This window comes from Nuphar pumila, chromosome 11, assembly GCF_984573655.1.
Source record: "Nuphar pumila chromosome 11, dmNupPumi1.hap1.1, whole genome shotgun sequence".
NCBI classification, from domain to species: domain Eukaryota; kingdom Viridiplantae; phylum Streptophyta; class Magnoliopsida; order Nymphaeales; family Nymphaeaceae; genus Nuphar; species Nuphar pumila.
The window spans coordinates 10,048,604-10,120,692 of record NC_143259.1 but is presented as its reverse complement, the minus strand read 5'-3'; the positions used below and the strand labels follow the sequence as shown (position 1 = coordinate 10,120,692).

General features: G+C 40.1%; 4 protein-coding genes across 5 annotated transcripts; 2 read left to right on the top strand and 2 right to left on the bottom strand.

Moving 5' to 3' along the window:
• The first annotated feature begins 6,574 nt into the window (after window positions 1-6,574).
• Window positions 6,575-12,581, top strand: LOC149821931 (protein NRT1/ PTR FAMILY 5.2-like). Its single transcript, XM_089980063.1, has 4 exons — window positions 6,575-6,721; window positions 8,211-8,428; window positions 10,413-10,975; window positions 11,576-12,581. The coding sequence occupies exons 1-4, from the start codon at window positions 6,592-6,594 to the stop codon at window positions 12,438-12,440; spliced, it is 1,776 nt and encodes a 591-aa protein (XP_089836189.1). The 5' UTR covers window positions 6,575-6,591; the 3' UTR covers window positions 12,441-12,581.
• A 249-nt stretch (window positions 12,582-12,830) lies between these two features.
• On the bottom strand, window positions 12,831-21,633 carry LOC149821930 (protein NRT1/ PTR FAMILY 5.2-like). 2 transcript variants are annotated; one of them, XM_089980934.1, is made up of 5 exons: window positions 19,626-21,633; window positions 18,703-18,868; window positions 15,747-15,964; window positions 14,699-15,264; window positions 12,831-13,724 (listed from the first exon to the last, which is right to left on the bottom strand). In XM_089980934.1, exons 2-5 carry the CDS (start codon window positions 18,827-18,829, stop codon window positions 12,833-12,835), a joined length of 1,803 nt encoding a protein of 600 aa, XP_089837060.1. In that variant the 5' UTR covers window positions 18,830-18,868; window positions 19,626-21,633; the 3' UTR covers window positions 12,831-12,832. The 2 variants fall into 2 exon arrangements, with proteins under 2 accessions (XP_089837060.1, XP_089837061.1); XM_089980935.1 differs by lacking the exon at window positions 19,626-21,633 and having other exon boundaries at window positions 18,707-18,861.
• A 12,611-nt stretch (window positions 21,634-34,244) lies between these two features.
• On the top strand, window positions 34,245-37,377 carry LOC149821929 (heterogeneous nuclear ribonucleoprotein 1-like). Its single transcript, XM_089981632.1, has 2 exons — window positions 34,245-34,580; window positions 35,837-37,377. The coding sequence occupies exons 1-2, from the start codon at window positions 34,359-34,361 to the stop codon at window positions 36,974-36,976; spliced, it is 1,362 nt and encodes a 453-aa protein (XP_089837758.1). The 5' UTR covers window positions 34,245-34,358; the 3' UTR covers window positions 36,977-37,377.
• Window positions 37,378-48,474: 11,097 nt separating this feature from the next.
• Window positions 48,475-54,905, bottom strand: LOC149821928 (protein unc-13 homolog). Its single transcript, XM_089980193.1, has 5 exons — window positions 54,417-54,905; window positions 51,628-52,497; window positions 49,955-50,410; window positions 49,676-49,862; window positions 48,475-49,522 (listed from the first exon to the last, which is right to left on the bottom strand). The coding sequence occupies exons 1-5, from the start codon at window positions 54,903-54,905 to the stop codon at window positions 48,540-48,542; spliced, it is 2,985 nt and encodes a 994-aa protein (XP_089836319.1). The 3' UTR covers window positions 48,475-48,539.
• Window positions 54,906-72,089: the final 17,184 nt, after the last annotated feature.

Genomic DNA, 72,089 nt, shown 5'->3' with positions numbered 1-72,089 from the left:
ATCTCTGAACGGTTGCAAAGTTATGGCTTCCACAAGATAACTATTTCAAGTGCTATCCGATTTTAAGTATGATTCGACTCAAATATATGTAGGGATCAAATAATGAATTTAAATAAATAATATATATAAATTAATAATATTATCGAAAAAGAAAGAAATAGAAAGTGTACATTTCACCAACAAAAACTTTTAAAGCCATGTTGATTGAAAAAAAAAGCACAAAGTTAGATCAATTAAATTTAGCTTGAACCATCATCAAAAGAAAATTTGGCTCAAACTTTTATTTTCAACTTAAATTTAGAAGGATTTCTTCATTACTCCTCCCTAAGGTGAGACAATTTATTTATAGAGTATGTGGACTTTAGTCTTCCATAAAAAGAATGAGCCCCAGTTGATACCAACCTTCAACCACACTTTTTTAATTGACAAAACCATTTCTCATTAGATAATATTTTTAATTAAAATAAGACTCTAAATATTGTAGAGATTTTAGTGATACCAAAAACAAAATTTAACAAACATGATAATTATAAACATGTCCTAAAACCAAGATTTATAAAAACCTTTTCGGTAAATCATGACTTTCACTCAACGTATCTATATTTACTAGTATACTATCTAAGACCACATTAAAAGACATAATAGCGGTCTAGCCTTAATATAATGCACTTACACTAGTTACCATTACAAGTATTAGAAAAGTTGTGCTAATCCAATATATAGACATATGATACCAATATAGGATATGCTGATTGTCTAAAACTAAAGTTTGCATAGTCAATCCTATCTTTAAGGTTACTAACTAATGTGATTATTAATCATTGTTTCTAAATAGAGCTACCAGCTATCGTGTATATCAAATTGCTTAACTAGTAAATAGACAATATCAGGTCTATTGCAAGCATGCGTGTTGCATGCTCCATTGTCTCTACCAGGTTATTGAGTTATTTTTTCATTCTGGCATTGTGAGTAGGTTAATCTCTTGAAAGTCTCATTTTAAAGAGAACCTATTGCAAAAAAAAGAAAGATACATTGCATCACTCCAACGCATTCATACTTATACTCCTAACGTGATTCGTGAGACATCAAAAGCATTATATTCAAAGTTTTGAGGTTGGGGTTTTTTTTCGTGTACAAATTGACAACTTATGTAAGTTCTAGATAGCTCATCTTGCATTCAAAACCGGTAAGACCATGATAAAATTATACATAAGTCATAATAAAATGCAATACCAGAACTAGTGTGACAAATATCGTGAGATTTATGAAAATCTTGCAATAATATCGCGAGAAATTGCCTAAAAGTTTAAAACGACAATTTCTTGCGAGATTTTCTAAATATCGCGAGATTTATGAAAAAACATAAATATCACGATTTAAATGCGATATTTACATTTAAATGGTTATTTATTGCAAAAAAAACCTATATTTTTATTTTTAATAATTTTTTATAAAAAATATTTTTTATATTTTTAATTAATTTTTTATTCCCGAGATTTTGCTGAAAAAAACATGAGATTTATGAATTTTTTTCAATTTCTTGCAAGTTTTTGTAAAACCAGAAATTGCCGATAAAAACTTTTGTCACTATGACCAAAACATCATTTCATGAATATAATTACAACCATATTTGAATATCCATAAATTTCATCAAAAGTTATGCATGGGGATTTAAAATTTTCAACACACTCGAGGGTAACCAGTATTTTCTCAAAACTTAAAATAATGAATCAACACATATGTACATTTAGACTTATAGGTCCATGTGTGGAGGAAGCGTATGTATGAACGTGACCAAGTTCAGATACATTTGTCTAAGTAAAAAAAGTAGAAACTTTAGAGATCGTGAAGTTAGCTGGATTACCCGGTCCACACCCTTAATATTTGTGACATGGACACACCATTTTGGCTGGATGTCCCTAGTGAAACGTTGGGGCATGCTGAATTGGACACTGACACATACATCATTATTTTAATATTCTATAATAATATTTTATTATGTTTTAATTTTATTTCAATCAAAATCTGTTTTTAATGTTAAAATATCCAAAAATTAGTTTTTTATTAAACAATTAAAAAGTTCCTTGTCCTCGCATCCCATTTTTGAAAAAAAAAAATGAACTTTGGATTCAAATCCGAATCCTGCATCCTCGAGTCCACAAATCATTGTGACATAGCCCTTAATATGTCCATGTTATCGCCTTAAAAAGTGGAGTCACATGAACTCCTAATGTGGTATCTTGGAAGGACCACATCTCGTGAAGGAAAACTGCTCACGGTAACAGTATGACGAATCTGGACATTCAAACTTTAAGATCCAAGATCCTATATACATGACCAAAAGTACACATATATAGTGGCATTGCATTTCTTATCTGCCAAACTACCACCACGAATGCAATGTGAAAAACAGAAGTATTTAAAGCTATTAAATTGAATATGGAAGTCCAATTACCCAATACTGACAGGAAGATACTGATCTTTTTCCTTTTCCCCATTAAATGCGAATTGATTTGAGTGTTTCAGATTTCCTTAGTTATATTTCATGAAAAGGTTCATGTCCGTAGGGAATTTTGCACACACAATTTTGCTATCCTACTCTGTACTATTGTTATCAAAGGGAAAAACAATTAATTGTTGCATGTAATAAATTTCAAAAGATCTTTATAAAATTTGGAAATTGATTATTTTATTTTGTAAAATATTTTTAAATGTTTATAAAAAATAACTAATTATTTTGAGACAATCATCCTTGACCTTGACCTTTGAATTTGATCATCGAGGGTCACAACTGTTTCATTTTTAATTAAGCTCATGGTTATCAACGTGTAGTTATCCATTCAAATTCGTAAGGTATTTTGTGAAAGAGGTGGGTCCTTTTATCTAGTAGGATAGAAGGAACTTTTGAATAAACACTTTTAAGAAAGAGCTTGCAGTTTTTGATCTTTTATCTTTCAATAGGGCATAATCATAATTTAATATAGGGTTAATCTAGCTTTAAACTCTTCATATTAACTTTAGAACTGAATAAAAGTGAACAGAACACCTAAAAAGTGATGGCACGTTTAAAAATATAAGTTTATTTTTAAGGGTATACAAGGTTTTTTTTATTATTTTAATAAAAAAAATAAACACAAATTTAAAGAGTAACCAAAGGTATTTTTGTAATTTTAAGTTGAAAAGTGAAAGTGAAAGTGAAAGTGAAAGTGAAAGTGATTCTCTCTCTCTCCTAGCTAAGTAATATATATATATATATATATATATATAAGTTGATAACCACTTTTCTAGCTAACTGCCATGATAACCAAGTTTTCAAAAAAGGTTTTCTTGTTTTTCCTAAATCTGACTGTAGAGATGCATTCTACGTACTTGATTTTATAGGAATCTAATATAAGTAATACATGGAATTTTTTTTTGAAAGCTTGGTTAGCACAACAATTAGCTACAAAAGTGGTTAGCAGCTACCGCATTCCGTCTCTCTCTCTCTCTCTATATATATATATATATATAGAGAGAGAGAGCTAATTGGATATGCTTTTACACATAAACTGATTTGGATATGTCTGGTTTTGATTTGGTTTGGTTTTTACTAGATTTGGCTTCCACTATAAATCATTAAAGCCCTATGCTAAATCCGCGTCCAATTGTTAATGAGGTGCATCTTTGGAGTTGGGTTTAATCAGATATCCAACCCAAATTTACTTTGACATCCCTACACATAATTTCTTATCAAGCCATAAAACTATGGACCACTGATCAACCCATTCTGATATGATTGAAAAGATGCAACTTAACATACCTAGATGTGGTAAAGAATAGAGCATGACAGCAAACAGCTGAATCACAAAATATTTATGGTTATCTTAATCCCATTGAAGTTGATAGGGCTTATCAGCCCAAGGGTGATCATGTCATGACAGAGGCTGGTGCAGGAATTAACTTGGCCCTAATTAATACCATTTAAAATATCAGTCCCTAGTTTCTCCTACCCGTTGTTATGTCACAACCATGGCAATAGCAATCTTTTTCCAGAGAAATTGCATGAATGCCAACTACAATACTTCCCCACCATGAGTGGCAGTTAAAAAGGAACTAAAAAATAATAATAAAATAATATATTGGTGACCACATATTCTGCCAAAGTAGTACAATGGCAGCATACTATACACAAAAAATGTCACATTTTGATATATATATATATATATATATATATATGAAAACTGTACATATTATTAGGCCTCATTTTCTCTTTCTGCCCTGTTAGGCCTCATAGTTTGAAGTGTTTTATGATAGATCTGAACTGTTAGATGTCTTTAGCATGCCCTATTTAGTGAGAATCAACTCTTAGATCATGTTTTCTTGATGAAAAAAATGTATTTTTATGAGCCAAAAAAATTGATGCCTTAGTACATCACCTAAAAAACCTGTATACAGGTCATATTCCTATGATCCAAAAGCTGGTTGCTGCTAAACAAAAGCTATAGATCACATCAATGACGTTAGATGCAAGAAAAATAAAAAAAACAATGATTTTTGAAGGGGCACAGAACCAACAAAAGGAACACATTACTCTCTCTCTCTCTCTCTCTCTCTCTCTATATATATATATATATATATATATATATATATATATATATATATATATATATAAAGGTAACCCAAATATGTAAACCAGCAAAATATTTAAATTGGTATGCAATGAGATTTTCATTGTTTTTTGTTTTAATTTTACCATAGGAATGTGATCTAGATGCTTGGTTTTATATATAGAAACAAACTCTTAGATCATCAGATTAATATGTATAAGAAAGATTTTTTAAGGCTTGAAAATCAAAGGCTCATAATTTTCATAAATATTCAAGCATACAAAATCACATTTTTTTATTCGATTATGATGATCCAATAATCGATTCTAAGCAAATCGACCATGCTAAATGCAACTGGGGGGTTAGATTTGCAAAAAACCATATGAAAAATCTTGGTTCATACTAGTTTACTTATTTTGCTGGTTTACATATTCTAGTTTTTCTATATATATATATATATATATATCATGCATAAGGTAAATTTTTTCTTTTTTATTGTTTAAGTTTGATGCCATGAAGCCCCAAAAAGGTTTGAGGTAGTGGGATGAAATATAGGCTGTTAGGCAGGTGGTCTAAGTTCAAATCCCATAGGCATCACCTCCTGTGCAAGGGGAAGCCTGACGACTCCCTCTGGGCAAGGGGTAAGCTCATAGAGTTTTATGTTGTCAAGAGAGTGACCCTAAGTATGGCAGGCAAATTCAACGCTGATTGGTCTCTGATCCTAGGAGTGGTTTCTCAATGTAAATATAAAAAAAAATATTGTGCCATAATGAGATTCAAACAAAATAGTAAGGGTGACTTATGAAAGCCAAGTTTTTTTTTTTTCAAAAAGCAAGCTGGGTTTAGGTAGACCCCTACCAAAACAACAACCACTCCATGTGGATTCTGCCCTGAGCCTTCAGCTTGACACAGGACCCTGCTTATCACATGGGATACCACCTCGGTGGTGAAAGTCACCAAGTTGACTCAGCGTTATGAGTTCAAAATCTATGAGCTTGGGTCCTTTATTGTGAGCCAAAGCTGGGTGCACTTCCTGGTGGGAAAGGGAGACCTCGGGTTAATTTACACGAATGAACTTTGTGAGCAAGGCGATTTTTTTCAGGTTTTAAAAAAGAAAGACCTTCGGTTTTACACCAACTTATCTGTAGCTAGGAACAGTTGGCGGCACTTAGAACATCAAAATGCTATATACCATGTCATTAAGGCCGCATCCGGGTTGGATTCAGACCAGCTGACTACATTGGAGTGACAGATTCAGATAAGGTTGGAACAACAAAAAATCACAAAACCCCGATACTGGACCTGACCCATTTGCATCCCTATACGCCATACCAACAAGAAAAACCAAAATTATCCTCTCAACGACCATAAAAATGCGATTCCTGCCAAACTCGGTGTCTCAATCCAAACTTTCAACTTGTTACAGGGTCTAGGTCAAAGCTTATCTAATCATATAGGGCCCAGATCCAACCCTTCTTACAAACCCACAAATTAAACAAAAAGAAAAAAAAAACCATCATCATGATCCTAACAAAATCTAATAATTTGGTAGAGATCCATAAGAACCACTAAAAAACTGTCTTCCTAAACACAGGCCCCAAAAGATGAGTAAGAAAACTGCTACCAGGTCTGCCAAGATGAGAGGACCAAGAGAATAATGACCAAACTACCCTTGCACTTAATGTCATGACCATAAGGAGTCCCTGCTAAGAATGGCACGTCTACTTCAAAATGGCAAGGCTACCCTTTAAAGAAAACGTGATATGCAGGGCTAGATAATGAAAGTGGGTGACCCACCTGAAAGACCTTGATGGAAGGGTAACTTTTGATGCTGCAATGTCACACTGAGTTATTTTCAAGGTAACCCCCCCCCCCCCCCCCACACACACACACCCCACACACACACACACACAAAACTTAAAACAGCTAGGCCTATGTGGAAGGAGGACCTCCACATAGGCCGATATAAAGAGGGTATCACAAGGTTCATGATGTTAGGCCCAAGATGGTGAATAATTCTGGAGGAGTTGATGAGAGAGGGGAGAATTATACACAGGATGGCTCTGTAGACCTTAAGGGGAGACCAGTTCTTCGGTCCAAAGGTGGGAGATGGACTGCCTGCTCCTTCATCATCGGTAAAATTTCACCTCCTTCTTTGCATACCTTTTACAAATTTGAGAGAGAGAGAGAGAGAGAGAGAGAGAGAGAGAGAGAGAGAGAGAGAGGTACCTGTTGTGTTTGGGATGCTGCTAGTTTGACAGAAGGTTTTGAACAAGTAGGGTGTAGTGTAATAGGATGGTCCCTTTGTTTAATAAAGTTGTATGTTGCATTCTTTAATAACAGTCTACTCCAGTCAACAAGAGACTACTACCAACCAGGTTCTATTAAAATCAAATCTTTTTTTTTTTGAAAGAAATATATATTCAAATCAAATCATCAACACCGTTGTTGTGGTGTTTCCATGGTTTTTGGATGCATAAGCACATGGGTTTCTGCATCACAGAGATTATAACTTATGCTCTTAATGTTAAGATAATTTCCTCTTAGTTTATGGTTTCAAGATAGATGTAACTTTGTTCTCATGACTATTATGTGTTGGTTTGCTGGTAAATGAAAATGGGAAAAACTATATTGTTTTCAGTCTAAACCAAACTGCTTGACAATGATTCTGCAGAGAGAGAGAGAGAGAGAGAGAGAGAGAGATTTTAGTATCACAGTCTTAAGAGTAGCCGAAGACAATTTCGACATCACTTGGCCTTTGGATTCCTTTTCAAAACCCAGAAATTCCTGAATATTGTAAGTTCCTGGTAGGGTCTCTATTGGGCTTATAGGACATCCTAGAGTTTTGGCAGCTTCCACGTTTCTTTGCCACCGATGGCCCAGGATTTCCTGGATCTGGAAGTCTCCTATATCTATCATGTGTGGTAGATCAAAAAACCAAGTTCTAGATTTCTCTGTGCTACCAAACATGCTCTTTGCAGCATAGCTTCATTCTCAAGCGAACCTGTTCTATTTGCTCACCTTTAATGCGTGTACGACACCACTGCTTGCGTGCAGGCAATTATGTGTGTGTGAGTGTGGGCACAAAAGTTGACTGTAGGTCGGCACGCATGTGCTTTTTCATGGCTTACACGAAAGTTGATTCAATTTGTTGTTTGTGTTGTGTGTGAGTCTAACGAGAGGTCTGTCTCTCTCTCTCTCACGCACACACACAAGGCACGTTGCTCGTGCTCACGTGGTGCACACACACACACACACACACACACACACACACAAGGAGCGTTGCTCGTACTCACGTGGTAGGCTTAAGTATGCTTTTCTCCATAGTCACAAAAAATATCGTGTTCTCGTGAAAACATATGCAAGGAAAACTCTCGCGATATTTTCAAAACTTGGGGTTTTTTCTTACAAGAAAATATCAAAGTATATAATATAAAAATATATAACATAAATATGAAAATAGAAATAGAAATAGAAATATCAATATCATAAAAGATATGCAAAAAGGTGTTTCTATGATTCTATCTCGATAACATGATGATTCACCCTACTCTCAAAAAATAACGTGATATATGAAAATAACGTTAATAAAGAGAGACGCTTTTGTGGTGTTCTTTTAATCAGGGTACGAAGTGTTCGAGAGGATGGCGTTCTATGGGATATCGTCTAACTTGGTGGTGTACCTGACGACCAAGCTCCACGAAGGGACAGTAGCGTCCTCCAGGAACGTCACCAACTGGGTAGGTACCGTATGGCTCATGCCCATACTTGGTGCCTACGTGGCCGATGCCCATCTTGGTCGCTACTGGACTTTCCTCCTCTCCTCTGCCATCTACCTCACGGTAAGACCTAGTCTGCCATCTTCCTCAAACTATTATTATTATTATTTTCATATTTTACCTGGAAAAACCTAGCCATCCCAGCAGCGTAAAATGTCATAGCCAGGACCCTCATCAGGACCCATGTGCTGGGTTTCGGCTTATGCAAAGGGGATAGTGCCCGTCGGAGTCGAACCCAGACTGCTCGTCTGACAGCCAAAGCTTGCCCCAACTACGCTAACCCCTTGGTAGCTTCAAAGAGCCCACCCCCACAGAACCTACCGTACCAACTTGGTTGGTTCGGTACCGAGTCCTTTGGGTTGGATCGAATCAGACCCGATCCTGAGACAGCCATACATCTGAGCTATAACGTTGGTTGTCATTGTTTCTCCTTTTTGGAATGCTAGCTAGCTAGGGGAGTTGGAACAGGAACTAGTTGATCAACTTCTACATTAAATGAAGAACTTGGTCTTTTACGTCCTACTTGCTAAATTTTTACATGTTTCATGTCAATTCCCAAAATGTTTCATTCTTCCAAAAATTTACATTGCGGATAGGGAAGTGCGGTTGATGTTTGCCAACTTCTCACGAAAACTTTTGGTAGTGAAACGGGAGTTGTTAAGATGTCAATTTTCTTAAGAACTTCGACCAAGGGGCATGCATGTACCCAAGCGAAAAATGAATATCTATTTGCCTTAAAATCTTCCCAATTTTGAAACATGAATAAAAACCTTAATAGAATCTGTAACAGGATCGGTTACTAAACACTAGGGCTGGTAAATGAACCGAGATGCTCGAAAGTCGGCTCGGTTTGGCTTAGTAATGGGCTCGTTAATTTGGGATTGCAGAAAAAGCTCATATTCAGCTAGATGTAAGCTGGTTCTCAGTCTTTGTTAGTGGAGGCCTACACTAGGGCGGTCTGGGTTCACACTCATCCTGGTCAAGACCAATGAGAATTGAGGTTTTTTCTTGGCCTAGCCAAAACAAAAAAGAGGGCCACTTCCAAAATTGACAACTAAGTTTTCAGAACATATGTAAAGAAATCTAAGGGATCGTCCGGTCCCAGACAAAAGAGTGACATCCTAGGGTTGCGACTCTTTTTGTCCTGTATTCTTTCAACGAAGATTCTTTTGTCCTGCCAAATGGTTGCCCTAACTGGGGATGGCCCATTAAGTAACTTGGTTCTTGGCCCATCAAACGCTATCTTAAAGTTCTAATTTTCATCCAATCCTTCTTAACAAAAATAAAATGCTTTTCAAATGAGTCAGCTCGAGCTCGGTATCCCTCTAGCCGGGCTTTACCTCACTGGGGATGGCCCATTAAGTAACTTGGTTCTTGGCAAGGGTTTCTCATCATCAAAAACATAAATAAAATAAAATAAAAATAGTTGGCTTCGAGCTGACTTATGCTCATAATGAGTCCGTCGAACTCAGCTTGTGCTTAGCCAAAAAGCGAACCCAGCCGAGCTGAAGCTTATGTTGAGCAAAACAAGCTTTAGCCTGAACAAGGAAATTGCTTGGCTCTCGTTTACCAGCACCAGTTATCACTAAGATGACCTTGTAAATAGTCGTGGTATCTTAATATTCCAGATCTAGTTTGTTTCTAATATTAGGGGCCCCCCAGAATCTGGATCCATACTGAACTTTACATATTTTATTGATTAGACCATAAAATTCACCACTTGTGGAACCCAAAACGACTCGAGCCCTTGAGGTTGAAGTCATTCCTTGCGACTAGAGCAGTGTGGGTCAAGTTCTGGAAGTTGTCTCGTTTTTGTTACCTTTTGATTAGCCCAGACAAGTGGACGGGTCCTACCATGATTTAGTCTGACCTAGCCTGACTCTCATTGTATGAGACTTGCAGGACTTGAGCCAAGTGAACCAAAACAGATCAATTTCAATTGATCCAAGACTGACTGGGTCGTGTGGTCCACTCTGGTCATGAGTCCCAATTTTTTTTACTCGAGCTATAATGCTTTGAACTGAGCTATATTGTGATCACAAAACAGGGTATGTGCTTGATAACGCTGGTGGTTTCTCTCCCTTCACTAAGGCCACCCTCATGCGCCAACCCGAGCCAAGGGTGCAACCAGAGAGCCTCAAAGTTTCAGGTTGGCATCTTCTATGCTGCACTGTACGTACTAGCGATCGGCACCGGCGGAACCAAGCCAAACATCTCGACCATGGGTGCGGACCAATTCGACGATTTCGAGCCAGCGGAGCGGGTCCAGAAGCTCTCTTTCTTCAACTGGTGGATGTTCAGCATCTTCTTTGGGACCCTCTTCGCCAACACCTTCCTTGTGTACATCCAAGACAATGTGGGTTGGACCCTAGGGTATGGGCTGCCCACAGTTGGTCTCCTGGTCTCGGTGCTGGTCTTTCTGGTCGGAACACCGTTGTACAGGCATAAGTTGCCCTCAGGTAGCCCATTCACTAAAATGGCTAGGGTCTTAGTGGCTGCAGCTAGGAAATGGTGGGTCCCACTCCCAAGTGACCCAAAAGAGCTGCATGAGGAGATGGAAGAGTGCTATAAGGCTGGAAAGTTTAGGATCCAGTCAACCCCTTCTCTAAGGTACATACTTTTATTTTCTGTTCTCTTTTTTCTTCTTCCTTTTCTTGATATTTACACGGACAAATTAACCACCCTACGATCAGAGACCTAGCCACGCATTTTCTGCCTGAAGTACTTACGATCACTGTTCTGGCAGCCTAAAACGCCGAGGACTTACCCGAATAGAATATATCGTGAGCAAAGTATCAACTTGGAAGGAGAGCGTGAAATAGGATTTTCTGATACTTTTTTTGCAATCTGATCCTGTAAATGTGTTTGATCCATTTGCTAGGAACCTACTGTTGGATTAGATTTTTTCGATGAAAAGATACTATTTTTGAATGCTTGAATATTTACAAAAATTTTGAGCTGTTGATTTTAGTGCTTTAAAAATTCTTGCTTATGCATCACAATCCATGATTCAAGCGCGGGTCCAGATTTAAGAAAAAAAAAACTGAAAATTTCAGTTCACACTCTTGGTTCTCGTATTCTAGTGGTCCCTGAGAGAGAGAGAGAGAGAGAGAGCAAACAGAAGATGCCAATTTAGATGCTTTGAGTATGGATACAACAAAAATGCCCGGCAGGTAGTGTTTGGTTTATTGATTTGTTTTTGGCATGCAGGTTTCTTGACAAAGCAGCAGTTAAAAGTGGTGGTTCAACCACACCATGGATGCTTTGTTCAGCAACCGAAGTGGAGGAGACGAAGCAGATGATACGCATGCTTCCAATCCTGGTTGCCACCTTTGTACCCAGCACCATGCTAGCCCAGGTTAACACCCTCTTTGTGAAGCAAGGAACCACCATGTTGAGGAACATTGGGCCTCATTTCAAGATACCCCCAGCAAGCTTGATAGCGTTTGTGACTCTATCAATGCTTATATGTGTGGTCGCATATGATAGATGCTTTGTCAGGACCATGAGAAGATACACCAAGAACCCTAGAGGCATTAGTCTTCTTCAAAGAATGGGAATTGGCCTTCTTTTGCACATCATAATCATGGTAGTTGCTTCTGTGACAGAGAGGAAGAGACTCCAAGTTGCCCAAGAACATGGTATACTTGATAGTAGAAAAGGCATCACACCCCTTAGCATCTTCATATTGCTTCCACAGTTTATTCTTATGGGTGTAGCTGATGCCTTCTTGGAAGTGGCAAAGATAGAGTTTTTCTATGACCAAGCACCAGAGAGTATGAAAAGCTTGGGCACTTCATATTCTACAACCAGTTTGGGGATAGGGGATTTCCTTAGTAGCTTCCTCCTTACTACAGTAGCTAGTGTGACCGGAAGATGGGGGCACAAGAGCTGGATACTGGACAACCTCAATGAGTCCCATCTAGACTATTACTACGCATTTTTTGCAGTATTGAATCTCTTGAACTTTTTGTTTTTCCTGTTTGTGATCAAGAACTATGTCTACAAGAGAGAGGTGTTTGGATCTACAGAGCTTGAGTTGAAAGAAGGGGACCATGAAAAGATGGAAGGCTGAACAATTGTTTGTATGGATGCCATAACTTATATTTCCTATACACATGATTGGCCAAAGACGAGGTAGTTAGTGGTAGTTTATTGCGCAGATTACCCTGTCAAATGTCATCCAAAAGGAAATTGGATCCTTACATTGATATAATGAATTAGTGAATCACTCGCTCTCTCTAACAAACAAACAAGGAGCTAATAAATAATCAAGAGCACACTTTGACTTGCAATATAATTCATTCCAATAAAAGACCACTAGTTTTACACTCTCTCTCTCTCTCTCTCTCTAACAAACAAACAAAACAAGCAGCAAGTGGACTACCAAGAACACTTTTGACATGCAACGTAATATATTCCTTCAACTAAAAGACCATTAATTGTACATGATATTTTTCTGAGATTTCACAATTCCACCTCACTTGCTGCACCCTCCAAGGCATAAGTCTTATTGGCTTTCATCTGAGAGGATCTTTGCAAGTCCACATATGACCCATGTGCCTCAATCCGATACACATATTTCCTCGACGCTATGAGAAAGTAAATGAAGTTGAGCGCACTAAAAGCAGCCAACAAACCATAATAGTAATCCAGGTGAGACACATTAATATTGTTTCTAATCCAACCATTCCCACGATGCCTAGTCACCTTGGACACAGTCTTCAAAAGGAAACTGCTGAAGAAGTTGCCAACTCCAAGGGTGCTTGTAAAATAAGAAGTCCCCAAACTTTTCATGGTTTCAGGGGCTTGGTCATAGAAAAACTCAATCTTGGCAACCTCCACAAAGGCATCAGCCAGGCCCATGATTGCAAACTGAGGAAGGAGGATAAAGATTGTGAGAGGGATTGTTTCCTTGCTGTTTTGAAGACCATGGTGCCTTACATAACTGAGCCTCTTTTTCTCAACCAAGCTAGCAATCACCATGATGATAATGTGCATGGCTAGTCCTATTCCAAGCCTTTGCAACAGTGTGATTCCTCTAGGGTTTTTGGTGTATTTCCTAACCATGGGAACGAACCACCTGTCATAGATGACTAGGCTGACCAGCATGAAAATGGTGATGAAGGCCACCAGGCTGGCTGGGGGGATCTTGAAGTGGGGGCCCATGCTCCTGTCTAGGGTGGTCCCTTGCTTTATGAACAGGGTCTGGCTTTGGGCAATGACTGTGCTTGGGATGATTGATGCCAGGAAGATTGGTACCATCTTGATCATTTGCTTGGTTTCCTCCATTTGGGTCACCGTGCACAGGGTCCAGGGTGTGCTCGGCCCAATTCTCACTGCCGCTTTGTTAAGAAACCTGCATGTATAAGATATGAAACATTTGAATGATTCATCAAGTACCCATAAGTTATAGTGTAAAATGCCGTTTTTTTTTTTCGAAAAAAACGAAAAAGTGAGAAATTGTCTAGCTGATATTTTTCGATAAAACACAAGAAATTATTTTAATTTTTAAATTAATTAAATTCTTTTTTTAAAAATTATAGTTTAATTTTTTGTCCTATTTTGAAAGAAAAATGCAAAAGATAGAAATTCAGCTGCCGATATTTACCCAAAAAAAAAAAAAACACTTTATCACTATGCCGAGAAGGGATATTATGCGTGGTGGACATTCGGCTGGTACCTGACCCGACAGAGGCTGGATGTGGGCTGCCACTGCAACCCGAAGTCCAATAAGTGTCTGGCCTAACTTGGCCCGAACTGTAAACGGGCTAGATATTGGCCCTGCCCATCCTGACCCCATAACAACCGGAAACGGATCCCATCATTTGAAATAGGATGGGTTTCATCATACATTCAATCCTAGCCATCCAGCATAACCATCTAGCAATTTATTGGATGGTTAGGATTGAATATGTGATAGAACCCATCCTATTTCAAATGACGGGATCCGTGTTCATAACAACCTGGTTTCAATGGGGCTAACTCAACCTGACACGTTGACGCAGCCATATAATTCTGGATCTGACTTTGAACTGATTAGGCCACACCTTGTCAGATTATGTCAAATTCAGCATTGTCTGCATCCGGACCAAGTCGAACCCATCGAGATTAATCATTAGGCCCTATCAACTGACACAAATTGACTCGGCCAAGTCTTTGCAGGTCCTTGAGTTAACCTGCCCAAAGTTGGTTAAGTCAAACTTGTAGTGCACAATAATGAAGTTTTTTTCTTTGTAAAATCTCTCAAAGATTTTGGCGATTAAACCAAGCTCCAAGCTCTCTAGGTCTACATCAAAACTAAACCTAACAGTGTAAGGAAGTCAAACTTACCGGAGGCTAGATGTAGGCTCCACCCGAAGCTTCCCGGTTTTAGCATACTCTTCTTCCTGCAACTCATGGAGCTCTTTAGGGTCACTAGGTAGAGGCACCTTCCATTTTCTAGTGGCAGCCACTAAGACCATTGTCATCTTAGCAAATGGATTGTCTGATGGCCTTTTATGCCTGTAATATCGGCTGCCAATCAAGAACACAGTAATTGACAGAGTCAGCCCCATTGTGGGTATTCCATAGCCTAGGCTCCAACCCACATTGTCTTGGATGTAAACCAGAAAAGTGTTAGCAAAGAGGGTGCCAAAGAAGATGCTGAACATCCACCAGTTGAAGAAGGAGAGCTTCTGCTTCCGCTCCCTCGGCTCGAAGTCGTCGAACTGGTCAGCACCCATGGTCGAGATATTGGGCTTGGTACCTCCCGTGCCCAGTGCAACTATGTAGAGTGCAAGGAAGAAGACGCCAACCTGCAAGGAATTGGCGTGCTCATGACAGTCGCCGGCTTGGTTGTGGCAAGAGGGAGGCTTTAGTGCTGGGACTGAAACAGCCAGTGTCAATAAGGCCATCCCCTGTTTGGCAGTTTTCCAAGGTCAGTTAGTTGTTGATACCTGCTAGCTGCCACTTCTCTTTTACACAATCTAAGGAGAATGCCTGACTGCATGTACACCACCCATGCTGTAACTTAACATCTTAAATCTCACTCACTAGCATGTCCATGTGCATTGGAATTCATGAACTTACTCATGGAAATCATGATATATCATGAGGAATGGGAAAACCAGCCCGGGATCAAAAACCTAGTCGTGCTGGCCATTCTTACAGTCACTGTGACAATGGTGTAAACCTGTGGCACACCCTTTTCCCTTTGGGAGTCGCCTTGCTTCGGCATAAGCAAGGGGCATGATACCCTTACTCTTGATAATGCAAGTGGCCGAGATCAGTGAATGGAACCCTGACCACCCGCCTAGTAGTCAAGGCTTCCTCCCACTATGCCAAACCCCTTGGGGATTCTTTACGATGATTTAAAAGTGCAAATACATGAGAAAATTACCGTGAGATAGATGATGGAGGCGATCACGAACGTCCAGTAGCGACCAAGATGAGCGTCTGCTATATAAGCCCCCAAGATAGGGGTCATCCAAACAGTGCCTACCCAATTGGTCACATTATTTGAAGCAGAAACCGTGCCTTGATGAAACTTTGTTGTTAGATACAGTATAAGATTTGTTGAAATCCCATAGTATGCCAATCTCTCAAACACCTCATACCCTGCACAGAATAGGTGCACATAGGTGGGAAAGATATTATAAGTTTTGACAACTTAAACTTGCTCCTTAGTATCCTAGTCGTAGACTCTGTCTTGCAAATCCATGGATGAGTCCACCAAGTTTGTTTGCAAATTCTACTGATACACACTTGACTCAACTTTAGAGATTAGAACAAGGTAAGATATATAATGAATAGTGACTCATGAAAAATTTGTAGGTGTGCACCAGGTTTTGGGCTGCACCCGCCCGGAAACATCGACCGGGTGGTGAAAAAAGTTGTACAAATGTGATTAATTAACTTTATTTCCTTAGTAAAAAAGCAAGTTTTAGAACATGCGATTCTGGGGAAGCAGATCCAGTGCTCTGGGCAGAATACTTATACAAGTGTTCCACATAGTGGCTGCCCCCTTATAAAAAGGGGAAGCCCCAAATTAAGGAGCGGGGGAGCTCTTAAAACGGCGAACACCTTTTAAGGTGTTCACCCCCTAACACAGAACCACGTCCCGTGATTCTGAAGTATGAGAAGGATTTTTGAACGCTTTGCAAATCAACCAAAATGTCATGATTTTACTTGAAAAAACATGATCCAAAATTGTGATCCCAAACGTACAAAGCAATGTTGAACATATATATATATATATATATATATATATATATATATATATATATATATATATATATATATATATATATATATAGAGAGAGAGAGAGAGAGAGAGAGAGAGAGAGCTTTGACTTGGTCAAAGATGGTTGCTACACCTTAACCGGCGGAAACATACCAATCCCTCAATCAATTCTATCCACTAACCCTAAATACTCGTTCTGACGTATAAGAAGGTTTTTTGAGCGTTTTGCAAATCAACCAGAATGTCGTGATTTTACTTGAAAAAACATGATCCAAAATTGTGATCCCAAACATACAAAGCAATGTTGAACATATATATATATATATATATATATATATATATATATATATATAGAGAGAGAGAGAGAGAGAGAGAGAGAGAGAGAGAGAGAGAGAGAGGGGCCTTTGACTTGGTCAAAGATGGTTGCTACACCTTAACGGGCGGAAACATACCAATCACTCAATCGGTTCTATCCACTAACCCTAAATACTCGTTCGGATAGATTATCCACTTGACCTGGTTAAGTGCAGCCAATTACGGTCAACCAGGTCACCTCATGTTTGGATTCTGGAATCAGTCCATGTGAAAAGGAGTTAGTTGAGTTGACACAGGGTGTGAACTAGCATTTGAGGTCAGACTTCTAAGCCCATGTCATAAACTGGACCCATCAACGTCCCATTATTTATTCATGCAAATACAAATCTATCTTGATCAATGAACATGCATAGGATCCCTACTCAAAATTTTAGACCTCATGGAAAAAGGGTAAGCATAACAAAAAAAATTATGCTAGAGAGAGAGAGAGAGAGCACCAAACCGGCTACCTGTTTGGTTACAGACCAGAACAACACCGTGGACTCAGTCCACGACTCTATGACGGGTTGATACCTAACCCCTTGCTGGTTTGACCAAGCCAACCTAACACAGACCAAACTTAGACTTCACCTTCAACTTAGTCCAACACTTTGGTCATCACATGATGAACTACCCCAGTCAGTATCCTGCCAGACGAAGAGGAGAGCAATAAAAATCCATTGTGGGAAGCAACTGGGCTAAACTCATAGGCTAATTTTCCCCACAAGTCCACAACTAGCAAACTACCACTCCGGACCAACTTCATGTTCCAACCTACTGCACCTAAACATCCACGCAATCATCGCTATTCTTTTCCCATGAAAGTGTTAACAGACAAAAGGTAGAAGAAATTCTCTGCTGAAAGGATCTAAAATCCACTTATTTACTATGAAGAGTAGATCACAGACACAAGAGGGAATAAAATCACTGCACAAATCGAAAGGCCAACTTGGTTTACTTGGACAAATTGACTTTGAGTCAACTATTCCTTCAAAAAAAAAAAAGACTTTCAGTCAACTAGCTAGGGCCAATTTTACAGAAATGAACTGGGGTTAGTAATGATAGATTTGGAATCACATAAGTTCATGAGCTTCAGATGTCTCTAGCATTGGAGAGATTCGTGAGCTTAACTTGCCGTCTAAGTGTGGTAGGGGAGACTGCATCAAAACCAGTGCCCTAAAGACTATCAACCTATGTCTTATCTACAGCTGAGTTGTGCACCTTTGGGTTCCTTTTGTAGGCGAATATTTGTCCATGGAATCAGATCCCCTCTATTTTTTTGAGTAAATTAAAATAAGCATATTTCATGTGAAAATTATTTGTTCACAAAGCTATTGTTTACATACCAATTGTATTGATAGAATTTGGCATATGCTTCTATTCAGAAAATACCAAGTTACTACCACACATGATCTATGGTCCCAAAATGATTTCTCTGATGGTTTCAGCTATGACTAGTCTCTACGTCCCAAACTCCATGTTAGCTGTAGCTTCAAGCAGGCCAACTCAGGCTAAAATCAAACCTATATGGATTTCTCGGTCCATCTGATAAGACTGGTACAAAACCTATGTGACCCAATTGGATCAGGTAACTCAGGCAAGTCCTGTGGGCTACCAACAAATAAGAACTGAACTGAATCAGCTAAGCTTCTTTATCCAATATGGATTTAGAACCTAACAGCTTATAAGTCCCATGAGAGAGAGAGAGAGAGAGAGAGAGAGAGAGAGAGAGAGAGAGAGAGAGAGAGAGAGAGAGTACCTACGATGAAGGAGCAAGCTTTCCATCCTCCTCTTTGTGATCGGAGAATGGGTTGGCCTTTGAGGTTAACACTTCCGTCCTTGGTGAACCCATCATAAGGGTTGATGTCCACTGCCTGCTGCTCCATCTCTAGGATTTGGCCTGCTCTTCCGACTCCGAGTGCTCACTTCCATTCACATATCAGAAATTCAGAGTTGTCAAACTTAGTCTTTATTATAACAAGGGCCCCACCTTTCAAGCTTATGCTCATGCTCTTAGTTTTTGACTCCCTTTGGTCACTTATTGTCGTTGATTCTTTAAAGCGATCAGAACGTACATTCATTTTTATGGTCCTGTTTGGAAACTACGAGCTGGGATGGGTCTTTAATTATGCATCTGAGATGAGAAGTGAGGTCCTCACACCTTTGTATTTAAACTAAAGAATAGAATCCACAGCTGCCAGTAGCTGCCAAATTCAGGATTTGACAGTTCTCACTTCCTCAAATGACACTTTCTATCTGCCGCTAAAGGTGTTTTTACCTACAAAGGATCCGTTTAATTTGGGGGTAAGCATTTATAATCTCTCTCTCTCTCTCTTTATATATATATATATGGGAACACACATTTATGTCGTAAGAGAAACACGGTTCAGGTAGTGATGATACCCTAGAGAGAATGACACTCTAAGGTAGTTAAAGCTCCACAGCTGCATCTCTCACCTGTTGGGATAAACGGCCGTGAGTGGTGGTGGTTACCACAATGTGGATAGCATTCCACCTGAAGCTGTTCTTTTCGATAAACTCACACAGAATTAGGGGAAACAATTACACAAACTGTTTTCACTCTGTGCCTATAAAAGGGGTATCATGAGCGACCCCCGAATACAGAAAATTCGATAAAAATATTGAGGAAAAAAGAAAGGGAAAACAGGTCAAGAGCCTTACCTTTCATCTGGTGTTTTTCCATCCAGTGAGGGAATGGTGATCCTGCTCACCAACTGCATCCAGAAGCCTGCACTCATGGAGGGCATCAGTTCTGAAGAGTGAATCCCCCCCTTGCACCAGCCATCATCAGACGCTTCCAATGGCAGCTTCAGGTATGCTCTGCCCATGCTGTTTTTGCATTTTCTGTCTTTGTGCGCAAGCTGAACCCAACATCACCCACCAAAAACCATGCTGCTTTGGGCCTGTAGCGAACGATGCAGATATACCCTAGGTTTTGAACTCTCAAAGTCCTTCAGCTTGTATGCCTTGAGTTGACCCATTTAGCCCGTAGTGTAGAACCTCGGTAGTCGTGCACGTATAGTTAGAAAATTCATTTTTTGAGAAGATTGACCATCGTCCAAACTATTTAAAAAGTACTTCAAAATTAGGTAAAAGGGAATCCTTTTGTTGATGCTGCGTCAAAATTAGCTCCAGTTTGTCAAGAATCTCGTAAAAAAGGTATCACTTTTTTTTTTATTCACATTTTTTCTATCATTTTATCGCTTTCAAACATGCCCTTATGCCACCTACATAAAATTGGGAGATCGCCGTGTAGATGGGATTAAGCTTGACTAGCTAGAATTAAACAAAGAGTTAATGCATGAAGACAACTTGTCCATTTGACTTCTGGGGCGTAAAACAGTGTCTGACCCGAAAATATCTTAGGAAATGGACTGGCAAGTCATGTTCACTGGCCCCAAAGTCATCTGTGCATTAAAAACAAAGGAAGAAAAGTAGGGGTAGCAATCGGGTCGGCTTGGCGGGTCAGCATACCTCAACTCAAACCCGACCTGTTTATTAAACGGGTCGGCTGTGGCAAACACGAACCCGACCCATTTATTAAACGGGTAACCCGACACGACCCACCAACCCGCTTAATAAACTGGTTGGGTCGGGTAAACGGGTTGGCGGGTTAGCGGGTCAAGTTGGCAGGTCGGGTCGGCGGACGGGTTGGTGTGTCGGGTTGGTGGGTTGACCCGCCCGCCTAACCCGTTTATTAAACGGGTCAGCCGGGTTGGCGGGTTGGCATACCCCTAACACGAACCCGACCCGTTTCATAAACGGGTTAGGTGGGTCGACCCGTTTATTAAATGGGTTCATTTTTGCCCAACCCGAACCCGCCTAAGAGGCAGGTTGGCGGGTCGGGTCAGGTTTTGCCACCCCTAAAGAAAAGTAACTACTGTTTGAACCGTTACAGTATTCTATGCATAGTTGGAGAAGGACCAGGAAGAAGGGTTCAAATGGTCATGAGATTTTTTTTTTCATTGATGACGAGGAACCCTCGCCGAAGCAGCGAAGGAAAACCTATGGTGGGCCTCACGACCATCCTGACCCACCTTTAAAAGCCAACGCACCCGTGTGCCACTGGGGTTCGATCTGGTGCCATCATCTCAGCACCTTCACAACCCTCCCACTGGTTATAGTCTTATAGATATCTACTTCATTAATTATCTATAGAATATGAATGAATAGATAAGATGCAGGTGAGACGTAAGTGGACTCAGGTTTTGGATTGCTGATTACATCTTCTTGGGTTTCGGACTTTGAGTCACAGTTATTGAAAAACGTCGTTTTAGGGAAAAGCGCTATACTTTTTTTTTATATATATTTACACGGAGAAACTACCCCCAAGCATAATGGCAATATCGCGAGATTTATGAAAATCTCGTGATAATGTTGTGACAAATTACTTGAACATTTTAAACGGTAATTTCTGATGATATATTTAAAATATCACAATTTAAAAAGGCAAAACCATATTTTGGCAACACATGGAAATGGTATTTCAATTTCAACGCAAAGACTCCCAAACGGAGCTTAAATGGCATGGTTTTATAGCAACACGGCATGGAGGCAGTGGGCATATGCCCATGCTCATTGGATGTTTGGGCTTTTAGAATTGGTAGTTATCATTGTAGATATTCACTTGGTATTTACAGTTATATATACATATATATAAAGTAGTAGGTGAACACGTGAATTTATGCAAAAAGACTTTTACTGACGCACTAAAAGTTGTGCCAGTAAAGAATCTTTAGCAATGCACTCGGCTAAAGGTCCCAGACCTTTAATGGCGCACACTTTTAATATGCCACGTGATGGATGCATTGCACTCCTAGTGATTGAACAACTACACATCACTCTCTTTATATATATATATATATAACTCTCTTTATATATATATATATATATATATATATATATATATATATATATATATATATATATATATATATATATATATATATATATATATATATATATATATATATATATATATATATATATATATATATATGCACCCACTTATTATAAATCATGTGTATAAGTTTTTCAATCAGACCTCATAGATGAATTCAACATAGTCTATTTGATACGTCTTCGATCATGTCTTGTCTTCTAGATGTGAAAATAGGACTTCATTAAGTTATGATTTTTTCACACATTATGACCCGTTCATTATTTCAAGATCTTTGAAAACACATTTGCACATCACAATCGCATGATCCAAAACTTGTTTTCTACTAAAAACTGTTTGTAGTTCATATCGGTAAGCAAAAATTACAATTTTTTTTTTATGAAAATTATGACTTTTATATCGATTCCAAATTTGAGATGCTGATACTAGGCCCAGATTCAGGAGTATGATCGGTTAACATAAATCAGAACCCATTCATGCCTGATAAAATAGTGATTTTTTATGTTTTTATATAAAAAATTTGCAAATCTTTCCCTTTTACACACGTCAATGGGTCAGACCACAACCAAACTTATGTGAGTCTAGATCCCGTTCCAACTTTGAGGTGCTGATATTGGGTCCAGACTCCAGATGGAAACAAATTTGTCAGACTCTTGAACATGACTTTGCACTCCAATTTTGAACAATTTTCAATTTAGTGGAGTTGAATTGTTGAAACTTGAAACAAAATGCCAGCACTCCTATCACTGGCCTACATTGTGGATATTGATGAACCATTCTCAATATATATGATCATTTGTGTTTTAAGGTGGTTTTTATAATCGTTTTTTTATGCTCATATCTGCACTTGCAAACGACATTTAAATTCGCCTATACATCTAAGCAGATTTATTTGTTGCTTAAGTCATGCTATTATATTCTTCTCTTCAACACCTCTCTTGTTTAACCCTAACTTTTCTACTAATGATTTCTGTGTCTGATTTAATGTAGTTGCAGATTTTGGTAGTGGTCCAATCAGAGAAGTACAGTGTAGATGACATCTTGGATAGTTGGGTGGCACTGTTATAAGATTATGTGCAGAGAGGACATGAGGTTGGGGCCAGGTTCCAGTGGGACCTGCAAGAACACAACTTACAAAACTTGCATGAAATGGTAGGAGATAATGCCGGTGTCTGTTTGTTGAAATGTCTCAGAGAACTGTTTTTTTTTTAATGAAAGTAGATAATTCATTAGAAAGGCTTAGATACAAGGGGTGATGAGACGTCACCCTCATGAAGAAGAAGAAAATCGTAAGAGGGAGAAGAGGATGAAAGTATGTGAATGCTAACCTGTCCTATTCCTCCTAATCCAAGACAAATCCTAGTGGGGCTATTTTAATTCAGCCCTAGTCCTCAGTTCCCATTCGATCTTTGAGTGAATAATCCCCATGTGGTTTGATCTGTTTCTGAAAATACGTTTATTTCTTTCAATCCAAACAACTCTCCATGGTATAAGCCACCATCACCTCCTTTCAAATTTTTATTTAGTCCTCCCATTTAATTACTTTGCAATGAGAAGCTCCCTGAAAGATGCCTGAAGCCTCCAATCAAGGGGATGATCCCCCCAAGCATCCTTCAGCAACTTTGTCAGCCTCCTCTACACCTTTGGAATGCTAAAAATTTGTAGATAGTGCACTGCCACACATGACAGTGTGTGCTTCATCAAAATAACACAACCCGCAAATGAGAGCAATTTGGAAGAGCATGCTTGTGTCTTCCTTGGAACCCTATCTTCAACAAGTCTCCAATGCAACCCTAACATGAGATCCCAATGTGAAATGGTTAATGGAAGAACTCCGACCTCACATCTGAAGATGGCGGTGGCAATACTTTGAAGCTCCCTCGTATTGTCATTGAGTATTATCACCTGGCTCTTCTTTCCATTCATTTGTAGGCCACAGACCTCAGAAAAGCACTATAAGGTTGTTCTTAAGGCCTACATGTACAGAACAAGGAATCCCACAAACACAAGCATATTACGTTGCTCTTTATTTAAATAGGCACGTACATGGGAGAGGTTACTTATGCAATTAGACCTCTAATGAGTATAACAAAGATTAGAAAAGACTCAAACAATTACTGATCTTAGAGTTCATACAGAGTTGATCTTCATAATTAAGAGGAGTCCTGCTGGGCATCCTACCATAATTGATTAGGAGTCTCACTAGAGTTATCATTTTATTGGGAGTCCTTGTCTTACTGGGATTCTTTATTTTGGACAATGAGCTTGCATTCATGTGGCACTCCGAATCTAGACCATGGTCCATTATCTTAACACACCGAATATTAAAATAGTGTCCGCAAAGAAAAGGTGTGTGTGAGAGAAAGTGACTGTTAGAATTTTTTGTACTTGAGAAAACTCAGCTATCTGTATCCATGTAGGAGCAGTGAGAATGGATCCCCTGACGTATACCATGCTTTGGCTTAGAATTCTTTCATTTTCCCCTTGTCACTACCATTGATGCTTATATTAGTATTTCCTCTACCCAACCTTTCCATTAAATGCCCAGACCTGTATACGAAGCAAATACTCTTAATATAGAGAGTCAAAGGTTTTTTCTAAATCAATCTTTTACATGAAAGCACCGAGCTTTTGACTGAGTGAATAGCTTCATGAACCAGAACACATGCATCTTGCAACCTTCTAACAAGAGTGAAAGTGCTCAGGTTATGTGAGACGATATTACTTATGAACAACAATGGTTTTGTGTTAATCTTGAAGACCGTCTCTATCAAAGATATCGGTCTAAAGACTCTAAACGAGCTAATGTCCTCATTGCCACTTTCTTTCGGTATGAGAGTCATGAGAGACTTTACTAAACCTGTAGAGATTGTCACATTTTTGTGACATTCAGTCATCATCTTTATCAGATCATGATTGCTGAATTCCCAAGTTGCATTTGAAATACTCGACAGGAAAACCATCAAAATTAGGTGTTTTTCCACAAGGCAAGGACCATAGGATCCTTTTGATCTCATCCATTGTAAATAGACGGACCAGACTTTCCAAGCTGGCCTGATCCAATCTTGAGATGGAGATTGGACATGTTAAAGGAGGACGCCTCCCTCCTTGAGGATAGATCCCTGTAGAAGTTTATTGCCCTCCTAAGAACCTCAGCATGCGATTAGATTTTGAATAAGATTTATTCTTCTTCTTGAATATGCATGCACATCAAATAATTAAGTATTACATTAATCTACAGACATGAGCCAATAAGCCTTAGCATGTTGCTTCTACTTGATGTTCTCCCGCACTCTCCATTCCTGAATGTTGTTAACGATTTTGTAAGATTTGCTAGTTTTCTGTAGTATTTTGAGTTAAATAGACAATGTGTTTTACGTATATTCATCATTTCGACCTAATGATACAAAACAAGGAAATTTCTATTAGCCAACTATGCTTAGGATACATACACGTATCTTCTTGATGATTTTTGTAAAAAAAATCGAAAAGCTACATCGGGTTCGCTAAGAGAAACGAGAAGTTTTTAACAAACCAAACCACTTGGTCTCAATGAGACGAAGCTTGTGACCAATTTTGGTTTTTCTCAAAAAATATCAGCGGGCTCCACAAAATATTTTGTGGGTCCCACATAAATATCCCATAAAAATAACTAGTAGGTCCCACAAATACATAAATATCATTTAATTACTTCTTCCTTAAGTCTTTTGTTGAGATAAGTCTCATGTCACTTTTATGCTTTATGAATTTGGATCTCGATCAAGATCAGATCTATATCCAGACCCAAAACCCATTTAAAAATCTATAAACAGAGGAGAGCACCCACTTTTTGAAAAAATCATCCATTTGGGCTCTCTTCTTTCCTTCTTGCTTCCTTGCTTGGGTCAAGCCCACTTGACCTAGACCAAACTCATTTGAGGTAAGCTTGAACCTGATTGACCTAGACTGAGCCTACTTGGGTCAACACTACTTGACTTTGCTAGGTTAGCTTTATCTCTTCTTTGCTTCTTCTTTCCTTCTTGACTAGCCTACTTGGGTTAAACCCACTTGACCTAGACCGATCTCACTTGGGTAAGTTCGAACCCACGTGATTTGGATCGAGCCTACTTGAGTCAACATCACTTGACCTTGATAGGATAGCTCTCTCTTGCTCTTTCTCTCTTTTTTTATAAGCCAAGTGCGTAAAGGTGCATGTTGCGAGCGAGTCGGCACCACCTCTACCACTCTTTTTTCTTATTTTATCTAGCTTTTACGCAAATCAACCTTGTCGTGACCATACTAGATGAGAGTATGTGCTGACCATGACCCAGAGCGGCCTAAAGCATAGCCTTGTCTACAGATAAAAAGATAGGTTTGTATGTCGATGGCATTAATCTTAATGTGTTAAAATTCATGTTCCGTGTAAAGTACGATTTCTCCCTTACGCCTTTCTAACTTCATGCGTGCACACATATGCTTACTTGGGTGTTAGTCCTTGGTTTACACCATCTAGGCCACTGTGAACGCTTGCGTCGATGTTCACTTGCATATGCTTGCAGCTACGTCCCCAAGTATATGATACATATATTATGTATGATTTTTCTACAATTTATTTAGCTTGGTGCTCTGTTCCACACCTAAGCCATGCATTTATGCATTTATTTGGGCATGTACACATTTTTCATACATTGTCATGCTTATTTTATAATTATGTACATATCTATTTGGGTGTGTATGCATTTTTTGTATGTTGTCATGCTTATTCTACGATTACATACACATCTATTTGGGCATGTACATATTTTTGTACATCACCATATTTTTACGTAATATATGTGCATTATATGCATAGACATAATATATATTATATGCATTTGTTTGGCACATACACATTTAGCGTACCTGCTCATCTTAGTAAATATAATTATGCAATAGTAGTGTATATATATAGAATATATGCATGGTGACTGATTTTAAGTGTTCAAGCACTTCAAATACCCCTATCCCGCGCAGGAAGTATCTGAAACAACCTTAGTGTTGGGTTCTCCTAACAAGAGTGTCGTTCCGCTTTAGACATAGCCATTCAAACATCTAGGCATAAAAATACATAACATAAAAGACACCTAGATGTTTCAGTATATGGGGTACCTCCGAACGCTACTATGCTAAGTCGTAGAGACTTAGCTACGATCCAAAATATATGTTTTCAAACTGCGGCCCTTGAATGGCCAATTGTGTTTCAACATATTATACTTGTTTAGAACTGAAATGCTTTCCTACCAGATTAGAATGGTATTGACCTCAGTTTTGGAGAATTTAGGTAGTTAACCTGCTATATAAGGTGCAGAGCAGAGCGACATTGAGATCCAGAGTTTCATCAGACTGCTACTTATGACTCTATTGATTATGGTATTGCTTTACTAAGCAATATCCTTTTATAATAAAGACTTGTAAATAAAATATTTTGGTTTGCTTAAAATCTGAGTATATTATAGGATACATAAATGTGACCCGCTCGATGTTTTCTAGACAGAGGACCAACCATCGTTTTTCTATTGCATTAAAAAAAAGTCTAAAATTTTGACAAGTTTTAGTTTTGAAAATCCAGGGTATTACAAATTTTCTATTTTTTGTACTTTAACTCTTGAGCCCCTGCCCACCAGGGCACACCCTGAGCTTCCACCTTGCGGCAAGCGACACCATGAGCCACATGCAACTCATAGGCATGTGTCCATTTACACACATACACACACTGTAACACCCTGATCCGTGACCTCTGGAGTATGTGTTTGTGGCTATTGCTTCTTAGAGGAAAATACCAAAGTAATACACAAAAACATGATACCGTTTTTTTTTCTAAATAAACTATCATCAATTAAGCCACAAAAGCTACATCATCCAAATAAGTCATCACCTCTTAAGTTGAAAAAAAAGGATAATTGCTCTGTCGAAAGACGAAGCCACCTATGTTTGAATAAGGCTGACAACATTCTAACACTAAGTCATGTCTCACAAAGTCACTTGAAATCTACTATTATAATAAATAAAGATGGTGAGTCTAAAACTTAGTAAGGAATAAATTACAAGTAAAATAAACTCAGATTTACAACTGTAGTGGGCTCTAAGCCTCTAGTCTTATTTCAGTTTTTGATTACACAACACACACATGTTTTTGTCTTTTAAATTCTTTCAGTTTCTTGTTCAATTCTCACGAGTTAGCATTTTCGCATTGCTAACTGCTATCTACTTCAACTATATTGATAATAGCCTATTATGGGTACAACAACTTGTGTAGAATATCCTAATTCTGCGGTATTGACTAGACTATGAACCACTCCCTCTGTCTCTGTCCACTGCACTATAAGACCTCTGATAGCGAACCAACAAGTCAGTAAGTAGAATTATACATGCTCCAAGGTTTGTGGGTCATGCAACATCTTAAAGATACTTTAGAGTCCCAATTTTTTAGGTGAAAATATAATCCTCTAGGACATATAACTATGCATCTTATGAATTATCACATGAACTCTCTCTTGAATTCATATTCACTGTCTCTTGACAAGTGTTCTCAAGGAACATTCTCAATCAAACATTCTCAAGGAACAATCCTAGAGTTCTGATATTCACCAATTTTTTTAGTATGCAGAGATGTAGTCTTTGTATATTAATAAATCTTGAGGAACTCGATAGTGGCGGCTCTCACGTTGATGGTCATAAGCTAGCCATTTTCACCTGTCATCTCCCGTCTATTTATGGGGTTTTAGCATTCTAAGGTATTTCAAGTCATAGCAACACAATTGTAACTAGTATGAGACTCAAAATCTTATCTCAAAGACTTTATTCTTATGCATGTATTTCTAAGTCCTTCACAAACTCAAGTATACATTTTATCTAGAATACAATAATTCAATACATGCATCATATGTTGAAGAATCACAAATACATAAAATCATTTATGACATCAAGGCTAATTCACATGCATTCATTCTATAATCACAAGAAAGATGCACTTCTAATATGTAATTGTAAACTCATTAGAACACAGTTGTGATCTCAAGTAAACATGATTTTATATAGTTTAATTCACAATTACGTCAACAAACAATGTATTATTAACTAAAATACTTATAATTTTTCTTACCTCGAATGCAAACATTAAACTCTAGTATGTAGTTGAGTCTTTCGTAGCTATAATAGTAGGATTTAATCATCCATGATTATGTTCATAATAATAAACAAACATTCTTTATACTTATCAAAATTATCAAAATACCCTTTTCAAGGTGGTCTGTCAAACCCTAATTTTTTGTGTTTATTATTTGGTTAGAACCATAGGACAAGCATATTCCTCTCTATGACACGAATCCAACGCACCAAACCTCACTCAATTATGAGTTCAATGTGCGAAGTTATGACCATTTCATCCATTTGATATCAGGTGAGACATACAAGGGTAATTTGGTTATTTTAACTTACTACAATCTGACCTGACTCTGCCCAGATTAGACTGACCAGATTAGACTGAGACTGGGTCTGAGTTTACTGAACCTAGTATGGACCCAACTGGGTTTGGGTTCAGGCTCTACCAAACTCTCTAAGTCCCATATTAGATTCGCTCACTAAGTGATGCAAGTCCATATCCAGTTTGATGTAACTGGATTGGACCCAATCTGTTTCAGTTGAGAGCAAATTGGGTTGTTTCAATTCTGTCACAATCAGAGACAATCTGAATTGGTTCATCTCAGTTTAGTCTCAGTTAGAAATAGTCTGAACCGAATCCAATTCAATTCTAGTCAAGAACAGACTGGACTAGATCCAGTTCAGTTTTGATCTAGATTAAGAAATAATTTGCCTAGTCACATACTGAATCCAAACCTAGTTCAATATGAGTTTGGTGCAACTTGGACTAGTGTAAACCAAATGGATCGAACTGGACCAGACCCAGTCTCGCCTAGTTCAATCCAGACCCATCACAAGAAACTGAGACATGGCCTAACCTGACTCATCTTGGTTCTCATCATTTTTTTATATACTGCAACCAGACTCGGTATAGCTAGATCCAGACCGAGTCAGTCCTCAATCACACCCAAATCGGTTTGGTCAAGTTCAGTCCTCAATCACACCCAAACCGAGTTGGTCGGTCGCTAGCCGTTACGACCTCTGATATATATATATATATATATATATATATATATATATATATGTAGAGAGAGAGAGAGAGAGAGAGTTGCACACACGTTAGGTGCTAAATGATACGTGCCAAATGGTTTTTTTTTGCCCATCCAATGTTTTTTTTTGTAGTTTCGATCATGTAAATGTGTTGGGCGTGGTCAATTTATGAGGAATCCACACTTGGATCATGTGTTTTCGATGAAAAAAATGATATTTGGAATCTCAAAAATTTATAAAGATTTTGGACGGTTGATTATTCAAACCTTATAAAAACCCACTCATGTATTGGAATCGAACGCTTCAAGAGTTGATCTCTATAAAATGAAGTACATAGATCACATCTGTATGGTCAGAATTTATAAATAAAATAAAAAAAACTAAAAAGCCCATTTAGCACCTACCATGTGAGCAACTACCAATCACTTGGTCTGGGTCTCACTCGGACAGACCCATCTGGGTCCTGATTAGACTGGACTCAGTTTGGGTTGCACCCAAGCCGAGTCGGTCTTCTGACTCGGTCTGCAAATCGGGTGCAGTCGAGACTCGACCGCACTTGTCTATAGTCGGTGGTTGAGGCAGAGCGGCATGGCACTTCCCTCGACCACCTCCTCTCATATAGAAGTTGCCGGCAACCTTTGGTTGCTGTCTCTCTCTCTGTAATAATGCAGGTAGCGAGTGGTTGTCAGCCTCCTGTCTGCAAAATAAGTTGGCAGCCTTCTCTTAGTGGGCACGCTGGCAGCCATGGCTGCTGACCTCTCTCACAAATCATAAAAAGAAATAGGAGAAGGGGGGAGTCATTACCTGTTGGTGGCGACTCCTCGAGTCGACGGTGCTCCGATGGGGCTCTCCTCCCTCTCTGTCATTCTCAATCTTTCTTTCTCTCTCTTTGATTGGGTGGGGTAGAGTGGCGCACCATGAGGACACTTATAGAGTCCTCACGCTGGGTGAGGATAACCCTCAACCCCTCGATAATGTGTGGAAGGCAAGGTTTATCCTTGCCTCCCTACAAACGAGAGGGGGGGAGGTGGTGAGGTTTATCCCTGCCTCTCAAAAAGTTATAGTTTTCTTTTACTATTTATCTACCCAGCCTGGCTGGGGTTGGAGCCCACCCGGCTCGGCCGGGCTGGGTTTTAAGCACATACTTTTATAGCTTATGACAGCTCTTTCTTGGCCATATGGCAATTATTTCAACTCACATTTTTTGCATCCACCTAAGGCACCAAGACGGAGTTCATTAACTACCAACACACAAACGTCATTTATTCACATTGTTTATATAGGTTTAACAACTGGTCAGGTAATCATTAAGTATACATTAGTTTTTTTCTCCTAACCTTACAAATGTGATTTACAAGGTTTGGTTAGAAAAAATGCAAGCCAAAAATCTAAAGTAGGGTGGGCACAAATGGATATTGAAAAAAAAAAATACTTATCAAAATTATCAAACATTCTTTATACTTATCAAAATTATCAAAATACCCCTTTCAAGGTGGTCTGTCAAACCCTAATTTTTTGTGCTTATTATTTGGTTAGAACCATAGGACAAGCATATTCCTCTCTGTGACATGAATCCAATGCACCAAACCTCACTCAATTATGAGTTCAATGTGCGAAGTTATGACCATTTTATCCATTTGATATCAGGTGAGACATACAAGGGTAATTTTGTTATTTTAACTTACTGCAATCTGACCTGACTCTGCCCAGGTTAGACTGAGACTGAGTCTGAGATTACTGAACCTAGTATGGACCCAACTGGGTTTGGGTTCAAGCTCTACCAAACTCTCTAAGTCCCATATTAGATTCGCTCACTAAGTGATGCAGGTCCATATCCAGTTTGGTGTAACTGGATTGGACCCAATCTGTTTCAGTTGAGAACAAACTGGGCTGTTTCAATTCTGTCACAATCAGAGACAGACTGAATTGGTTCATCTCAGTTTAGTCTCAGTCAGAAACAGTCTGGACCGAATCCAATTCAATTCTAGTCAAGAACAGACTAGACTGGATCCAGTTTAGTTTTGATCTAGATTAAGAAATAATTTGCCTAGTCACATATTGAATCCAAACCTAGTTCAATATGAGTTTGGTGCAACTTGGACTAGTCCAGACCAAATGGATCGAAGTGGACCAGACCCAGTCTGGCCTAGTTCAATCCAGACCCATCACAAGGAATTGAGACATGGCCCAACCTGACCCGTCTTGGTTCTCATCATTTTTTTTATATACTGCGACTAGACTCAGTATAGCTAGATCTGGACTGAGTCAGTCCTCAGTCACACCCAAACCGAGTTGGTCGGTCGCCCAGTCCGGCCTCCCGAAACAGTTAATTTTTTTTTTTAAATCCCAGTCCTAACCCAACTCTGATTCCATATGAAATAGATTTTTATCCATTTTTTTAGCCCAGCCCAGCCCTGACTGCAGCAAATAGTTTGATTTGTCCATATGAAATAGATTTTTATTAATAATTGTAGCCATTTTTTATTTTATCTCAAAAAAATTTTTTTTTTGGGGCACTGCCCCCGACCCCCCCGACTATCACACCAATTTTTTTTTATGCTACACCCCTGTTTGCCCCCCCCCCCCTCACATGAATCCTAACTATGCCACTGGTTGCCATCTCTCTCTCTGTAATGACGCAGGTAGCGAGTGGTTGTCAGCCTCCTGTCTGCAAAATAAGTTGGCAGCCTCCTCTTAGTGGGCACGCTGGCTGCCATGGCTGCTGACCTCTCACAAATCATAAAAAGAAATAGGAGAAGGGGGGAGTCGTTACCTATTGGTGGCGACTCCTCGAGTCGATGGTGCTCCGGTGGGGCTCTCCTCCCTCTCTGTCATTCTCAATCTTTCTTTCTCTCTCTTTGATTGGGTGGGGCAGAGTGGCGCACCATGAGGACACTTATAGAGTCCTCACGCTGGGTGAGGATAACCCTCAACCCCTCGATAATGTGTGGAAGGCAAGGTTTATCCTTGCCTCCCTAACGAGAGGGGGGGAGGTGGTGAGGTTTATCCCTGCCTCTCAAAAAGTTATAGTTTTCTTTTACTATTTATCTCCCCAGCCTGGCTGGGGTTGGAGCCCACCCGGCTCGGCCGGGCTGGGTTTTAAGCACATACTTTTATAGCTTATGACAGCTCTTTCTAGGCCATATGGCAATTATTTCTACTCACCATTTTTTGCATCCACCTAAGGCACCAAGACGGAGTTCATTAACTACCAACACACAAACGTCATTTATTCACATTATTTATATAGGTTTAACAACTGGTCAGGTAATCATTAAGTATAAATTAGTTTTTTTTCTCCTAACCTTACAAATGTGATTTACAAAAGATGCAAGCCAAAAATCTAAAGTAGGGTGGGCACAAATGGATATTGAAAAAAATACTACTACTAAACTATACATAAAACCCCAAAACCAATGTTGTCATGATCATATCGGCTAATGAATCTTTTTCTAAACTATTCAGGTGAATGGGTCGATACTGATTCTCAGCTGAATCGAACTGAATCGGGCAACTTTTGACAAGCAGCTGACACATGTCAATAAAATCCCATTTGGTTGTGCCTAGGGATGTAAATGGTTTTGAATCAGATTCAGATAAGATGGTATATTTGACTGATCACAGATGTTGGCCAAATGGATTTGAATATAAATTCGGATTCAGATGGTGAAAAGCTCATAGCAGATCCGCTCTTTCATATGTACACGGATTCAGATATCTTTCAAATTCAATGATACCTGGTTGGGGGTCTGCTTAACCCCAGCTTGCCTTTGGAAAAAAAATAATTACCCCCAAAGGGAATAGCGTAGTTGGAGCGGGTCTTAACCATGGGGTTTGCGCGACTAGGTCTCCATAGCGAACGTGGGGTTTCTCCAGGTTAAATATATAAAAAAAAAAACGTACAACAATATTTATCGTTATCACATTAATATCGTGATAAAATCACGAATAATTGCAGCTTATTTGTCATATAGGGCTCCACAAAATGGCACGGTCCAGATCATCTTCACAACACTCCCCAATATCAACGGGTCAGATCAACACTCACCCATCCTCATATAGGCACTTTCTCCACGTTTTCCCAAGTATCTAGAAAGACACGAACACCGTGAGTCGGTGAAAAAAACACCAAACCCTACGCCAAATCTAGACCGACCGTCCATCCCTGTACCTCTCTTACCGTCCATCTACGAGTTTCCCTCTCTAGCGAACCACGGGAGGACTGCGTATAGATATTTTTCTCTAGCGGCAGAGAGAGGGTTCTCTCTCCCAAACCCAATTCGCCCCCCCTTCTCTGTTCCTCGCGAGAAGGGAAGGCGGAAGAAGAAAGAAGAGGAAGAGAAGCGATGGATTCGGACCAGGGGAAGCTGTTCATCGGAGGGGTGTCGTGGGAGACGACGGAGGAGAAGCTGACGGAGCACTTCGGGAAGTACGGGGAGGTGGCGCAGGCGGTCATCATGAGGGACAAGGTCACAGGCCGACCCAGAGGGTTCGGTTTCGTCGTCTTCGCCGATCCCTCCCTCCTCGATACGGTCCTTCAGGACAAGCACACCATCGACGGCAGAACCGTGAGTTACCCAGATGGATTTTTTCTGTTTTTTTTTCTTTTGCTCTGTTTTTACCAGATTTGGTGCTGGTTTCGCCTTTTGGGTGTTTTCGGTTTTGGAGATTTCTTTTTTCGAAAAAAAAATGATTAGGTAGGGGATTTTTTATTTTATTTTTTGTGGGTGTTTGGTGGAAGGTTTAGGCCCTGATTGATGATATGTTGGATCGCATTGGTTTTTAACCGTAGGTTTGATTAATGTAATGATAAGGATTTGTTGTTGTTGTTGTTTTTGTTCTGTGATCTGATTTTGGTTTGTGACGAATCTCCAAACTCTTGCGATGCATCGTTGATTCGTTTCCTACTTTTTTTGGACATTTCTAGTGAGTTTTATGACGGTGGATGGCATTTGTGTGTGCGTGTGTTGTACTTTGATTGCTCAATGGGTTGTCCTGCGATCTCCGCTCTATTCTCACATTCTTCTTGTTCATTTGTTTTCTAACTGATATTGGGTTTAATACGAACAGCGTTTGAAGTGGACATGTATCATTGTTATTTTTGCGTTTTTTTCTCTTCAAAATGTTGGTTATCACGAATAGTATTTTAATGCTAGTTTCATCTGAAAAACCGGGTCGATGGGAGTTAGCAAAATGCTTCTCGGAGTTGAAGGTAACAAGTGTAATTGCTGCTTCTGTTATGCATCAGTGGTGTTTTTATGTTGGAAGCTGCCTTCTTCCTTGTTAACTCTCTGAAGGGCAGTCTGTCTAGACTCTAGAGTTCTGTTTCGTTGTTCCTTTATGCTTTTGTTGTTGGTGCTAGTCTTCTGGCATTAATGCCAGCTTATGGTGTGAATAGATTTGTGTCTCCGAGTTTTTGTTTTGTGTTGATTTGGGAATATTGATACGAATTAATCTATTTGATTGTTCATAGACTTTTGTAAATTTAATGGTTCATTTTCACTGCCATGATATCACACACATCCCGAACATGTGTAAAATCAAAACTTAAAGAGGGATTCCTGCTTTATATGTGCATCTTTTTCCTGTTGATTTGTCGCTATTAATTAAGGTAAGCATTGTTAACCAAATGTGAGATTTGATGATGCCTTATGATTATAATTCCGGTATATGAGTTATGGGATCTATCCATCTGCTTACACTCATGAAATTGTACTTCATCTTCTGTATTTACTGCAATTATGTTGTTCTTTTTTATTGTGTGGCATTGTATGTGTTGTGTATTTTGTTTTTGTGTCTGACGGTTGCATCTTTTATTATTCAGGTTGAGGCAAAGCGGGCCTTATCAAGAGAAGAACAGCAAGTATCCTCTAGGTCTGGGAATGCTAATGCAGGGAGAAACGTCGGAGGTGGTGGCAATATTAGAACCAAGAAGATTTTTGTGGGTGGCCTTCCTCCAACATTGACAGAAGAGGGGTTCCGTCAATACTTTGAAGAGTATGGTAATGTAACGGATGTTGTAGTGATGTATGACCAGAGCACCCAGAGGCCAAGGGGATTTGGGTTTATTTCATTTGATTCTGAGGATGCTGTTGATAGAGTTCTACACAAGACATTTCATGATTTGAATGGTAAACTTGTTGAGGTTAAGCGTGCTTTGCCAAAGGAAGCAAACCCTGGAAGTGGTGGACGCTCAGGTGGTGGCAGCTATCAGAGCTATGGCAGTGCTGGTTCCAGCAATTATGATGGTAGAAATGATGCAAACCGATATGGACAACCTCCAGCATCAGGTGGATTTTCTGCATATGGTTCCTCCGGCTATGGGGCACCTAGCTATGGATATGGGACAGCAGGTAATGGTAGTGTTGGTTATCCAGGTTATGGTGTTGGTGGATATGGAAGTGCTCCCCCTAATGCTGGGTACAGTGGTCTAGCTAGTGGATATGTCAATCCATCTGCTCCTACCACTGGTTATGTTGGTGGCCCACCTGGGGCACCAAGAAGCCCATGGAGTAATCAAGCACCTACAGGCTATGGAATGCAAGGTAATACTGCAGGTTATGGTGTGAATGCTGGGTATGGAGGTGCAGCTCCATGGAGTGCATCTCGTGCTGGAGGTGGTGGGCAGTCACCTGGTGGCGGTGCAGGTTTTACCAACCCAAGTTATGGGTATGGTTATGGAAGTGGTGAAGGGTCATATGGTAATCCTGGTGGACGAGCTGGCAGTGTTCCAAATACTACCTCCAGTGGTGTTAGCGAGCAACCTGGGGGAAGTGCTGGCTATATGGGTGGTGGTTATGCAGAGGCTAACGGGAACTCTGGATACCCAAATGGCCTGTGGAGATCTGATCCTTCACATGGCATGTCACAGGCTGGAGGTTATGGTGTGCCTCAAGCAAATGGTGCTCCTGGGGTGCAGGCTGGGTATGGTGGCTATGGTGCTGGGAATCGGCAGATCCAGTAGAGCATTTGAAAGATGTGTGGATCTTCTGGTTTAACAAAAACGGCTACATCAGCAAGTGGGGTTTCTGCAGTCCGTCAGCTGGTCGAGTCTGCTCTTTCAGATTGAAAATGGATTGCTGGTTGGGTTGCTTAAATCCCAGTAGTTACAAGTAGCTATTTTGCTAGTTAGAAGCAGTAGATCCAAGGATTATGTGTTTTAGTATTTCGTATGTAGTTAATTGTGTGTGGTGTTGATGTCTCTAGGCGTACTTGCTAGCCATATCTATAGTTTTCATTCGATACATTAGTATTTTTGTTTTGAGTGTAGTTGTTTCGTACCTGCTACTGTGATTGTGGAGCTTGTCTTTTTATCTTTCCTCTGTTTTTCTCTAGTGTTAATGCTACAGTAGCACAGACTTTCAATTTGTGATTTGATGAGGAAGAGTAGCTAAATATTAAAGTTTTGGTGTTAGTTTGTCAGCGTGACTGCTGTGGGAAGGGTTAAGCCTCACTGTTAGATCTGCATGATACTTGATAGAGTAGTGTTTTGAAGTAGAAAGAGCTAAGGGGGGAAGGGAGCTAAACACTTTAGCTCAGAGTAGGAATATTAGTAGAAATATTTGTCAGTGGCATAATTTGTTTCCTCCTGTATTTGCCCTTGTCTACAGGAGAGATGCTGTGCCTTTTTTAAGTCCTGTGGAGATCCGAGGTTTGGGGTGGGGATTGCGATGAAAATTCAATTCCGGTTCGCCACGGTTGTTTCAGCTTCTTAACAGATCTGATGGTGAGCACCTGCATCTGGAAGTTGTGATGGCCCTCTCCCCCTTTTGAATTGAGTACCAGCATGCTGCTTGCGCTTGGGTGATGCATATATACCTGCTGTTCTTCATATTGTTCTTTGTTGTGGGCTTGGGAGGATTGAACATGCACCAAAACCTTCTTGCCTGAGATTCGCCTGATTGTTTTCATGGTATTTTGCTGAGGCAGTCATAGGGTTTTACAGATAGTTTTTCTCTTTCCTGCTTCAAAGAGTAATAATTTGTTGGTCGTTGTGGATTTTGCCCATGTGAGTTGCAACCTTCAGTTCGTTACTCTTTCCAACTGCCTGTAGTAGTGGTTCTTCCTTCCAAATCTGGCAAACAAGAGCGTCTTGCGTACGTATCAATGAACTAATAAGTTTGGTATTTTCTTTCTTCTGTTTATTACACGGAGAAACCGCGGGGTGTTGCTGGTATTTATGAGAACTTGGTTGTATCTTAGCCCTCTTAACTGCGTGTAACTAACAAGCGGTTTGGGAGGAAACAAATGTTCCTCGTCTTTGGGCGTGGGACTGCGTCAAGCGAATGACCTTAATACGAGTCCTTCAGCTCATCAAAAGTAATTTGTCCAAGCTCTGAAGAAAATCTTTCTGCCTCATGTCCGCTCTTTCCTTGGACGTTTTTTTTTTAATTTTAAAGGCAAGCCCCCTTCCAGTTATACAACTATACCATTGGGTTTTGAACCTGCAATGTCCCAACGCAAAGTGACGTGCACTAGCTGCTCCTATCAGACAAGGGGAGCCTCTGTTGATGATTTTTATCATTTATCTAAACATAAACAAACTGCTTTTATTGCCCTGTTTCGTTCTCACATTGTTTAAATTGTTGAAAAAAAATTGCAGTAAAAAAGGACCACAAGCGCTTTAACTACCTTGAGGTTATGTTAGAGCCCAACAATGGTTATGCAAGAAGCATTTATAAAACATAACGGGCAACAAGAAGTGACAATTTTTTTTTTTTTTGGATTGGCAAGCTGGGGTTAGGCAGACCCCTACCGGTTACATTTACATAACATTTGGATCAGGAAACCAATCAGGAGGCTTAACTTTCCAGACACTATCTTGCTAAATGGTTTCCAACCGTGCAAGGTAACAATCAACAAATTTTATTTTATTTTTTTGAAAGGCAAGCTGGGGTTAGTCCGACCCTTACCAGTTATACAATTATACCATTGGGTTTTGAACCTGCAACGTCCCAACACAAGGTACCTACCAGACAAGCGGAGCCCTCGGTAACAAGCAACATAATTGTTGTTCTTTTCTTTTTTAAAGGCAAGCTGGGGTTAGGAAGACCCCCACCAGTTATTATTAAACATATCACTGGGGTTTGAACCGGCAACGTCTCATCACAAGGAGACGTGCACTGACCGCTCCTACCAACCACGCAGAGCCTCGTTCAAAATTGTTGCTCTTATGAACATGCAAAACGAGTAGTAAATGGCTTAAATAAAAGGCTGATAAAATTTGTGTTTTTTACTTGAATGTTTTGCCTTCAAGGCTTTTTCCCAAAAATAACCTGTTTAATAAGAAATGTTTATATATATATATATATTTAGAAAGAATGTGTTTTTAAAATGAAAAATGCATCTTCTATAATAAGTTCAGTTTCGAATTTTATTTTTAAGGGCAAGCTGGGATTAGGCGGACCCCTACCAGATTCATTTAAAAAATTGTAAAATAGTTAGAATTTGACTATACAATATCCCATCTGGGGGGCGGGGGTGATCCTTCCATGATTTGTGGATCCCCTCTTAGCAAGCTTAGCTAAAAATCTAGGTATATGATTTGAATTGAATTCAGCACTTTTGATACAAAACCTACAAAAACTATACAAAATGTGCGCTGTACCTGTGGTGGAATCTGACTGGTAGTAGGCCTACCTTCAAGAAATCTCTTAGTGAAAAGCAAACTCTCTCATCTTTTAGAAGCGGGTTTCTCGTGAAGTTCACTTTCCGCACCAAGTGAGCTTACAAAGTTTTTCAAAACTTTTGATAGCTATGGCTAACTTGACAGGTGAAGAGAAAGCATGTCATTTTTTAATTTCTTCGATTATCACACATTTGGGAGTTAACAAGTCTGGGTTTTACCACATGCATGTTAGTCGAGAAAAAATAAATCTTTGTACAAAATCTGAAAATAGTCCTCTATGCTATTCCAAGAGAATGATCACGATTTTGTATGATTTTCCAAGCCATACATGGTCCAAGTTTCTCCACAGGGGAAGGCAAAAGAGTTTATATTTGACACATTTCACTTTTTGTAGTCTTTCCAGCCTTATGTTCCATGCTTTTCATATGCAAAATTTTCATGAGTATTCAAATTTTCTAAGAAAGATTTTACCACTTCCAAACATGGCCAAAAGTCTCCTGTAGATGCCCATTCAAATGGTAGGGGCGACTTGTGAACATTGCGGACATCATGAGTTTGAAACCCACGGGTGCACATCCCTTACCAATAGAGGCTTCGCTTGTCTGGTAGGAGCATTTAGTGCACGTCACTTTATGTTGGACGTTGCAAGTTCAAATCTCAATGGTACGGTTGTATAACTAATTGGGGGTCTGCTTTACTCCAGCTTGTATATCAAAAAAAAAAAATGAGTGCACATCCCTTGATGTGCGAAGCAGGTTATATATTCCCTCCCGAACAGGGCAGTTAGCTACATCTCATGTTCGGGGGTCCCAAAGAGCACCACGTATGTAAGCATGTGCGTCTCGTATCCCCATGTTTGTCAGCATTAATTAGCATTGGAGTTTGATGCGATTGCAAAGACTTAAGTACCCTCTCCTCCATTGGTGCAAAAAAAATGACGATTCTTGAAAAGGAGTGGTTGTAAAGACTTAAGTACCCCGAAGATGATTATTTAAGACCCAGTCTCTGCACTGCAGAATTATCTGAGAAAGAAATCTCCCCTGGAGGAGGCCATGAACATCAACCCTCTCACTCTCTCTCTCCCTTCTCTTTCTGCTTCTATGCACATCCAACAAAAGATCGTACATTGCTCCATCAAGCACCGACTGACCTGCACATTGACTGTTGTGGAGCCTGATTCAGAGTTTTTACCCTTACAGGAGGAGGGTTTGGGGGCTCCTCCCAGCATGGGTAGCATCATTCAACTAAATGAGTTGTAGATCCTGATTCAGAGTTTTTACCCTTACAAGAGGAGGGTTTGGGGGCTCCTCCCAGCGCGGGTAGCATCATTCAACTTGATTCGTTGTGGAGCCTGATTCAGAGTTTTTGCCCTTACAGAAGAGGGGTCTGGGGGCTCCTCCCAACGTGGGTAGCATCATTCAACTTGAAGAGTTGTGGAGTCTGATTCAGAGTTTTTACCCTTATAGAAAGGGAGGTCTGAGGGCTCCTCCCAGCGTGGGTAGCATCATTCAACTTGATGAGTTTTGGAGTCTGATTCAAAGTTTTTACCCTTACAGAAAGGGGGGTCTGAGGGCTCCTCCCAGCGTGGATAGCATCATTCAACTTGATGAGTTGTGGAGTCTGATTCAGAGTTTTTGCCCTTAATTATAGGAGGAGGGTTTGGAGGCTCCTCCCAGCGTGGGTAGCATCGTTCAACTTGATTCGTTGTGGAGCCTGATTTAGAGTTTTTGCCCTTACAGAAGGGGGGTCCGGGGTGGGGGCTCCCCCCGGCACGGGTCCCGGGTGTCGTGGTAAAAAAATACACAGGGTATCGTGGTGAGAAAGACATATTTTTGTGCCCTGAAGATGATTATTTAAGACCCAGTCTCTGCACTACAGGATTATCTGAGAAAGAAATCTCCTCTGGAGGAGGCCATGAACATCAACCCTCTCACTCTCTCTCTCTCTTCCTTCTTTTTCTGCTTCTATGCATATCCAACAGAAGATCTTACATTGCTCCATCAAGCACCGGCTGACCTGCACATTGGCTGTTGTGGAGCCTGATTGGAAAAAATCAATGGAAAATCCAACAAGGAGCATGCCAGAATCAAGATGTGGATGTCAAGCAAGAATGGTATTGTGCAACTCTAATAACACAAAATAATAGGGGTATGGTTTTTAGTTAAAATGAAAAATGAAATGACAATAGAAATCGCTGAAAATTTACAAAAATAAACTAGACTCAATAACGAAGACACCACTTTTTACAGATTTGGAATATGACCTTCGGTTAGGGAGATATGGCCCTGACAAGTTTGTCCTAATTCGGGTAGCGATTTACAGCGGTTTGCTTACTGAATAACACTACAAATCGCTATAGTGATTTGCGGAAGACACTACAAATCGCTATAGCGATTTGCGGAAGAATCTACAAATCGCTATAGCGATTTGCTGAAGACACTACAAATCGCTATAACGATTTGTAGTGTCTTTCCCAAATCACTATAGCGTTTCGTTGGAGACCCAAAAATACTACAAATTGTTGTAGGGATTTGTGTCGGGGGGGAGCCCCCGGACCCCCCTCCTGTAAGGGCAAAAACTCTAAATCAGGCACAGAAGTAGACAAAGAAGGGAGAGAGAGTGAGAGGGTTGATGTTCATGACCTTCTCCAGAGGGAACTTTTTACCTCCCTTGATTTCTTCTCTAGAGAGAGAGAGGGTTTTACATTGTTTTACGGAGAATGAAGAAGAAGAAGATGGCAATGGAGCAATGTAGGATCGTCTGTTGGATGTGCACAAAAGTAGAGAGAGAAGGGAGAGAAAGTGAGAGGGTTGATGTTCATGGCCTTTTCTAGGGAGAACTCTTTGCCTCCCTTGATTTCTTCTCTAGAGAGAGAGAGGGTTTTACAGTGTTTTACGGAGAGAGAAGAAGAAGAAGATGGCGATGGAGCAATGTAGGATCGTCTGTTGGATGTGCACAGAAGTAGAGAGAGAAGGGAGAGAGAGTGAGAGGGTTGATGTTCATGGCCTTCTCCAGGGAGAACTCTTTGCCTCCCTTGATTTCTTCTCTAGAAAGAGAGAGAGAGAGAGAAAGGGTTTTACAGTGTTTTACGGAGAAAGAAGAAGAAGACTTTGAAGACTCAACATCATCCTCGACTTTCTGGATGGAGGACATGTTTGTCCTTTTTTTGAACGGAGAAAGAAGAAGAAGACTTTGAAGAGTCAACATCATCCTCAACTTTCTGGATGGAGGACATGTTTGTACTTTTTTTGAACAGTTTGTTTTTTCTTTTTTGAATGAAGGGCATTTTTATCATTTTCTCAAACCATCACTTTATGAGAAGAATAGCAAGAAAGGGTACTTAAGTCTTTGCAACAACACCAGAGTCTGATGCAAAGTTATGTCAACATACACGGGAATACGAGCCCCATGTGCTTGTATACGTGTTGCTCATTCAAAGCCCCGAACACAGACGTGGGATTCAGTGAATCATCGGGGGCGAACATACACCACCCTCTCCTTGATGTGAGGCAGAAGCTGAGTGTAATTATTAGTGGGTAAGGGCCCTTGGGGTTTTTACACCAATGAGCGCATGAGTGAGGTGGTTTTCCCTGGTTATGCATAAGAAAAAAAAGTCTCCAGAGAGAGAGAGAGAGAGAGAGAGAGATGAATCATTTACTTATTCCAAGCATAATGTTAATTATCAAATGGTTATTCCCCAGTTCAATAATGGACTGTAATGTGTGCCCTGAAACGGGATAGAGTCCAAGTATAGAAATCAATGGTTGGTTTTCACACTTTTGAAATGGGATGGTGTACAAAAATGTACATACAACTTGCAATCTGTGACAGACGTCCTAATTTTGCCTTCTTGGGGCGATTGCAAACTTTTTGCCTGCTACATAAGCTTCAAACTCAGGCATAGGCGCAGTGACAAACACAGTGATTCACCAAAGTATTCAGTGGACCATCTTCAGACAACTAAGATGAGAATATATTGACTGTGAACACACACAGTAGGTACACCAAGAAAGGAACTGCATCTGCTTATTGTCATCAAATCTCCATCTACGTCATGAAAAAACCTTTAGGCTGAGGGCATGCTTTCATATGGGTTACTGAAAGCACTCACGTTACCAGGCCGAGCGAACACAATCTGCATTAACATGTTAGATTGGTATTAGCTTTCCTTCCTAATCAGAACTTCAATAAACAGCTCATAAATATCCACATTAGTTAATACAGGATATATTACACAGGAGACGATAAAGTCTAACCTGATAATCACGAAGTGTATGTGATCTAAAACCCGCTGCGCAGTACACAAAGTAATATTCCCATGTACGAATGAACTTCTCATCAAATCCCAACTCCAAAATTTTACTGAAACAAAAAAAAAACACGTATGATGTTCTTTTATCTGAACACAGAATAATGTTTCATACCTTCTGTTTGCCATAAAATTCCTTCTCCAATATTGTAACGTCCGGTAATAATGGATGCCGATATTCTCCACATGCTCCACACTGAATTTCATCAATCTTTTAGACTTTCCCAAAGGAACAAAGGAAAAGAAAAGAATAAGAAGGGCAGATATGAAAAAACAATTACATGCGTGTAGTCTTACCAAAGTCTTGATGCAGAGGTCATAGCCGATGTTACTCTGATCAAGGAAGGAAGTAATTCACCAGGGAAAATGTATTCCTTTATAAAATCAGAGCTTCTCATGTACTCATTATAACGTTGATCTGGTATTGATATAAACTGGGAACTTAAAACATCAACCTCCACCCAGTTAACAAGCTAAACTATGCTGAGAATAAGAGAGGTACTTATATTGAACTTTGATTCCAATAGAAAAACCTTTGAGCATTGAGACTAATCACAGTAAAAGACAGAAAATTGCAACAAACACACTTAGAATCAAGTTTTTATGTGCATGCTAAGGACATAAAGAGGTCAGATTTGGGTTGGACACGATCAAATGTAGTATAATTGGATTAGGAGTCGGAATCATATAGATGAAATCCCTTACCTAAACTGACCTAGGTTACCTATTTATCGTAATTGACATGTAACTATTGTAAAGAAGTACTTGAATATTGATAACAATCAAGTCTACTGAGGATTTGATAAGAATAATCACTCACAAAGTGCACTAAGGCACATAAATATCACAAAATGCAAAAGCAAACACAAAAATATCAGCTTTTTATTAGGAAGAATGCTCTCAAAAAGCTTGAAATACAAAAGAGGCATCAACCCATTATTTATACACTAGGGATGGCTGGCTAGTCATTAGGGCAGCCTCCAACAGCAACGGCTCTAAATAGAGCCGTTGGGAGCTGCCCAATGACTAGTCAACCTGGTAAAAAATGAAGAAAAATAAAAAAATAAAATTACAAAAAAAAAAGATAAGATTACAACCACCTATATATGAAATATATTTGAGAATGTATATATATATATACAAGAAATGACATAAAATTTTAACACTCTCCCTCAAACTTATCGTAAAATCACCGAAAGTTTATCAAAAATAAAGTTGAACCTTGGCGAACACAGAGCCTTGGTAAAGAAATCATCAAATTGATATTCTGATGTCACATAGAAGAGATCAATAGTCTTCTTTAAGTACTCTTCATGGACAAAGTGGAAATCCATTTCTATATGCTTAGTTCATTCATGAAACGTGTGATTTTGAGCTATGCACATGGAACTCTTGTTATCATAACATAATCTTGTAGGATTCTGAAGATGAACTCCCATATATGAAATAAGTTATTTGAGTCACACAATCTCCATGGTAGTGGTGGACATTGCTCTATACTCAGCTTCTGTGAATGATAAATACACTTTTTGTTACTTTTTTTATTTTCACAAAAGTAAGAATTCTCCTAAAAATACACAAAAATCAGTTGTTGAACACTTGTTATTTGGATCCCCTCCCCAATCAGCATCTGAGTAAACAATGAGATCTAATGAGGAAGAAGAAGATAAAAAAACTTCCTTATTGATAGTGCATTTAATGTATTTGATGATTCTTCTGCACCCATATGAGCTGATATAGGAGCATACTGAAACTGACTGGCCACGTGGACAACATGAACTATATAAGGTATTGTAATACTTAGATACATAAGAGATACATAGTTAGTGAACATATATTTGATGTTGTATAATACACTAATGGTAAAAAATGTAAGAAAAAAATAATAATGCACCTAGGGTAATAACACAGAGGATGCTAAATAACTCTACCAGAAAGGACATGGTTTATGACTTTTTTTGAGGTGTATGTACCTTATTTATGGCCGAAATTGTTAAGGAATCTCTGAATAACCCTTAGGAGTTAAAAGCATTGTCTGTAGCATGAACCACAATCCTTGTGTATAGGCATAATTTCTTAGATACCTTGGAGGCAAGTATAGCCTCTCGAACTCTTCGGCTATCTACCAATGAGTATTTTTGGGCTTCCGGCTTGCAACTGATGATTAAAACTGTACCAGTTGTAAGTCCAAAGTCTAGACCAGTTTGAACTATATTGTTATGAGTGATTCATATGTTTGGCCAACATCGTAGACTCTTGAGTTATCTACATGGGTTGCTACACTCTAGAAAGATATTTTAAGAATAAATGATTAGTGTAGAGTATGACATTTAGAATATTTATTTTGAGAATGAGGAAAGAGAATCGATAAAGAGAGATAAGATACATAAACAACATGTGTGCTTAGTTAGTGAACTAAATTAAAAATATGAACTTAGAGCTCACTACAATTGTAACATTTATGTCTTTTGTTAATAAAAACTTACTAAGTTTTAGAATCACCCCCACTTGGTTACAACTGGAGCAACAACAGACAGGAGGACGTGACTCATGGACAGGCTACTAGTGAACTTTCAAGTGCTGGAAGTACTTTGTTTTTATTTACACTTTTATTTTGAAAAATGTAATATAAATATTTTACTTTTGATAAACCTGAATGGTTAGTATTAATGATGGATGATTGGACTTTGTTATATATACCAAGAAAAAATGACATGGTTTTCAAAGTTGTTTTTGATAATTTTTCTCTAAGAATTAACATCCATGAACCTGGGCTGTAGAGGCCCCAGTGCAGTGCAGGTTGTTACATCCGAACACACCACATCAAAATAGCATTGTGAAACACAAGCATAGACATGTAGTTGAAACTGGTCTAAGCTTGTAACAATCAGAAAAACAAAACTAAGATATGAACACCTTAAGATTTTTTTCATGCACATGTTATTATCAAGATACTAAGTTGTCTCTATGGAGCAAGTCTTGTGTTTTCGTTGGTTACTGTATTCAATACAAATGATATATTTGTTTTGACCCTATTATTCGAGAATCCTGTGCTGAGGCATGCTATTTTTTTATGAACTCTTTTCTCTGTGTAGGTTCTAAAATTCCTGTTACAGATGATGAAGTTAAAAAGTGACTGAGGGAACAAAACCAAGTTTTATCCGACCAAAATCTAGACATGTCTTCTTTCTCATCTACATCTCTCATAATAGAAGTCTCTAGTTTCGACCTCCACTCAAACACCTGAAACCAATAAGCAGACTAATCCTGAAACTGATTAGAGTATAGGATCTATGAATGATCTTGAAGAACGCTGTTTGACCTGACTCAACCCGATTATCATCTTTTTAGAGAAAATGTATCAAAAGGAATTGAAGTGAAGTTCATAATTTTAGAAGAACAAGTGGGAGATGTTCTTACAAAAATTCTTTCTGGACCCAGATATAATTTTTTGAGAGACAAGCTCAATATCACTGAATTGGAGATTGGCTCGACCGGGTGACTGTTTTTTGCTCAAACTGTTATGGTCATGATGGACTCCTCTAGAAGGTGTGAAGCTGGAAGCAAAGTTGATTCTGGAAACTTTCTAGGTCAAGGTAATAAAAATATAATCAACTGTGACTTTACAAAGAAAGACCAAATTAAAAATGATATGTTTACATGTTATATTAGTTGTGATTTCCTATAAAAAAGATTGCTATATTAACATGTCAGCTGTCCTTGTGTAACCCCTGCATACAATATAAATAAAAAAACATACCTATCGTGAGATAGAAAGTGTGTGAGGATCCTTGAGCCACATAAAAATTGTCTCGTGTGACTGGTGTTTTTGGCATCTGCTTTTGCATTTAAAAGAAAAATTACGTCTTTCAGCGCAAGTACACATGAAACTTGGAGCAACAAGTGCCGCTATATATGCGTGAAGATTTCACAACAGATCCAAAGGGTTTAAATCCTTTGAGAGAGAGAGAGAGGCTGTTGACCAAGACAATAAGGACACTTGGGACGCCGCGGATGCGCAGGCTGAAGTCTTGCACCCAGCCATCAATGCTTGAAAATGTCTTGGCTTTGTTTATTAGCTTTATATCAAGTTAGTGGGAGGAGGGGGCCTCCATTTTCAGCTGGTGGCACGTCACTTTGTGTTGGGACGTTGCAAGTTCAAATCTCAATGGTACGATTGTATAACTGGTAGCTAGGGGTACTTCTAACCCCAGCTTGCCTTTAAAAAAAAAAAATGAGTCGCTCGTAGCACTCGTTACATTCCATACACCATCATAAACATATAAGCGTGCGTGTACACACATGCACATAAAACTCCCTTATACCCCCTCATAAACATTAAAACTTACACCACGGACGCTCAAATTCATATCATCAAGACAATTATAAATGATAAATAATAATAATAAAAAAAGACCGTCTGTTCCCATCCCCTGCAATCCTGCTGGTTCTGTGGAGCATCCAACCTTAACCCCCCAACACAACCATATATCATGAAATAATTTCACTTGACACAACGTTATTGTCCTGTAAATCCTCGTAGATAGTAGAGCGATGGTTTTTATTGCAGCCGAAAGCAAATGAAGCGTTTCATCTGCGCCTGGCCAACTGGAAGTTCCTCTTCAAGAAGGCGTTGGCGACATTATCGTTTCGGTGGCATATGACCCTGAGTATGGTGTTGGGATCCGCCCTGTTCCACCTGCCCGTAGTGGGCGGCATCGGCACCCTCTGAGCGCCACTACCAGCGATGGCGAACCCGCTCGCCTCGCAGGCCAGCAGGCTGAAGTCCTCCACGAGCTGCTCGGTGGGCTCAGCCATGAGCTCCAGCACGCCCTTCACCCCCTCGGCCTCCCTCTCCACCGCATCTTCCGTCACCACGTCCCACCCACACGCCACGAACAGCTGCTTCAGCGACCGGAAGTCGTCGAGCACCATCTCGACGTCGTCCCGCTCGAACGCCCGCTCCCTCCCGCCGGCCAGCAGCACCATCAGGAACGCCTCGAACGACGCCTTCATGATCTCGCGCACCGCGCCCTCCCTCGACCGCTCGCTCATGATGGCGCCTAGCAGCGCCAGGTTCTGCTTCAGCGCCCGCACCGCGGGACGGATGCGCGACTCCGACACCGACTCGACGTAGAGCCCCTCGTAGAACACCGCGCTGGAGTCGAAGAAGATGAGGCGGTACGCTGCCACCTCCGCGACGTGGTGGGTGGCGGAGTTGATGGTGGCGCGGGCAAGGTCGAAGTGGGTGGACGCGGTGGGAAAGTGGCGCGGGGAATGATGGTGGTGGTGGTGGCGGCGGACGGCCTTGTGGAGGGAGTTGAGCTGGGAGAGGAGGTAGTGGAGTGTGTTGAGACGGATGTAGAGGCGCTGCGTGCCGCGGCTGGTGGACGGCCGGGGCTGGTGGTGATTTCCGCCGCCGCCGCCGGGGGCATCGCCGTAGGGTGACCCCTGGTGCGGGTGGTCCGTGATGGGGTGGCACGGCGTCACCATCCGGACGGCTTTCAGGAACTTGGAACCCTGGTTGCAGCGGGTCAGTGCTGGTAGGGACGGGATGTAGCTGTGCTTTGACCCTGTTTCAGATGGATTTTTGCAACAATCAAATTCAAAGTTTAATGTGATCGCACATGATCTCAAGTGAAAATAAAAGACATGTTGAACATGGTCAGTCCAAAGGTGTAATTATTTATATCTATCATTATCAAGAGGCAGTGGAAAGAACTTACCACATGAAGAAACGAACGACACGTAGTCCTGAAACTGGTCATCTAACCCGTCGGTGAGGTGTTGCACCAAATCGTCGGTGACATTCACTGGCATCTCGAAGAATTGCTCCACCGTCTCCTTGGCCAACTTCACCAACTCCGCGGCTGACTGAGCGTATGGTTCGGATTTGGACTTTGGGTTCCATGTCTGATAAATAAAACAGGATAAAAATAAATGAGCTCATATCATGCAAGCGTGCTGGCTCCCTATTCTTCAAAGAGGGTAAAAAACAAGCTCACCTCTGTTTCTCTGCCCTTGATGATACACTCCCCAACAGAGGACAGCTTCCCATCGACCCAGTTTTTGAAGAGGCTTTGAATGGCGGAATCCGATTCATATGGCACCATCTCTCTGATCACTCCCTTCCCTCCATCTTCGCAATCGACGGAGTCTTCAACAGCCATCTGCACCAGAAACTTCTCCAATCTCCCTGCAGTCTGCAACACCTCGGCTGCCTCTTTCGTCAGTGATGAGAAGTTGCTCAGGTACTGCTTCAAGACGACGCCGTAGCAGTTGTGAAGCGTCACGGCAGCCACACCAGCACAGACGGGGTGCCATTTCTTGAGGACCGGGCTAAAGTTCTCCTTCTCTTTTTGTGCTAAGTCTTCGGTTTCCTTTGTTAGGATCCTCAAAATCTCTGCTGCGTCAACCTCAGTTTCGCCATTCATGCTGTCCAATGTCTTGCTCTCCAGTATCTGCCCCATTGCAAAAAAGTTCAATCAATTGCTTGAACATCTCATGTGGAGAACACGATTACTTTCAAGAATATTACTAAAGGGCATCCGACTTTAAGTCCATTCAAAGAAACCTAACACCTACAGACAGGAAACACCTTGAGCCAGGGGCTGCCCTGTTCTGCAGAGAACAACCCAGAAAGACCTAGTTGGCTAGAAAATCGTTTAGGTAGCAAGATAAACGTGACCAAGTTCATGACTTGCAATTCTTATATGCAATATTTCGGTTATTACTAGCAGAAACATTCAAATGTCATGATCTTTGTCAGGTTTTATGCGACACCAACGTATCTAAATCCATGCCTGCTACCATTTTCATGAGTAAAAAAGGCATGTTCGATTGTGCTTTCACAGCACAATATAGAACCAGAAGAGAGAGCTACGTAGCCAATTCCACACCCAATGGAAAAAAGTGAATTATGGTTACATCAACTGGTTGAAAGATTACCAGCTGACACAGAAACCCGAATTTTGGCATCAATTAGCAGCAAACCCCACCATATTTCCTTGTTGGTGGTCTGATTCCTTGGAAGCTCAAATTGCAGATAGGGGTCACTTCTGAATGTCACCAACATGACAGGACATCACGAACTCCAAATCCACAGGGAGCATCCCTTGCCGCAAGGCGAAGCTGGGTGTAATCCCAGTGGGCAAGGGAACCTCAAGGTTTTACTTTTACCAACCAAGGGCCTGCCAATATGCAGTCAGTGACAAATAGGGATCAGGTGCAATCACATTGTACAAATGCAATGTGCAGCTGCACTTGATCACTCTCAATCTGCTGTTGGCCCCCATATGCAATGTGCTGCTGCACCTGAGCAACCAAAATCTGCTGTTGTACAACCTGCAGATGTGGGAGCCAAAAGCAGATGGATGGTGATTAACTACAGCCGCACATTGCATTTGTGCAATGTCATTGTACCTGATCCAGCTTCATCGGTGAAGGGGTTTTTCGATATAAGATCAGGTGCAATGTGATTGCACACTTTTCACCTTATCACCCACCATCTTTGGATATAGCCCTTAAGCTGTGGGGGCTCAACAGCAAATGGTGGGTGATCAGGTGCAGCAGCACACTTGGAGTGTGTTATCACATTGCACCTGATCTCAATTGGTTTTTTCCCCCTTGGCCTAGTCACACCAAGAAATAAAAAAAGGAAACCAATTGTGCTGCTTGCCTTTGCAAATGCATTGCGCGCAGACGAGCGAATATAGAAATCGACCCGCCCGCTGCTCGAATCAGACTGCTCCTTCTCCAAGACACTCCCGGTGCCACCGTCTTCATTCAGTATCTTAGCAGCAGACAACGCAATCGGAAGAACGTTTTCCATCAAACCGGCAGGCCCCTTCTTAAAGCTCTCATGGTAATCAATAAGCCACCTTTCTGCCCAATTCTGCATCGACGCTAATGCAGACGACAAAATCTTAAAGTACAGGGGATCATCGGTCGCCTTCTTCGCGTCGTTTGCTACCTCCGAAAGAAGAGTTAGCGCTGCTCCGAGCAGATCCTGCTCAATCTGCCCGGTCACAACAAACTGCTGGAAGAGCACCCACGTGAAGCACACGTTATGTATCAACCTGTTGATGCCCAGCGTGGTCCACGTCTTCTTCATGAGATCCAGTATCTCATCGACCTCCTCGATGACGAGGGTTTCGTCCTTAGTGTCGAAACAGGAGTGAAGCAGAGAGATGTAGATGTGGAGATTGATCGGGAACCCATCGACCCAGTGGCAGATGTCATTGGGGGAGCCATTGGAGGTTCTCCAGGCCAAGCTCACCACAGAGTTGCAGAGAACCCTCATGGTCTCCGAGTTCTTCCCGGTGTCGATCGGCTTCAGCTCGCCTGCTTTTATGATTTCTCTGAGTCTCTGAGCTGAGGAATTGGATCTGTCCAAGGGGACGGAAGGGTGCGTGAGGAGGCCCAGTTCGAGAACTCGGAGGTGGCGCTTCTGCCATTGGTGGTATTCGTGGGCGTCGTAGAACTCGGAAGGTTTGAGCTGCCTCAGGAGTTCCAGTGGGAGAATGATGGTCTCTGAACGCCTTCCCATCTGTTTAACAGAACAAAAGATTTAAAACGAGGGAACACGGATCAAGTAAACAACCGAGAGCGTAACAGGTCAGAGGTGACTCCTGTGCCGTTCATCCACAAGATGAACGGTCGCCCAACATTATATTTGTGTTCTTTGTATGTTAGATAGGTCGTAAAAAAATTTCAGAGCCATTGATGTTACACATGAAGAGCATGACAGCCGAAAATAAACCCGACCTTGTGTTTGTGTTTGGGAGGCCATTCGTCATGTAGATAAACGGTATTAGCAGGTACTTCTCATTAATTACTGTCAGATATGCCTCTAGCCTAGGAGCTAAGTTCCACTCATCCCCTATCTTCATGCCCCCACTTAAATTTTATGATGCAAGTTATTTTGATAAAATCTGACCTTATAGATGGATTCAGCATGACTGATTTAATATGAACAGGCCCTTCGATCGTATTTCTTCAATGAAAAAATCTAATTATTGAAACCACAAAATTTGGTGTTTTATTATCAACTGTTGATTTTTTAATAGCCCAAAATTCCTGCATACAAATCGCATTTTGCTGATCTAAATGTCCATCTTCCTTAAATAAATGATGTAAATCACATCTACCAAGTCTAATTTGATCAAAACAACTTGCATCAATAAAAGCCTAATGAGGGGTATTTTGATCAAAACAACTTGCATCAAAACGTCTTCCCTTCTATTTTGGTCTTTTCCCCCAAAAAAAAAACACTGCAATACATAATGTAAGAAAATATGGTCGAAGCTTGAATGCTCATATTTGAATCTCTTTATATGGTGAAGAAAATATCTGCTAACCTTGTGAGTAAGGAACCCTTTAGTTGGAGCTTGTAGGTAGAGGCTATTTTGACCAAATCTAATCTCATGAACGTATTCAACATTATCAAAATGGTTTACTTTTTATATATAAATATGAGTTTTTGATGATTGAAAAATTAGAATATTGTAAGCCAGGTGTTGATTTTTTCAACCTACCTTGGAAAATCCCACATATTGGAAAAACGGTAATCCAAGAGTCAGTTTCTACTTTATATAGATCACTTCTAGAAGGTCAGATGTATACAAAAAATTAAAAATAAATAAGGGGTTCCTTACCTACAAAGGTAGCAAACATTATCCTTTTTTTGGTTCATGTTGCAACGGTAAAGGGGATGAAAGACTGATCATTAGGCAATTGAAACAAAAGCATCTTCCATGTATCCTTTTCATTCGTCTCAAACACATTCAAACCAAACAGGAATATGTTGGCATTTCAAAACTTGCGGTTTCAGAAAGAAAGAGAGGGATGAGCCCTCCTCGTGGGTCCCGGATGGAGTTGGTAATGATTTGGAGTTCCTGCGGAGCGGATCATGCAAGATCCAAGGAACCCTTGACATCAATATGGATCTTTATGACATCCAAAACCCATCTACGAGTTCCCTTTTTATATAAATGTGGGCCACACATCTTGCAGCCACCGATGCCATTGATAGAAAGAAGGAAAGCAAAGTGGGGCCCACCAATAAGTGCTGATGAAATCATTACAGAATGAATGGTGGTGATGAAAGCCACAGACGGTAGTGATTTCAAAACACAAAAAAACTTGTGTTTTGGCGTATCACCTGAGCCGACCTCTCAAAACTCACATTTGCGTGGGATACCATCCAAGGGATTGGATGATCACCTAATTCATTCGGTTGGGTTTTCGACCAATCACATGACGACGTCTCGATTGGGACCCGCAAACAAATGCCATGTGCCTTCATGCGATTGGTTTCGAACCCAGCATATGAGATACGCGATCATTTGATCTCCATACCAATCTTTGAACTCCCAGAAACGGAGAGGCACAGAGAAACGGGATGATCCAAATGGAGAACAATGAGAGAGACGGAGAGAAAGAAGTTTTTTCCTGAATTCTGATCACCTGGCCGACGAGGATCCTCATGAGGGCCTTCCTCAGCCGTCCGTCGTCGTGCTCCGACACCTTCATCTGCTGCCGCATGAGCTCGGCGGTCGTGAACGGCCGCCTGTTCTTCACCGGAGACAGCACCCCGCCGCTGCCGCCCCCCGAGCCGGAGACCTGGATCATCGTCCGCTTCGGCGACTGCCTCCTGGACTTCAGCCCGAGCAACCTCTTAATCCTGCTGGTGGGCACCACCCTCCCACCAGCGGCCCCCGCTTCGGCCCCCTCCGGCACGCCGATGTACGTCAGCGGCGTCCTCCCACCGAACCCCGGAGACGCCCGGCAGGACGTGAAGAAGATCTCGTATGCCGTCTCGCGGATGTCGTCGTCGTCCATCTCCAGCCTCCCGAACGGCCACTCCAGGTCGGCCGCCTCCGGCGTGGGCCCCGAGAAGTCGCCGGAGGAGGGGAGGGCGGACATGGCCGCGTCGGTGGCGGAAGAGACGGCCATCGCCTCGCTCCTCGCGCTCTCTCTCTCACTCTCTCGCTAGACGGCGGCGACAGGCATCGCACGGGATCGTCGTCAATCTTTGTGGGATGGAGGGCGGAGGGAGGAGAGGAAGAGGGGGTGGGGGGAGGAAGGGAGGGATTTTGTTTTGCGGAGGGGCTGGTGGTGGAGCGGTTTCGGCATCTTCGGGATGAGCTGTAGTGTAACGGGGAGGAAGGCCGGGCTTGGCTTCTTAGGCTTTTTCGGGGTCTACCCTACCTCGCTGGAATTTGGGGGTCCATGGGCCTATTTCCGTCCGGCTTTTGGCTTCTTTGCGCCGATTTTCTCGCTTTCGCTACGGTACTCTCATTGGTCCTTTCGTCCTCTCTCTCTCTCTCTCTCTCATGTAAACGGGTCGGACTCAGGTCCAGATTTACGCATTACTGCATTTGACATAATCGGATCTAGTAGGGTGTCAACGGATCGGATGTGTGCCAAAATGCATAGCTCCATTCCCGGATCCAACTAGGTGGTATCAGTATCAGATCCGGATTCGGATCTTTTGCAAGAAAAATCATACAAGGATCCAGTAAAGATTACATAAACCAGACCCGTTCATACCCAGTAAAAAAATATTTTTCAAGTTTTTACTTTGAAAATATATGGATCTTAATCGAAACTCAAGTCAGATCTGGGTTTGGTGTACAATTTTATAAACCATACCTGGCCCATTTAATAATCGGACTTCATGGGTCCGACTCACATAGTTAATCGGACCCCTTCCTTTGTTACCAAACCCTAATTCTACTGAATCCGGTATGGATTGGGATTGGGTCATACCCGATCCATTGACACCCCTAATTCTGAGTTAGACAAGAAAGGCAACACGAATTCAGATGTGATCAGCTAACTGGATATATATTAAAACTGATTTGATTGGATTATCTTTTGGCTTCACATTCAGTTTGGATTCAAATAAAAATCTACATATCGAATCCATTTACTGATAGCATTTCTTACCTAAGCCTGGTCTCATATACAGGAAGGGAGACCTTTCAACCAAAGGAAGGTCCATGATCTACAACGGATGATAGTGGACAGCATTCCTTCTCTAGCGATTGAGTTTTTCATCGGGCTTTACATATTGGAATTTTATCATTTATTTAATGAGTGCCATATTTGGGATTATAATATTTTGATGTTTATATGCGTTTTTTAAATAGCTAAAATTAAATCAATGGCCCACTATACTATGTATTGTAAAGTTTTAAATGCATTATGAGCAGTTGATTTTTTAGATTTTTGAAAAACATGCTTGTATGTCGTGAAATAAATAAATATTATAAAGAACAAATATATGAGGTCTGATTGGTTGTAGATTTTGGACCTTCTTTTGGTTGGACAGTCCTCATTCCCTTCATATACTTCTAATTCCACACACACACACACACATATATATATATATATATATATGTGAATTATCAACTCAATCTGATCAAATAGATGTGCTCAACATGGTTTATTTGCAATCAAACCTTGTATCGTGTTATTTCAATGTAAAAATATGGTTATTTGAGTCATGTGCATTATAGGCCATTGATTTTTGGAGATCGTAGAAAACCTGATTACATATCATAATCGTGTGGTTCAAAACTCATTTTCTACTAAACAATTTTTAAAAAATTTAAAATATATAAAAAAAGTGATTTATACTCTCATAGAGAGAGAATATGCCTTCCCACAACCAAAAAAGTTCATTCAGAACCTTAAAATCATAGATGGAGGTGTATTTTACTCGGTTTGAATCGGTAATGTGTTCCTCATAGTTAATTACTCGGTAGAGAACATGTATCAAATAAGGTATTTTTCACGTTCAAATATATTTTTGGTGAGAGAACAAATCAACTACTGATATTAGACTAAAATATTATAATGAAATATTCAAAAATTTCCATTAAATCAATTTCATATAAAGCTGTTTTTCAGTAAATGAGCAATGATAAATATATCTATTACTACCAAGCAAAAAGTATTTTAACCTAACAAATGACCTGATTTTTTTGTGGTAGGATGATCCGACCAATATATATATATATATATATATATATGGGTTAATCTACCGTTAAACTAGTTAAGTTTAATGTTAGACCCATTCAACCGAATAAAATGACCAAATAACTTATCAACAATGGCACTTTTGAAAAAATAAGTAAATCACAAAAACAGTAAAATTAATTAAGCAGAAAAAGCGTCCTCTAACAATGGCCTTTTCCCTCTAGCATGTGCCTTCTATTGAATGACCACGTTTGAAAAAAAAACAAAATAAAAAAAAACAGATTTTTTATTGAAAAATAAGAATAGAAAAAACACTAAAAGAAACTAACGATAACGAGGGAAGATCCTATAGGGTAGATTAATCTGTGTTGTGGGGTTGAGGAGGGCTCTCCAGTGATGAGTGAGGCTACGAGATGGTGGGGCTGTGGGGAGGACAGAACAGTGGAAGCTGTGGGGCCGGTAGGGGTGAGGAGGACCGTCCAACTAAAGCGAGGTCCAAAATCTGCAACCGATGATAATTGATGGCATTCCTTCCCTAATGATAGAGTTTTTCATTGATCAGACTTTATATGTTGGATTTTTATCATTTATTTAGTGAGTGACATATTTTAGATTATAAATTTTCGATGTTTATACGTGTTTTTGAAAAAGGTAAAAATCAACAGCCCACGTTTCATTGTATTGTAAAGTTTCAAATGCATTGTGAGTCATCAATTTTTCATGTTTCAAAAAACATGTGTCATAAAGTCTTCGTGTAAAATATGTTTCTTACTAAACAAATTATAAAGAACAAATATATAAGGTTCGATCGATGAGATGCTCAAGCATTGGAGAAAGAGAAATTGTTATATCGTTGTTGGTTGTAGATTTTGACCTTCCCTTTGGTTAGATAGTTTCCCTTAGTTTCATTTAGTAAGGATTGGTATTTAGATCACTCGAGTCTAACGCATTGTTACAGTCTAGAATATGATAGTAGATCCATATCTTGTGCCCAAGATCTAGACACCACTTCCGCAACCTTTTGGGGGTTGACCAACACATTGTGGCTCCTAGGTTTATGATATAACACCTCTAATGGTAGACAAGTCAAAGATCCAGAGTCCTAGCAGGAGAAGTCAGACATGTGTCAAGCCCAGAAGGCATGACTATTAAGAAGTGGGGTCCACCTAGGAGGCGTGTGACACTAGACAGTTCTATGAGACATCCCCTAGTTTTAGAAGTTAATTAATGTTAATTGAGTTTAGTTAATTATCATGGCTGAGTCTTTTACTTCATTTGTTCTCGTGAGAAGTCCTTAGCTAAGTTGAAGTCCTAGTCTAGTGGGTTTCTTTATGTCATTAGGATTCAACCCAAGCTCTCCTTATATAATGAGATATTGGAGAGCCATATTAAGAATTGAATATAGAATTTAAATTTCCTCTAAGGCTCAGTTGTCTTCCTCTCTCTCCTTTCTCTTTACTCCCCCTTTAGATGTTCCTTCCTCTCTAATATCTTCTTCTCTTCTCTTCTCTTCTCTTCTCTTCTCTCTCTCTTTTGATCTCACTTGACACGTGTCTGGTGGTGAATCCATCCTACGCAAAGGGGCAAGCCTTTCACGAGTTTTTCGAAAGCCTCTATAGTCATGGTTCTGTTATACTGCCATGTCTGAAGCCTAACTCAGATAACTAGCTCTCTAAACCTCTGATATTAATATTTTAGACCAGTAACCAGACCTTAGGTTGCATGATCTTGCTTTTCATAACCTTAGGACAAAAATCACATCCACCTGATTAACCCGAAAAATCATACTTTTACCATTTGATCATCTCAGCTACCCAATGACATAGTTTAGTGATCCCTGACATTCAACAATGTATCCTAGTCATTTTTAGCCTATCTAATTTTCATGTGTTCTTAGATATTTTCCTAGAACCACCTAAACCTTATATCATGGTTAGTTTTAAGCCTCTACCCCATCGTGTCCTGCATGGATCAGCACATCTGATACGTCCATCCCAACCTCAAAGGTTAAATAACTACAAGCACAATTATCTCGCTTTAGTCGGACTCAAACTAGAGTACATGTCTGTTTCTAGCTTGAGGCTTTTTTCTAGTTCAAGCTTCGAATTGATTCAATCGAATCTTGAAAAGTGTGCAACAAGTTGGTATCAAAGCAAAGTTTCTCATATAGATATACCACAACCTCTCATGGGTTGAGAAGACCGAGGAAGTTCGCAAGCATGCAAAATAGGCTTTGACTCTTTTTAAGTAGACACAGACCAAACTTTTTTTGACAGATTCAAGAGACTGCAGAGATAAACACCAAGCTGATTTCATTGAGAGGGTTGTCTCAACCTTAGTTGATCAAAGAGAGAACCTATACACTCCCAAACACAACTCAGATAATTTTCAGTGGTGGCCATTTTGGGCACCAGAATAAGTCTCTTTTGGGCAAGCCACCACACGATCAGCGAGACAGTAAACCTCATTTTGAGGTCCCTGTATTTGTGGGAGAGAACATGTGAGAGTGGATGTTTAAACTCAAGCACTTCTTTACCTGTTATAATGTGTCAACTAAAGCATGCATCTATGATGCAGTTGGTCGTCTCAAGGGTGGCGTATTGCATAGGTACGAATGGTTAGAAACTGTATACAACAAACCATCTTAGGAAAACTTTATGGAGCAAATTATGAAGCGGTCCAGGCCCACATTCTTAGGGAATTACCTTGTGAAGCTCAAGAACTTAAAACAGAGGGTGACTTGGAGGAGTACTAGGCTGAGTTTGAGAACCTCTGTACTCTTTTGTTGGTGGATGATGAGACCATGTTTGGGTCTTATGTTGGTGAGCTATAGGAGGATCTTTATATAGAAGTCTTAGCTACAACGATATAGACCCTGGAGGAGGCCTACAAGGTGGCCAAGCTTCACAACAAGAAGCAGAAGTGGATCCAGGCCAAGCTTCATGACAAGAAGCAAAAGTGGATCCTGGTAGTGAGAAAACTAAATTGGCCTACTGATGTTTATGTCAAAACATCAGTGTTCAATAGAAAGTATTTTCAACTAGAGAGAGAACGATTGTTCCTAAGATAGAGTCTATTACACGAGCTTAACATAAGGAGCGTCTCAAGAAAGACTTGTGTTTTGACTGCAATGAAAAGTGGTTCAAATGACAGACATGCAAGTGCTACCACATATTTCGCGTGGTAGAGTCTGACTCTAAAGAAGATGAGATGCTTGATGATCCAGCGTCAAATACAGATTATAGCGAGAGGGAGTCTAGCCATGACATCTTCTATTATACGCTCTCGGGCATCTTCGCATCCAACTCTATGTGAGTCTCTAGCTGCCACAGTTCCAGAGAGGTAAACATTTTCATCGATACATGTAGCACTCATAAGTTTATTTGTGAGTGCATTGTTCGGGAAGTTGGGTGTAAATTCAAGGAGCAACCAATTTTTGATGTTATGATGTAAAACAGGTCATCAAATGTGTTGAAGTCTACCCAGATGTTTGTTTACATCTCCAAGGAGCTAAGTTTGTACTGGACCTATAAGTCCTCTCTATCCATGGTGTGGATATGGTCCGCGATATGTACTGGCTACGAACATTGGGGAAAATAGCCTGATATTTTTTTGTCATAGAGAAGACTTTCTAGAAAGGCAAAGAGAAGGTCATATTACCTGCTATTCGACCTCCTCCAACAAAGTAGGTGCAACCAAAGGAGGGCCTTGAAGTCATTCAAAGGCACCCAGCAGGCCTACCTGTTCATCGCCCAAGCAGTAGAGTTGAAACCAGCCTCGTATCCAGCAGATGTCTCGACTCATCTAGCCTTAGTGTCAGATGAGTTTGCTGATATATTCGATGTGCTACACAAATTGTCTGCTTATAAGGTCCCAAGACCATCGTATCCCCTTGAAGGTTGGCACAATCTCGTCACTATGAGGCCTTGGCATAATCTCATCACTATGAGGCCTTATCGGTACACACACTCTCAGAAGGTTGAGATTGAAAACTTGTGGGAGAGATTGTAAGCCAAGGGATCATCTGCCCTAATGTGAGTCTTTTTCTTCACTTGTACTCTTGGTGAAGAAGGATGGCACATGAAGGTTTTGTATGAATTACCAGGCTTTCAATGAGATCATGGTGAAGGATAAGTTCTTGATCCTAGTCATCAAGGAACTCTTGGACGAGTTGCATGTCCCATGTTTCTTTACCAAGTTGGATCTCTGCTCTGGGTATCATCAGGTGTGCATGGCCCATGAGGACATACATAAGACAACCTTCTAGACTCAGGGTCTATACAAGCTCTTTATCATGCCCTTCGGATTAACCAATACGTTGACCACCTTTCAAGTGATCATGCACGATGCCTTTAAGTCGATGCTTCAGACTTTTATGTTGGTCCTTTTTGACAATATTTTACTGTATAGTTGCACATGGGATGCACACCTACAACACACATATATTGTTTTGAGGGCTTAATGTGAGCATCATTTGCGTGCGAAGATGTCCTAGTGCCTATTTGGACACGCCGAGGTGAGCTACTTTGGTTATATTGTTTTTGATAGGAGAGTCCACTCTGAACCTCCTACTTCACTTTGGATGGTAGGCTGAACTACAATACAACCCATCACTCACATACAAACGATCATAAATAGATTATGAACAAGGTAGTTAAGACGTCTTTGGTGTTTTATGGGGCACCACTGGCATAAATGGTTTCAATTCCTTCTGTGGGTGGAATATGCCTATAACACGAGTCATTATTCAACCATTTATATATCCCTTAGAGACACTGTACAGGTTTCCACCACCGTTGGTGATGCCCTATGAGCATAGGAGTATTGTATCTCCCGAAGTTGATCAGGACCTTAGAATGCGAGATGATATTCTCGCTACCTTGAGGCAGAATATCACCAATGCCCAATAGTGTATGAAGCAACACTACAAGAAACCTAAGGATTAGCGACGAAAAACTTTAATTGTGATTTTTTCGACGCTAAGTAGTGCCAGAACTTATCTGCCGCTAATTCCGTCGCTAATTTGTGACAGATTAGCGACGAATATGATCCATCGTGAGTCCTTCACTATTTTAAATTAGCGATGGATCATATCCGTCGCTAATCCGTCGTTAAATTTTAAAAAAAAAAATTTAAAAAAATTGCTCGTTGTCGGCGCGTTCTCCGGCAAGAAGCAATTTTTTTTGCACAACTGGCGCGTTCTGGCGTCTGGACGCTCTTCCCCTAACAACCGCGATGAACCGGCGCTGCCTCCAGTTGCATCTTCCTCACCCTCTCCCTCTGCCTCTTCCCTTCACTCTACGACTTCTTCATCCTCCTCCTCCACGTGACCACCATCGTTGCCGCCACCAGTGCTGCCTCACACACGCGTTGGTACACCTCCCACATGGTGTCAACCGTGCTGATGGCCATATTTGAGGGGTCGGTGTCGGTGCTCATCTTCACGCGGACGAGAGACTTCCTGCAGTCCCTCAAGTCGTACGTCAGACAAGACGACGCAGAGGTGATACTCAAGCTCGCAGAGGGTCTCTGCGTCCTCATATTTTGCTTGGAGTGGGTGGTGCTGTGCTTGGCATTCATAATGCGCTACAACGCCTATGTTGTTGAACCGGCGCGTTCTGGCGTCGGCGACTCCGACAGGCTCCAGTGGCTCCCCAACAACAGCCTCCTCTTCGTCGCCACTCTCTTCGACTCCGGCAAGCTCCAGGTTTAAATTGAACAGGAGGGGAAAACAAAGGGAGAAAAATTTTTGAACGGAGGGAGGGAAAATTTCGCGCCTCAGGTGGGACGAAAATTAGCGACGGATTAGGGACGAAAAAATTCCTTCGCTAATTCCGTCGCTAATTAGCATTTTTTTTAGTGTTTTGGCGACGAAAAAATGTTGTCGCTAATCCCTCGCTAATTAGCGACGGAGATATTTATGTCGCTAATTTTGCAAATATTTCAAACGTTAGCGACAAATAGTTTTCGCTCGCTAATCCGTTGCAAATTGGCGACGGAAAAAATCCGTCGCCAATTTCCGTCGCTAAGTAGCATTTTTCTTGTGGTGCAAATCTATGACAAAATCCATTTAGACAAGTTATTTCAGGTAGAAGATTGGGTTTGGTTGGAGAGAAAGCTTAGAGGCTAGAAGACCCTCTTTGCCTTGGACTTTTATAAGCTCATGCTAAAGTATTTTGGTCTTTATCATATTGAAGAGAGGGTTGGAAAGCTAGCCTACCGCCTAGTTGTGCCTAGTAAAGTGCGAATACACCTTGTGTTCTGTGTGTCTTGCCTCAAGTCGTTCCATGGTGAGCCGCCAATAGTAGTAGAATCTCTCCATGATGAGGATCGAGAGCCTCAACCCATTGGTATTTTGAAGACCAAGAGACTCCGCAAGTATGAACGTATGATGTAGAAAATTATTTTAGAGTAGGACAGTAGAGGAAAAGACAATGTCATGTGAGAATAAGAGTTTGATCTGGAAATGAGATTTTCCAATTTTGGACCTTGGGGCAAGGTACGTCAAATCATGGTGGATTTGTTGCGGTCCAGGATATGGTAGTAGATTCATATCCAGTGCCCAATATCTAGACACCACTTCTAGAACCTTTTGGAGGTCGACCAACACAGTGTGGGTCCCAAATTCATGACATGACAACTGACATAACTTCTCTAATGATGAACAAGTCCAAGATCCAGAGTCTCAGCCAAGAGCAGAAGAAGTTGAACATGCCTCGAAGGGACTGTTGTCAATAGAACTGCTACATTGCAAATTTTAGCAAAACTGTAGAATATCCATTAAATTTGGCCAATTCTTCTTGTTGGTCATGACAAAGTGCCACAAGTACTCCTCTAGCACTACATTCACCTGCTTTGTTTGGCCATCACTTTGAGTATGAGTGTTGGTAGAGAAGTTTAACTAAGTTCCCAAGGTTTTGAATAGGCACGCTCATAAGCGACCAATGAATTGTGCATCACGATCACTAACGATGTCCAAAGCCAGTCCCTAATGCTTTACGACATGACTCATGAAGAGTCTGGCTGCCTCCTTTGCAGGATAGCTCTTAGGGGCCGACATGAACACCCTATACTTAAAAAAATAGTCTACCACTACCAAGATCGATGCCTTGCCATCTACCTTCGACAAGTCTGTGATGAAATCCATAGAGACACTTTGCCAAGGTCTTTATGGAATGAGCAACAGGTCAAGCACTCCACCAGGATTTTGGATCTCTAGTTAGTCTTGCTGACAACTGAACATATACACACGCGTAGTGTTGCATGTCTTCCTCCATCCGCGACCAATAATAGTCTTGAGACAAGAGCGCATGCATCTTGTCTTGGCCTAGATGACCTGCCCATTTGGTGTTGTGTGTGTCTCGCAGCAGTTCATTCCTCAAGCTCTCATTGGAAGGAACATAGATGCGTTCTCATTTGGCATAAAGTACCCCTTCCCTTAGCCAATAGCATTGGCACATAACCTCTTGCACTAACTGAACCAACAGCTGGGTCATAGGGTTAGTCTGTGTGGCCTCTTGAATGTGTCACAGCATATCTCCTGCTACCCGCACAATCGCGGCAACATAAGGCGCTCGACTTAGTGCATCGACTGCCATATTGGTCTTTCATGTGCAATGCAGTAGAGTAAACTCAAACTCTGGCAAGAAATCTTGCCATCGATCTTGTTTGGGTGACAAGCACTTCTGTGTGGCAAAGTAGTTATTTGTTGCATTGTTCATCTTTATTATGAACGACTGCCCCAGCAGGTAGTGCTGCCATAAATGCAGGCAGTGCACCACGATGATCATCTCCTTTTCGTGGGTCAGGTACCTTCGCATTGCATCGCTGAGCTTATGGCTCTCATATGCGACCAGATGCCTTTCTTGTAATAACATTTCCCTAAGTGTTGTGTCAGAGACATCGGTTTTCACGAGAAGGGCTTGGTGAAGGCAGATAACCACGACACTGGCTCCTCCATCAACACCTTTTCAGGCTTTGAAAGGCCTGATCACACTGGGGTGTCCATCTCCAAGGATGATCCTTTAGCAACAGATCCATCAATGGGCTGTCTATGCAGGAGTATTTTTCCATAAATCATCGATAGTAGTTAGCCAAGCTCAAGAATGACGTTAATTCCATAATTCTTGTTGGGACGAGTCCATTCACTAATGGCTTGAACCTTTCATGGGTCTATCTCTATGTTCCCCTTACTCACAAAATGCCCTAGTTAAGGCACTCATTCTTGGGAAAATAAACACTTCCCTCGCTTTAAGAACAACCCATGTTCCTTCACCTTCTCAAACACAAGCTGCAAATACTTGCCATGTTCATCCAGGGAGTGACTATAGATGACTATGTCATCTAAGTACACCACTACAAGTCATCGATATAGGGTCAAAATACACTATTCATCAAAGTGCAAAAGGTTTCCAAAGCATTGGTTAGCCCAAATGACATTACAATAAATTCAAATAACTCATATCCTGTAATGCATGCGGTCTGTAGCTCATCACCCTCTGCGATACGCACCTGATAATAGCCTGACATTAAATACAACTTTGTGAAGTACCTTGTGCCTCCCAATCGATCGAACAAGTCTTCAATATGCAGCAAAGAATACTTGTTCATTATCGTGAGCTTGTGCAAAGCTTAGTAATCCACATACATCTGCAATGTGTCATCCTTCTTCCTTTGGAACAACATCGAGACACTAAAGGGGGCCTTTGAGGGTCAGATGTATCCTACGGGCAATAGTTCATCCAACTACCGTCTGAGTTCCACCAACTCTAGAGGGGCCATTTACTATGGGGCTTGCATAGGGGGCTTCACACCATGGCCGCTAGTTCTACAGTTAATTAATGTTAATTGAGTTTAGTTAAATATTATGAATGAGTTTTTTTATTTGGTTTGTTTTTTTAGAAGTCTTTAGTTAAATAAGAGTCCTAGTCTAGTGGGTTTCTTTATGTTATTAGGACTCAACCCAAGATCTCCCTGTATAAGGAGGCCATGGGGCGTCATATTAAGTATTGAATATAAAATTAAAATTTCCTATAAAGCTTAGGCGTCCTTCTCTCTTTCTTTCTCTCTCTCTTCTCTATCCTCTCTCTTAGATGTCCATTCATATCTGGCGTCTTCCTCTATTCTCTCTCTCTGATCTTACCTGACACAATGTATCTAGTTGTGGATTCAACCTATACAAATGGACAATCCCTTCATGACTTTATTTTAAATATTCAAGAAGGCTACACTGCTCGGAAAAGTCGTTCAGAAGCTTCTACAATCATAATTTTATATTACTGCCATTTTTTAAGCCTAACTCAAGTAACCAGTCCTCTAAACCTCTGATATTAATATCATAAACATGTAATCAGACCTTAGATTGCATTATCTAGTTTTTCATAGCCTTAAGACCAAAACCGCATCCACCTGATTAACTCGAAAACAATAATTTTATTGTTTGAGCATCCTAGCCACCCAACGACCTGTTTTAGTGATCAGTGCCCCCTAACAACCTATCTTAACCCTGAAACATGTCTCTAGGTATTCAACAAGCCCTTGGTTCAGTCCATCCCCAATCTTAACTGAAATTCTCTCTTGAGTAGCTTTTCGAGTTATTTTAACCTATTTGATTTTTCTTTTTTCTTAGATCTTTTTTTAAATCACCGAAACCCTACATCACAATTACCTTTAAGCATTTACCCCCATTGTGTCAAGTAGGGGTCAATATCAAGCTCAGACTAGAGTACTTGTTTGTTGCTAGCCTGAGGCTGACTTCTCATCTAATCTCCAAACCGATTAAACTAGATCTTAAGGAAGTATTTCTAACAATTGAAAATCAATGATGCAAAAATGCTAACTCAAAAAATCTATTTTTATTAAAAATACTATTCACCTATTGATTTTCACTAAATCGAGCATGCTGAAGACATCTACATCAGATCAAGTCAAAACAACTTGCGTCGTCCAATCCCATCTAGATTATACATAAAAGTAAAGACATTGTAGCAAATATATATGATATATCTTTTATGAGTATGGGTGTACAGAAAGTTGTTAAAGGATCCCATCCTTTTGACATAGGATTCAAAGTGACTTATATTAATCCTAGCCGTCCAACCAATGTATCTGGATTGCTAAGATCAGTCTACATCCTGGTGAGAATGTGAATCGATCTTAGCCGTTGAGGTTGGACGGCTAAGATTGAATATAGGACAGAACCCGTCCTATGTCAAATGATGGGATCCCTTTTGTTAACCTCTTCCATTTTTATATGCTCTTTTTTCATTGATATATTGTTGTTTAATTTTAAAACATCTATATCTATTTCAAGAATTTTTCCAATAGCATGATATTCTGGCCTTCTTTATTTTTTTTTACCCGAGAAAACCCCGTAAACGTGATTCGTGAATCGTGATACCATAAAATAGTGTGAAAACTAACAATATAGCCGTATCAAGGATTTCGAGACGTCTCGGGGACCCTTCCAGTCATTAAATTTTGTATGCGATCCTAGATAGTAATTTCGCACTTCGGCACCTTTGCATCATTCGAAAGCTGTTGGAGGGTAGACCTCGTGCGGACTATAAAAGGATCAAAGTCGGTGCCTTTTTCCTCGTCTCCTTTGCTCTCAAAAACTCTCTCTGGTCATCTGAAGGTTCCCGCGCAGAATGAGGCGCCCCCCTTCGAGGGATTCACAAGATCCCTAGTTCCGTCGAAGAAATATACCCCTTCCGGCAACCCTGCCGGAAACTCGTCGGAATACGTGAATACGTATGTTCCTAACTTTCTTGGGTTTTCTCCGGCAATCAGATCGTTTTTAGTGTAGAATTCCGTCCCCGATAAGAATCGTCCCGAATTGGCTCCGGATTTTCAAAACGAATGGATTTAATTTTAAATCTACGCGGTTTTCTCTTGGAATACATGCGTTTTGGAAGACAGATTGCTCTCGTCCTCACTGTGACTTTTTTTTTAATGTCTCTTGCAGGACGTTGCTGAATGCTCAGAATCGGAGATCGTCGTTTAGCCGGAAACAGGCGAAGAAGCGTGTCTTTGTTTGCAAGTCGTGGAACTTCAGGTCGATGTTATGTTGTAGATCGGAGAAACGATGAGAAATTCATGGGCCTGGAGGTGAAAACTGTAATTAGTGTGATGCAGAAGGCTCTATTCCAGGTGATGAACTAGTAGGCCTTGATGATCGCGCCAAGAAGAACCTGGATGTGATCGTCTAGATGTTGATTTATGATGTTACTCGTGTCTCCAGTAAATAGTTCGATGTTGACGATCTGTTCAGCGTGAAGGGCTTCGTCGTGTTTCCTTTCTTGTTTGCCGTGGTGTTTTTTTCTGTTTTGGCTCCGGAAATTCGTTTCCGGCCTCACTTATACTCGAGTTAACGAGTGAGTCATACATGTCGTCGGAGGGGAACCGAGAAAGGAGCGGAAGTGCAGTATAAAGGTTTTTGCTCTTTTGCTTTTCCGATCTGATTGGAGAAAGCAAATCATTCGAGGTATGATACTTTGTTTCTTCTTTATTTCTCTTTTTTGTTTTTACTATTTTTTAATACCAATCTTGCTCCATCAGTCTGTGATATGTCCGACATGTCCGCTTGATCGTCTGAGAGTTCAATATCATCGGTCGTTGGTGATATTGAATATCAACTGATCCGCTCTCCTTCCCGAGGTACACGAGCACCTTGCTCATGTGATCACCTCCATTTTTCTTATGCTTTTAAATCTCCGTATGCTCGTGTGTGTGAATATAGGCATATAGTTTTGCTGACAAGTTTTACTTTTAAAAACATTGATCATATGCAGTTGAGAACTGTGCGCCAAATGATCAGGGTATATGTTATCCTATATTGTTTGATCATATGGGTTCAGGGAAATTGCAGAAAGGAAAATAAACGTGATTAATGTCATGTAGTTTTTATTGATATGGAAAAGATGGGTATATTATATCTCATTCAGCTGCAGTTATACGAATCAAAATTCATGCCATGACAACGCCCATTTGTTGCTCTCTAAGTGTTTCTTCACGAGCAAATTAATAATTTTTCTTGTAACTATGACTAAGGTGCTAGCACCATTCTTCCATATTAACATATGGTATTATTGAGAACGGTGCTTGTGAATCCTAATTAACTTCAAGCATGAACCGGACTGCCAACGAGCTTCCGCTCTTCACACGCACATGGGTATCTTCCTTGTTGGGCCAAGGAAGGATGCACAAGAAATTCGTATGGGAGAACAAGAACAAAAAAGAGAAATAAGGGAGCAAAGGGGAATAGAGAAGCAAATAGAGGATGGTTTCTCAAAGCAGCAAATAGGGGAGGGCTGTGTGTGTGTGTGTGGTGGGGGGGGGGGGGGGGGGGGGAGAGGGGTAGAATAGTTTGTAGAGACTTTTTTTAGCTTTAAAATTTCATAAACCGTTCGTAAAAATTCATCTGGACAAAGGAGTTACGAATATTTTGGTACAAACCTATAAATTTCTGTTATAAGTATCATAGAATAGTGCACATTCTATGAATAGAGCTCAAAATTTCATAGCTATTGAGAAATTTTGCTAGTTTTCTAACGCAATAAACCGTTCATAAAACTCTACTGGACGATAAAGATACGAGCGATTTACAGATCGAATGTTAGGCCGAAAATATGTAGTTATGGGAAATATGCATTCGGGTGGGCCAAAACAGGCCACCCAAATTCATAATTCTGAAATATTTTTATATGAACATATAAAAAAAATTTATAAAAACCACACAACATTATTTTTGTTTAATCTACCTTGGACAGATCTCATTTTCGTAGCTATTAGACCAAAAAACAGACCCGTCTGCTCAAAGCCTATTTCCTCATAAATGGTTTTGGTAAAATTTGCAATAAAATATATGAAAACACAAATTTTATCATGACAAAAATAAAAAAAATTATGCAAATCATGATAGTACACTCACATGAATATTAACTAAAATTTTTAACTAAAATTTGCAAGAAAATAATTAGACAACACGCATATTTTCCAAAAATTATAAATTTTATTTCTAAGAAAATCACTACAAGAAAATCGTGGATTAACGACGGACTATATCCGTCGCTAAACTGTTTAGCGATGGATTGGCGATAGATAGCACCCATCACAAATTTTTGCTTGCTAATTAGCGAAAAAACTTATTTGTTGTTACTTCCGTCGCTAATTTGCGATAGATTAGCGACAAACATTATCCGTCGCTAAATTTTAAAAACAAAATAAAAAAAAGTGATCCCTGTCGAGCAGTATTCTGGCAGCAATAAGCCAGACTTATACCGTACCCGACAGGCATTGCACAGAACGGTCTGTCCTTATGAAAAATCAGATAAATTTGTGCCTATAAATTTTGATTTACTTGTAGAGAATAAAACCCTCAATCTTTTGGGCAAAAATGGCTCACACGCTTGTGCATCCGAACTTCAAGCATGAACCGATCAGTTAATGAGTGTGATCACCATGCCAACGAGCTCCTTCCACTCCTCACATGTACGTGGGTATCCTCCTTGTTGGGCCAATGAAGGATGCACAAGGAATTCATATGGGAGAAGGGGAAAAAGAGGAGAAATAAGAGAGCGAGGGGGAATAGGGAAGCAAATAAAGGATGGTTTCTCAAAGGAGCAAATAGGGGGGGGGGGGGGGGGGGGGCATGAGCCCCTCTATTATTATATAGGGGTTGTGATGGGGGTCAAGGACCGGAGGAAATTCCAGCCCTTGATCTTAATCAAAGTGTTGTTTTCATTTTCCAACAATCCCTACCTTATTTCTTTTTTGTATTTCTATTTTAGCTACTTAGGGCTTATGGTTTATTTTATATATATGACATAGTGTACATATCGTATAGCATACCTAAGGCTATACACAAAGGTTTGTTTATTTTTTCTTTTCTTATTCCATACTTTCTATTTTTCTTTTTGATCCAGCCATCCCCCTCATAGAATCCTCTAGGAGGGGACACCCCTCTCTTGGAAGGCCAGGCAAGTTTTGACTTTAAGGCCTTGCCTAGTTATTTGACAAGTTTGATTTTAAAGCTTTATTTTATTTTTATTATTTTAAAGTTTTAAATTGGAGTGCCATATAGGATGGGGCAGACCACCTATGGACTCCTACAAAATTATAGGTTTTAGTTTATTTCTAAGTTGCATTCCACTAAATAAGTTCCTAATTAATTCACTTCAAATTAAAATTCAATTATTTCAGAACTAAAATATAGAATTAAGTGAAATGACACTAAATGAAATCTAAATTAGGTTCAAATATAGGTGTGTGTCCTCTATTAAAATTTTGAATGTATATATATTATTTAATATATATTTTTCTTTGCTAAAGATAGTTCAAATTCTTCAAAAATAATTTATGAAGGAAGGGAATTCACTAGAGTCAAGGGACCCTTGGGGTGTGTGAGTGTATTTGCTATTTCTTTTTAAGTTTTTCATAATACATAGTATAATACTTAGTACATATTAGCATTATTAATTTATCTAGATTATTTAATTGTTTTTAAATATCATTTTCTTAAAAATGATCTTCGAAAGACATTTCCACAGGGTCAGCATGACTCATTGTTGTTTTGAGTATTTTATTTATAAATTAGATTTTAAACTCATGAAACTAAATTCAAATTTATTGAATTTACATTACACATATATCAAATTATCATAAATTCGTCTGAAATCCTATTCGATTTTATTTTGATGAAATTTACCAATTATTTTATTAAATTCTATTTTTTCATAAATTCGATTTTGAATGTGAATTTTGCTAAAAATAACTCGAATCAACTATAATTTTTCATAAGATGTTTCTTGTAATTCATCTTAGGCTAATTTATATATTTACACTTTTTTCATAAAATTCATAATTGTTATTTTATTCATTAAGAATACTGTAAAGGATTCACATGTATTACCTCTAAGTTCAATTTAGAATTCCAAATTCAATTTTAGCAAAAAATACAAATTATTGTATATTTCAAACTTAAATTAACATTCAATTATGTCTTAATTTAGATTTGAATCAAACTCAAATCTAATTATAATATTTGAGACATATTTATTAAATCTAAATTTAAATCCAAATCAGATCTGAATTCAATTTCCCAAATTAAAATCGAAATTTGATAAACTTCAGAAATTAAAATTGAGATTCAAT

What these genes read in the sequence shown, in the direction of transcription:
- LOC149821931 (XM_089980063.1), top strand. Translation starts at nt 6,592, where the DNA reads ATGGTGAATAATTCTGGAGGAGTTGATGAGAGAGGGGAGAATTATACA. An exon ending in TGCCTGCTCCTTCATCATCG is followed by an intron (nt 6,722 to 8,210) that starts GTAAAATTTCAC and finishes TCTTTTAATCAG; the next exon opens with GGTACGAAGTGTTCGAGAGG. An exon ending in CCTCTGCCATCTACCTCACG is followed by an intron (nt 8,429 to 10,412) that starts GTAAGACCTAGT and finishes ATCACAAAACAG; the next exon opens with GGTATGTGCTTGATAACGCT.
- LOC149821930 (XM_089980934.1), bottom strand. Translation starts at nt 18,829, where the DNA reads ATGGAGCAGCAGGCAGTGGACATCAACCCTTATGATGGGTTCACCAAG. An exon ending in CCTCCATCATCTATCTCACG is followed by an intron (nt 15,265 to 15,746) that starts GTAATTTTCTCA and finishes ACTGCCAAACAG; the next exon opens with GGGATGGCCTTATTGACACT. An exon ending in GAGCCTACATCTAGCCTCCG is followed by an intron (nt 13,725 to 14,698) that starts GTAAGTTTGACT and finishes TTATACATGCAG; the next exon opens with GTTTCTTAACAAAGCGGCAG.
- LOC149821929 (XM_089981632.1), top strand. Translation starts at nt 34,359, where the DNA reads ATGGATTCGGACCAGGGGAAGCTGTTCATCGGAGGGGTGTCGTGGGAG. An exon ending in ACACCATCGACGGCAGAACC is followed by an intron (nt 34,581 to 35,836) that starts GTGAGTTACCCA and finishes TTTATTATTCAG; the next exon opens with GTTGAGGCAAAGCGGGCCTT.
- LOC149821928 (XM_089980193.1), bottom strand. Translation starts at nt 54,905, where the DNA reads ATGGCCGTCTCTTCCGCCACCGACGCGGCCATGTCCGCCCTCCCCTCC. An exon ending in TGAGGATCCTCGTCGGCCAG is followed by an intron (nt 52,498 to 54,416) that starts GTGATCAGAATT and finishes TCTGTTAAACAG; the next exon opens with ATGGGAAGGCGTTCAGAGAC. An exon ending in TCAAGGGCAGAGAAACAGAG is followed by an intron (nt 49,863 to 49,954) that starts GTGAGCTTGTTT and finishes TTTATTTATCAG; the next exon opens with ACATGGAACCCAAAGTCCAA.